The 60,297-nt window shown below is 52.9% G+C and overlaps 2 protein-coding genes across 7 annotated transcripts; both read left to right on the top strand.

Annotated features, from left to right (window-relative positions):
- POLA2 (DNA polymerase alpha 2, accessory subunit) lies at positions 1,539-29,444 on the top strand. 5 transcript variants are annotated; one of them, XM_021082860.1, is made up of 19 exons: positions 1,542-2,422; positions 2,486-2,546; positions 4,868-4,992; positions 5,497-5,588; positions 5,775-5,832; positions 10,645-10,751; positions 13,992-14,188; positions 14,788-14,876; positions 16,700-16,855; positions 17,629-17,691; positions 18,373-18,415; positions 21,466-21,590; positions 22,166-22,204; positions 22,997-23,070; positions 25,867-25,975; positions 26,500-26,606; positions 27,693-27,752; positions 27,998-28,124; positions 29,008-29,444. In XM_021082860.1, exons 3-19 carry the CDS (start codon positions 4,909-4,911, stop codon positions 29,152-29,154), a joined length of 1,677 nt encoding a protein of 558 aa, XP_020938519.1. In that variant the 5' UTR covers positions 1,542-2,422; positions 2,486-2,546; positions 4,868-4,908; the 3' UTR covers positions 29,155-29,444. The 5 variants fall into 5 exon arrangements, with proteins under 5 accessions (XP_013849565.1, XP_020938519.1, XP_020938520.1 ...); XM_013994111.2 differs by having other exon boundaries at positions 1,539-2,546; positions 28,023-28,124; XM_021082861.1 differs by having other exon boundaries at positions 1,542-2,546; positions 13,995-14,188; positions 28,023-28,124.
- CDC42EP2 (CDC42 effector protein 2) lies at positions 47,788-54,331 on the top strand. 2 transcript variants are annotated; one of them, XM_013994106.2, is made up of 3 exons: positions 48,232-48,357; positions 48,994-49,036; positions 52,896-54,331. In XM_013994106.2, exon 3 carries the CDS (start codon positions 53,199-53,201, stop codon positions 53,841-53,843), a length of 645 nt encoding a protein of 214 aa, XP_013849560.1. In that variant the 5' UTR covers positions 48,232-48,357; positions 48,994-49,036; positions 52,896-53,198; the 3' UTR covers positions 53,844-54,331. The 2 variants fall into 2 exon arrangements, with proteins under 2 accessions (XP_003122586.1, XP_013849560.1); XM_003122538.5 differs by lacking the exon at positions 48,994-49,036 and having other exon boundaries at positions 47,788-48,357.

Genomic DNA, 60,297 nt, shown 5'->3' with positions numbered 1-60,297 from the left:
TCAGATTCATTAACCACTGAGCCATGACGGGAGCTCCAGGCAGTCTATATTTCAAAACAGATCATGCCATTGTTCCTAAAACTTCCTCTTTTGTTTTTTTCTTTGTTGTGCTCTTTGGGGTCAATGGCTTTTTCTGCTGGAACAGTGCCCTCTTCACACTGCTATAAAGAGATTTTGCAGATGTAATTATATTCCCAAACCAGTTGATCTTAAGAAAGTGGTCCTGGAGTTCCCACTGTGGCACAGTGGTTAATGAATCTAACTAGGAACCATGAGGTTGCAGGTTGGATCCCTGGCCTCACTCAGTAGGTTAAGGATCTGGCATTGCCCTGAGCTGTGGTGTAGGTCGCAGACGCGGCTCGGATCTGGCATTGCTGTGGCTCTGGCGTAGGCCGGTGGCTACAGCTCCGATTGGACCCCTAGCCTGGGAACCTCCCTATGCCACAGGAGCAGCTCAAGAAAAGGCAAAAAGACAAAAAAAAAAAAAAAAAAAGAAAGAAAGAAAGAAAGAAAGTGGTCCTAACCTAACAACAGGAGCCCTTTAAAAACAGTGTCTCTGTGGGAATGCAACTTAGCCAACACTTTGATTTCAGCCTTACTGAGAATGCAGACATGCTGTGTCCAGACTTCTGAGCTACAGCTCTGTGGACAAATAAAACAAATGCTGTTTTAACCCACTAAATTTACGGGTTAAATTATCACAATAATTTACAGTAAATAATTACACAGCAATAGAAAACAAATATATGCTTTATTGCTTGTACCCAGGTGAACTGCTCCCACCCTCTGCCATTTGTACCTACCAGTAAGAAAGAAGCCTAAGATGGTTTTCCCTCTCCAGCCCTCCCCCAACTGTGGTTTACATGCAGACTACACCCTGTTTCACATGGTTGGTTTGAGGCCAAGACAGGACTCTTCCTGGCTTTTCTTCCCTCATCGTATGCCCTAAAATGCTCCCTAAGTGTCTCTGGCCTCTGCAGTGCAGTCTTTTTTTTTTTCTTTTTAGGGCTGCACTCTGGCCATATGGGAGTTCCCAGGCTGGGGGTGGAATCCGAGCTACAGCTGCTGGCCCACGCCAGAGCAACGAGGGATCTGAGCCGCACCTGCAACCTACAGCGCAGCTCACAGAGAGAGGGGGCAGATCCCCAACCCACTGAGCCAGGCCAGGGATCCAACCTCATCAGCATAGATACTAGTCGGATTCATTTAGAGCTGCGCCACAATGGGAACTCCCCATGTAGTGAGGTCTTGAGAATCACTGTTCTAGTGATAGCCTGTACTTTCCTCCCCGGATACTCAGTTTCCATTTATTTTATTTTTTACTGTAAATTACAAAATGAGCATCTTTGTTTATAAAACTTTGGATTCTGGCCGGTTTTCTTAGGATAAGAAATGCTAAGTCAAAAGAGAATGAACAATCTTAATAACTGATATCATACTGCCGAACTTTATTCTAGAGACTCTACCAACCTACCATCCCATTAGCCAAGTATGATGCCTAGCGTTATTTGATCTAAGCTGAGCCAATGGAGATTTGGGCTCCAGAAAATAGACCTATACGACTGTGGCTGTGACTACTGGTGGTAGCCGCGATGATAACCATGGCAACCAGATTCCCTAAGGAAGTCGCGCTGAGTGCAGAGATGATGCAGAGATGACGCGGGAGACAAGAGCAGGGACAAGACTTTCCTCTCCCGCGTGTTGGACACAGAATGTTTGAGACATTTGAAGGCACGTACACGCCACGGCCTGCGCACGAAGGCACGGACAAAAGGGTGACAAGCATACATCACAGAGCTTCGCGGAGCAGACGGTGGCCGGAAGAGTCATCCGCGACTGGTACAGAACCGCGGTTTCCATGCAGGGAGCGGGTGAGAGCGGGCAACAGCGCGCCCGCGCCTCTCTTCTGAGCCCAGTAAAAGATGACTGCGCAGCCGCGGTAGGGCGGGCCGACCATCAGGCGCACACGCGCGATCCGCCGTGCGGGCGTTCGTGCGCACGCGCCCTCGGACGCGCGTGCGCGCGCGTAGTCCGGGAACAGAGAGAAGGAAGTCGAGGCGAAGGGGTGGGGTTGAGCGGGCCTCGCGCATGCGCGCGCCGTGCAAACCATTTGGCGGGTTTTTCCGGCCTGCTCGGTTCTCCCGTCACAGAGATGCTCCCCGGTGGCTTTTAGGAAGTAGGGCCTTCTCCCCTAGAAGAGTGACTTCTCAAGATTTCTGCTCCCTTCCTTCAGGCATTTGGGAGCTTCGGGAAAAAAAGAAAATAAAAAGTATTTCTCTGAGACTGACGGCCAGGGCTTTCTGACCGCCTGAGGTCTTGGATTATTTGGTCACTTTCGGTCTCAGCCCCCCGGAGAGCGAAAGGATCGGAGGAACCGCGTCCTGCTCATCGATCTCCACGGCCGTGGGTTTCTTGGCGTCAGGTCGGAGCTGGGTGGGCTCGGCCCCGGCCCCCGTCCTGGGTCATCATGGCCGTGTCCGCCCAGCTCTTGCGGGAGGAGTTGCAGATCTTCGGCCTAGAATGCGAGGATGCTCTGATTGACAAATGTGAGTCCCTTGCCCCCTCCCCGGGCCCCAGCCCAGGCCCACGCTCTCGCTCCGTGTTCCCAATCGCCTAGAACCCAAAGGGAGGCGCTTCCGGGGGGTTGTGAGGTGAGTTAAACTGAGTTTTGAGGTTTGGCGTGTGGGGCCTTTGAAATGCTCACAGGGTACTGCTTGGATCCCAGCTCAAAGGAAAGAATATGAAGCACAATTTTAAATCGACGCAGTTTCCTAAAGGTGAAATTGGGACGTGCCAGGTTCTCATCTCCGAATTTGGAAATTGTTTAAGCCTCGATAACCAAGCAAGAGATGTTGGGGCTTTGAAATACAGCCTTTTCTGGCATCTCCCTTTCCAGCCTACACCTAAACTTCTGCTGATCCATCCCTTTTCATCAAAACTGTTTGGTCTGTGCAAGTATGAGTTTCTTGAGGTGGGTTCATAAAATTGAATTTTAGCTGGGAAGGGACTTTAAGGAGACTGTGAGCTGTTCACAGCTGGAGAAACAGATAACAGAGAGTTCATTGGCCTGTCCCCCATTCCAGTGCTGCATTGCATTGGTTCATCTTATTGGTCAGGCTCCGGGGCAGTGTCCAGAGTTGCTGGAAGCCAAGTCTCGGGAGGTGTGGACGTTCTCAGTGTTAGAATCAGGATGATAGTGCATCTGCCTTAATCATGCATCCACACATTGAATTTCTTTTTTTAATATATAAAACCAAAACACAAACATGTTCATTTAGGAGAGACCAGAATACTCCAAGTTCTGAAGCCCAGGGCATTCCCTTCCTGAAAGGAAACTTAAGTGAGAAAGCCAATCACAGTTAAGAAATTTATTTGGTGAGCTTGAAAGCAAAACAAGAGAAGTTAGTTGTTGTGTGAACAAAATTTGTAAAGGCTTCAGTTCAAGATGCCTGCTGCTCACATAGGACATTGGCGGTGGTATTGGAGTTCTAGCCCTTGAAGTCAGAATCGCTCACCTCGCTGGGATGTTTACATTGTCCGACAGTCATGCCGTATTTCCCTGGTCTGTCCACTTGGAGTCTCCTGATGACTCAGTGCCACCTTCTCCTTGAACATCTTCTGACCCGCTCTCACTCTCAGCTGATGAACTTCCTGTTTTGCTGAGAAAGTAGAAGGAATTAGAAAACTTTTGAGTGTCCTTGTCACTCAGTGGGTTAAGGATCTGGCATTGTCACTGCAGCGGCTCAGATCACTGCTGTGGCAAGGGCTTGGTCCCTGGCCCGGGACTTTGCATATGCCGCACGTGCAGCCAAAAGAGAGAGAGAGAAAGAAAGAAAGAGACATGTATAAGCTACCACCACTGCTTCTTCCCACTTACCTGTGTCTGTATCATATTCCTTGCCTCCTTCCCATTACAGTAAGTAAATGCTTCATATTCCTAGCAGAAGCCACACCCTCCACTCAGGTCCATTCCTTGTCACTTTCTTTAGGCCATCGTTCAGTAATTCTCCCTTTTTTTTTTTTTCATTTTCTGTTTTTCTCTCTCTAGGATTTTTTCCTGAGCAGCATAGAAAAGTGGTTCTTACCCCAACCTTTTAAATACTCCCTCTTCTCACTTCCCACTCCTGTCCGCTCCTTCCCAATTGCAGCAAACCTCCTAAACTTGCCTATGCTTGCGTCTTCCATTTTCTCCTCTTTAAGCCCATTTCAGTCAGCTTTTTCATCCCCCCCACTTCACTGAAACTACTCTGCTCAAGGTCATCAGTGACCTTCACCAGGCTAAAGCCGGGGATGCATTTTCAGTCCTCATTTGGATGAATAGCAGCATGTGATGCTCTTTATCGTGTCCTCTTTATTTTTTTGTCTCTTTAGGGCTGCACCCTACGCATGTGGAGGTTCCCAGGCTAGGGGTCGAAGGGGAGCTGCGGCTGCTGGCCTATACCACAGCCACAGCAACATGAGATCCAAGCCTCATCTACAGCCTATATCATAGCTCATGGCAGCGCCGGATCCTTAATCCACGGAATGAGGCCAGGGATTGAACCTGCAACCTCATGGTTCCTCGTCAGCTTCGGTTACCCTGAGCCACAGTGGGAACTCCCAGGCTTTATTTTTCTGCAGAGCACATTTAACCATCTAAGGTACATATTTATTGTCTGTTTTCTGTCTTCCCCAGTGGTAAGCTGCATGAGGACAAGGGTGCATCTCTTTGTCGTTCCCTGCTGTATTCTCGAGCCTAGAACAGTGCCTCTAGTAGGTGCTGAATACATGCTGATGAATAACTAGGGGGTTATTTTCACTTTTCAAGATGAAAGCTACAAGAAGTGAACTAAGCTCTTACGTGTCCAATTCCCCCCCCCCCCCCCAGTGGCGGAGCTGTGCGTTCTGTATGGACAGAATGAGGAGGGCATGGTGGGCGAGCTCATAGCCTTCTGCACCAGCACACGTAAGGATGGCCTCACCTCGGAAATCCTGAACTCTTTTGAGCACGAGGTAAGAACAGACGGTAAGCAAACGCACTGTCATCCGTTTCTGCTCTGTCGTGGCGGGAGGCGGGGGCAACGTGGCCGTGAGAAGAGTGTGGGCTCCGGAATCAGACCTGGACTCCCGTCCCAACGTGAGCTTGTGCAGACTACTTACTAGCTCCAAGCCTCCGTTTCCTCTTCTGTCAGTGGTTCACATGACCTCAATTTTTTATGGTTATTATAAGAATGAAATGAGGACGGATGTAAAGCACCTGAACCAAGTCCAGCAGGTGGTATTAGGTCTTCAACAAATAATTGGCGTTACTGCTAGGATTGTTATGTGTGTTAGAGAAACAGTCACACGTTAAGCTTTAAGTTTTAGTCTATCATGTGCATCTTCTTAATTCCTACTTTGAGAAATTTTATGTCTTTGATGATATTTCAAATGCCTGTTCTTACCGCATGGCTGTGGAAGACACCTCCTCTGCAGCTGGACAGTGGGATCATATATCCATTATTTTTTCTTCCTCAGTTTCTGAGCAGAAGATGGTCCAAAGCCAGGCCCAGTGCCTCCAAGGACAGTGGGCACGCAGGAGCCAGAGACATCGTTTCCATACAAGAGCTGTATCCTTTTCTGCTCCAGGTCTTTGTGTTGTGCCACATATTGTATGTTATCTTTTGTCTCTAGTTGTGCACGGAATCTAAAAACCAAAGAATAAATATACCAAATATTCAGATTTCTTGTGTGCTCACCACCTGCCTTGGATTTGGGGTGGAAGTGTATTGTTTCCCTTAACCCACTGCTTTTAGAATTGAAGTGGAGGAGGAAGAGGAGACCCTCTTGAACGCTTACACCACCCCCTCCAAGGTGCGTGCCCCATGTTTTGAAATTGCATTCTACGTCTGGCATTTTCTAAAAACATTAGCACAATCCTTGAAGCTCAGAAGGAGAAAATTAACCATTCTATTCAGTTCCAACTCCATTTCCACTTAGGGACTTCTTCCTTTCCATTCATGTCCATGCATAGATGTCTTAACATGATGGCAGACCTTGTGGACGTGTGGTCTTCCTGTTTCTTCAGTTAACATATTGTAACATTTTTATAAATACAATATTTCCATACTTACTCCTTTTCTTTAAATGGTTGCCTAGTTTTGTGTCAAGTAGAGGTACTATAACTGAATAATCCATCTCAGATGTTGGACCCCAGTTTGAGAGGGGAAAGAGGGGAGTGGAAAAGCATTGCCCTCAAAGCCTGAGTCAAAGACCTACGTGATCTTGGGTGAGTGGCTTTTCTCTCTCGGGGCTGCCGTTTCCTTTCCTATAAAACCAGGGTTCGGGAGTTCCTGCAGTGGGTTAATGATCCAACTCGTCTCTGTGGAGGTGCCAGTTCAATCCCCAGCCTGGTGCAAGGGGTTAAGGGTATGGCATTGCTGCAGCTGTGGCGTGGGTTGCAGCTCTGGCTCGGATTCAGTCCCTGGCCCAGGAACTGCCATATGCCAAGGGTATAGCTGAAAAAGGACCAAAAAAAAAAAAAAATAGGGTTCATTCATTCATTTACTGAGCAGCTACTGTGTGCCAGGCACTGTATTAGACACTGGGTAACCTTGTGAATGAAATGAGTGCTCTGCCCTCAAGAGGCTAACAGGCAGCAGATCCTATTCTGTATCTCGGAGGGCTTGAAAATGAAACGAGTATGTAGCACCACACCCAAAGCAGTGGATTCCATAGTAGTAGTTACTCTTTATAAAAAATAAATTTGTGGAAATCCTTAAACAGGGGTTAATCTTGCAAAGTAAATTACATTGTAAGAAAGGAGGTAAATAGTCTAGGTGTGCCCGTGGAGAGCAAGAAAGCAAAAATGTTCACAGCATTAGAGTTGACGGTGTTCTGGGGACTGACTCATGGTAACTCTGCTCTCAGTAGACTGACGTATCAGTCAGGTGGAAAGGTACTTAATTTGCTGTTGAAGTAACATCCCTCTGATGGCTGAAATACTGTATCACGGACACCCCATCCCTGCTGCAAAAGTACTTAGGAGGCTCTGGCACAGATCAGAATTCATGACCATGGAATCAGAGCTAAGAGAATTGTATTGAGATGAGCGAACAGTTTGAAATGTGCATCTGAGCCTTGCAGGAGGCAGTACGGGTCTCAGCTGGAGACATGAAAAATGCTTAGCACAGTACCTCTCATGTGGAAGCTGCTCAGCCGCTGTCAGGCATCAGTGCAGCATGAGACAGAGCCAGAGCCCAGTGTTGGCCTTGCCCACCTAGACAGGGCCAAGGTCAGGCTTGGGGAAGGCAGTGAATGTGTTGCAGGGATGACTGTATCTGTGGTCTTAGCTTTTCACCATTAAATACTGGACCTGGGCACTTGACAGACCCTCTTTTGCCCCCATGCTCTCCAGAAATCTTCTAGTTGTAATTGGGCTCTCTGTGTATTAGCCTGAGGATTTGAAGTTCCCTTGCTGTTGGTGTTAAGCTTCTGTCAAGTGGATAAGCAGGCCTCCTTGACCGCAGTGGGGGTTTCTGTGTGGTGTGAGGATGTGAGACTGTGGTCCCTCTGTATTTCTCATAACAGGTGAATAAACCAGCACGTAAGGTTAGCAGCGAGTCTCCTGGGCTGGTTGGGGCGAGCATGTACCTGAGGAGTGGAATGGAGCTGGCAGTCGGGTTTCAGCAGGAGGGCAGAGCTGACGGCTTCCAGACTGCTCTTTCCCAGAGCCCCTCCGGCCGCCTCCTGGGAGCCTGACCTGGAGTTCTGTAGCCCACTGTATATTAGAAAGGTCTTTTGGGAAAATAGTTTGAGAGAATATATCAAGACCGTAAAATCTTTGCCATCCTTTGGCTCAGCAGTCGTCCCTAATAAGAATTCTCTTCAAGAAATTATCCAACTTATGGGAAAAATTAGATGCGTGACGATGGGCCTCTCAGCATTATTTATAGTCACCAGAGACCACAAATACACCCAGCAGGAGTTCCCGTTGTAGCACAGCAGAAACAGCCTACTAAGAACCATGAGGTTGAGGGTTTGATCCCTAGCCTCACTCAGTGGGTTAAGGATCCTACAGCTACAGCTCCGATTAGACCCCTAGCCTGGGAACCTCCATACGCTGCGGGTGTGGCCCAGAAAGACAAAACATTTTTTAAAAAATAGTTTTTTTCTGTTTTTGTCTGCCCCCGTGGCACATGGAAGTTTCCGGGCAGGAATTGAAACCGAGCGACATCTGTGACCTACACCACAGCTGCAGCTACACCAGATCCTTAACCCACTGTGCCACAGTGGAAACTCTGATTAGAATTTTTTTATTTGGAAAAATATTGAAATACTAGGGAGGAATATACTTTTTTTTTTTTTGGTCTGCACCCATAAGCCAAAGTTTCTAGGCCAGGGATTGAACCCATGCTGCAGCAGCAACCTGATCCCCTGCAGCGACAATGCTAGATTTTTAACCTACTATGTCACAAAGGAGCTCCTTTTTTTTCCTTTTTGAAGAAGGATTTTTTTTTTTTTTTTTTTTGTCTTTTGTTGTTGTTGTTGTTGTTGCTGTTGTTGCTATTTCTTGGGCCGCTCCCGCGGCATATGGAGGTTCCCAGGCTAGGGGTTGAATTGGAGCTGTAGCCACCGGCCTACGCCAGAGCCACAGCAACGCGGGATCCGAGCCGCGTCTGCAACCTACACCACAGCTCACGGCAACGCCGGATCGTTAACCCACTGAGCAAGGGCAGGGACCGAACCCGCAACCTCATGGTTCCTAGTCGGATTCGTTAACCACTGCGCCACGATGGGAACTCCTGGATTTTTTTTTTTTTTTTTTTTTTTTTTGCTTGTTAGGGCTGTACCTGCAGCATATGGATGTTACCAGGCTAGGGGTCGAATCAGAGCTACAGCTGCTGGCCTATGCCACAGCCACAACAACACCAGATCCAAGCCTCATCTTCAACCTACACCACAGCTCACAGCAACACCGGATCCTTAATCCACTGATTGAGGCCAGGAATCGAACCCCCAAGCTCATGATTCCTAGTCAGATTCATTTCTGCTGCACCACGATGGGACCTCCAAGAAGGAATGTTTTTAAATGGTTATTGTATAAAGATGGTAGCATAAGTGTCTTTTTAAAATCTAGTTTCCATTCCAGCCGCTTTGAATCTGTTCTTTCCTCTCTGTCTGCAGTCACCCCTGTAGGCAGCTTTGGTGGCATAACTTAAACACGCAGCCAGGAGGAGCCCCAGGGCAGGGAAGCGTCTGCAGGCTCCCTGGCCTCCTGGTTGCCATCCAGGCGAGGCTTTTGTCTTTGCTTGGCCACAGTCAGTTGTCCCAGGCTCTGAGGGCAGTGGATCTGGATCTCAGGACTGCGGGGGACAGGGGATCTGGATCTCCGGATTGCGGGTTTCATCCTCCATTCTGGCGATTTCTTTGGAGTCTTGCTCATGAGCAAAACCCAAAAACAGAAGTGCCCAGCAATGAGGCGTTTGCTAAATTACTCTCCAAGTATGACCTCAACCGTGTTATCTGCCTGGAGTCACTCCCTTCTTTAATTTTGAAAATGTATAGTAGACTTTGCCAAAGTAAGTGGTAATAGTCCCATCCCTTGTCAGGCAAATGTCTCCATGCAGGTCAAAACCATACGCTTAGCAAAACGCACAGCTATTCAAAAGCGAAGAGAGGTGGGGAAGGAAAGCCAACACATGAAAGATTTAACCGGGAGTTCCTGTTGTGGCTCAGCAGGTTTACAAACCTCACTCGTATCCATGAGGATGTGGGTTAAATCCCTGGCCTCACTCAGAGAGTCAAGGATCTGGCATTGCCATGAGCTGTGCTATAGGTCGGAGACATGACTCGGATATGGCATGGCTATGGCATAGGCTGGCAGCCGCAGCTCCATTTCAACCCCTAGCCTGGCAACTTCCACAGGTTCGGGCCTAAAAAGCAAAAAAAACGGGGGGGGGGGATTTCACAGGGCACGTCTCCTGCTTGGCAGTCCTTTGGGAGGGGATGTTGTTGGCATTTTCTCATAGTTGCCATCCCAGTGGAGACAGTATACTGATGCATACTGGGTTAGAGTTGCTGAAGATTCGCTGAGATAGTTCCTGGGAGATGGGGCTTTAAGAAGAAACAACCAGGCCTGTCCTATCTGTGGCCTTCCCTGAGCGCCGTTCTGCCTTTCTTCCTCAGGAACTCTACACTTTTTTTTTTTGTCTTTTGTCTTTTTTTAGGGTCACACCTGCAGCACATGGAGGTTCCCAGGGTAGGGGTCCAATCGGAGCTACAGCTGCCGGCCTATGCCAGAGCCACAGCAACGCAGGATCCGAGCCGTGTCTGCGACCCACACCACAGCTCATGGCAACCCTTAACCCACTGAGCACGGCGAGGGATGGAACCCACGACCTCACGGTTCCTAGTCAGATTCATTTCCGCTGCACCGTGACGGGAAGTGCTCTGCTGTTGTTTGATGAAGTGTCCTGTAAATATCAATAAGGTCAAGTAGGCCTACACCACAGCTCACAGCAGCACCGGATCCTTAACCCGCTGACGAGGCCAGGGATCGAAAGCGCCACCTCGTGGTTCCTAGTCGGATTCGTTTCAGCTGCACCACAGCGGGACCTCCGGAACTGTACCCTTCATTAGCACCTTGAGCTGGAGTGACGGGGCTCTTTCCTGTTTTGTTTCTAGGGTTCTCAGAAGCGAGCGATCACCACCCCAGAAACGCCCCTCACGAAAAGGAGTGTGTCTGCTCGAAGCCCCCATCAGCTCCTCTCGCCATCGAGTTTCTCCCCAAGGTACGGCTCATAATTAAGGCAGCCGCCAGCAGCAGGCCCGCCTCCCCTTTCCCCGGTTGTTGCTCAGCGTGACTTGGTGACCGTGGCTGGACGATCGCCGCTGCAGTGAACTGGCTGGAAAGCCCGCTGCTCCCTGCGCACCCTGCTCTCCCTCCTGTGTGGAAAGTTACAGTGTCTTCCGGTGGTTCAGGAAACTCACTTTCCACCCACTTTTCTGGGGCTCGTTTCTAGATCAGGAGCCGATATCTCCTACTGAAAACAGCCTGTCTATTCAGGAGTCTGGGACGCCTGCGAGTCTTGCCAGGAGAGGCAAATAGGTTTCCACCTGTTTCTGTTAATCCCTGTGTTGTTGGGTTTCTTCCTTTCTTTTCTGTTTTTAATCTGAAGTATTTACTTTTTAAAACAGAAAAGCATGTATCTTTGTCCATAATGTTGCGTAACCTGTTTTTTGTTCCTCGCTCCGGTTACAACTAGTTTCTGAGAGTTTTCTTGTCCCTGAATCTGCACCACCTTAATTGGTATTTTACTGCTGCTGCCACCTCTGCTCATAAATCCGCAAAGATCACATGTGACTTTTGGAAATCCCTAAATGACATGTCTTATGTGAGAGCGTTCCGTGGGGAGAGCTCTGCAGAGGAGAAGAAAGGTTTTTCGGTGCTGCCACATCAGGAGGAGGCTAAGGAGCCGCAGTGGTCGCCAGTGAGGGACGGGCTCACCGCCAGCAGTCCCCTCTGGACTGGGCAGAGCTTCAGGCTTTCCGGCCCTGTCAGAGCAGAAAGGGGACAGCACTCATTCGAGGTGGACAGCCATCAGAGCCCGAGGGACAGTTTGACTTCAGTGTGGTCTGTTCCTGCTTTCGGGAGTTCCCACGCTGGCTTCTGAAGCGAGCTAGAAAGACTTAGAAGGTGGTTCTCGAAGAAGAGCCAGCACCACGACAGCAGCTCTGTTCTCTCACCAGGCAGCCCTTTGAAGCCTGTAGACCTGTCAACACCTGACCCCGAGTCAGAGTCTTGCCACGTTAAAGGGCGTCCCGTGGCGCTTCTCGGGTCGGAGCTGAGGTCGGCGTGGGCTGCCCAGTCATTTTTTCATGCACGCTAATAAAGCTGACATCAGAAACTGGTTTGTAATTCATGAAAGTAACTTCTAAATTATTCAGGTACAGGCAGCACTGGAGAGAGAAGGAATTAATTGAGCTCGTTTTCCGTACCGTCTGTGGAAAAGAGGAACGGTGGCACCCGTGGCAGTGGTGCCCACAGACAACAGGTTCCTGCAGAGTTTCGGGCATTAAATAAAGCCAGTTTTAGTTTGGCCTCTCTGGGAGCTGTGTTCACAACCACGAGAGGAGGAGGCCTCACTGTCCTCCCAGCAGATCGGCAGCACCGTGTGTCCTTGGAGGTGTCACTTATCAGCCAGGGAGGGGAAATACGAGGGCTTGTCCGTTGAGGCTGGAGCATGGGAGCGTTCGTCCCAGCTGGCGGGATTCGTCACACTCCACCTCCAGGGCATGGGAAGCCGGTGCCGCTCATTTAACTTCATTCTGTTGCGTTTCTACCTTGAACTCTCTTGTGAGGTGTTTTATCACATATATGCACAACAACTTTTGGCCTCTCCATAGTTCTAGGTTCTGATGATGTTCTAAAAATGCTAAAGGGAGTTCCCGTCGTGGCGCAGTGGTTAACGAATCCAACTAGGAACCATGAGGTGGTGGGTTCGGTCCCTGCCCTTGCTCAGTGGGTTAACGATTCGGCGTTGCCGTGAGCTGTGGTGTAGGTTGCAGACACGGCTCGGATCCTGCGTTGCTGTGGCTCTGGCGTAGGCCGGTGGCTACAGCTCCGATTCGACCCCTAGCCTGGGAACCTCCATATGCTGCAGGAGCGGCCCAAGAAATAGCAAAAAGACAAAAAAAAAATAAAAAAATAAAAATGCTAAAAATTCATAAAGAATAAATGGCGGCGTTGCCATTGTGGCTCAGTGGTAATGAACCCAACTAGTATCCATGAGGATGTGCTTTTGAACCCTAGCCTGAGAACCCCATATGCCACGGGTGTAGCCCTAAAAAGACCAAAAAAAAAAAAAAAAGAAGGAAAGAAAGAAAATAAATGGTCCTTGAAACTGGCTTTTTTGTTTTTGTTTTTTTCCTGGCTGTGGACCGCACATGTGGAAGTTCCTGGGCCAGGAACTGGATCCCGGCCACTGCAGTGACAACACTGGAGTCTCAGCCTGCCCCACTGCAGAAGAACTCTGAAACTTGCTTTCTAATCAATTCAGAGTTTGGGTTTTGTTTTACCCTGTTTAGTTTTAAGGCAGGAGAAGACCTTTTAAAATATGTCTGTGTCTAAACTCCTCGAAACACGTTTGGCATTCCTCAACCCTGCTCATTCCTGAAATTCTTTAAAGGTCCGGGATGTCCAACCCCATTAAACTAAAGAGATTTATAAAATGTGAGGCCAGGCTAACGTTTCTCCAACCCCCATTTCCAAAAGGTACCCTTGGAGTTCCTGCTGTGGCGAATTGGGCTAAGGATCCAGCGCTGCCACAGCTGTGGCATAGGTCACAGCTGTGGCTTGGATTCAGTCCATGCGGCCCGGGAACTTCCATAAGCTGTGGGTATGGAGGGGAGAGGAAAAAATAGCTCATTTTAATGCTCTCTCCTTTTATTTTTTTGTCTTTTTAGGGTCACACCCACGGTATATGGCGGTTCTCAGGCTAGGAGTCCAATCGGAGCTGTAGCCACTGGCCACAGCCACAGCAACATGGGATCTGAGCCACGTCTGCGGCCTACACCACACCTCAAAGCAACGCCAGTTCCTTAACCCACTGAGCGAGGCCAGGGATCGAACCCGCCTCCTTATGGGTGCTAGTTGGGTTCGCTCACCGCTGAGCCATGATGGGAACTTCCTCTCTGCTTTTATTTATTTATTTACTTATTTACTTTGATTTTTTTTTTGTCTTTTTTAGGGCCGCTCCCAGGCATATGGAGGTTCCCAGGCTAGGGGTCTCATTAGAGCTGTAGCCGCCGGTCTACGCCAGCGCCACAGCAACACAGGATCCGAGCCACATCTGTGACCTGCACCACAGCTCACAGCAACACCGGATCCTTAACCCACTGAGCGAGGCCAGGGAACGAACACACAACCTCATGGTTCCTCGTCGGATTCGTTCGCCGTTCAGCCATGATGGGAACCCCTCCTCTCTGCTTTTAGCTGTGAACCCAGTAATGCGGATGTCTTTTCTTCCAAGCAGTGCTACTCCCTCTCAGAAGTACAGCTCGAGAAGTAACCGAGGAGAAGTGGTTACCTCCTTTGGCTCAACCCAGGGGGTGTCCTGGTCCGGGAGAGGAGGAGCCGGTAACATCAGCCTGAAGGTCTTGGGGTGCCCAGAGCCACTAACTGGGAGCTACAAATCCATGTTTCAGAAGCTCTCAGACATTCGAGAAGGTACTTGTGTTTCCCTTTGAAATTCTGGGGGGTATAAAACCACCTGGAAGGGTTTTGAGTCAGTAACAAAGCTTCAGCGAGGCTGGTAGAACAGGTTTTAAGGGTTGAGTTTTTAGAGGCCCTCTGGGTGCATGAGATGATGGTCTCAATAATTCTCCGAAATCACATCACTTGGCTAAAGAAAAAAGCACTAGCCGTTTGTTACCCAGGAAGCACCTTCTGGACTGTCAAGGAAGCCAGTCAGGGTGCTAAAGGAAGCAGAGACGGTATGGCCTCTTCCTTGAGAAGGAAGGCTCTGGGGGTTGGGCTTGGCTGCCCCTAAACCTCCCTGATGACCTGAGAGAGAGGAAGGCTGGGTGGGAGCCAGGCTGACTCGGGGACTGTGCCTTATGACCCCCTGTGGCCAAATGGAAGGCCAGGGTCAGCAACCAAGTAGCGTGAAGCGGGCTCGGGCTGCAGAAAGCACAAACCGGCCAGGGTCCTCGGCACCCTCCCCGCTTCTGTAGACCGACTGCCTTGAATGTTTGACCGGGTGCTGTATTTTCTCTTCTTGGCAAGTAAAATGTCTTAAACACGCTTTTTCCCCTCTGGGATTTCAGTTCTGACCTGTAAGATAGAAGAACTTGGCAGTGAACTCAAGGAGCATTACAAGATTGAGGCTTTTACTCCTGTTCTAGTCCCAGCGCAAGTAAGAGCTGTTCTAATAGTCCTTCCTAATTAATGTTGTCTCTTTTCATTGACGATCCAAACTCATCCTCCTTCCTCCTTTTCACTAATTGTCTGCATTCTGGTTAGAACATCTATCTTGAATGAATTTGATAAAGTGGGTCCTTCCCTCTTTTTTTTTTTGTCTTTTTAGGGCCTCACCTGCAGCATGTGGAAGTTCCCAGGCTAGGCATCTAATCGGAGCTGCAGCTGTCGGCCTATACCACAGCCACAGCCACGCCAGATCCTTAACCCACTGAGCAAGGACAGGGATCGAACCTGCGTCCTCATGGATGCTAGTCAGATTCATTTCCCCTGAGCCACAATGGGAACTCCAAAATGGGTCCTTCTGAAGAAGAATTTGTAAATGCTTAGACTGAGAGCCTTAAGCATTCATGTGTCAGGATATGAGGACAACAGCAAGGCTAGGATTTCTAGAAACGGTGACTCACGCTTCCTCCTCTTTGCTCTCTGTCATTAGGGACCAACTGCTGCCAATAGTATCTTCACATCATAGTTCAATCTGGCATATAACCAGTGCTTTTTCTCTGGAACTTTTTTTTTTAATGGCCACACTCACAGCATATGGAAGTTCTGGGGCCAGGGATTGAATCTGAGCTGCAGCAACACTGGGCCCTTTAGCTGAGGATGGAACCCGAGGCTTCAGTGACCCAAGCACTGCAGTCAGATTCTTAACCCACTGCGCCACAGCAGGAACTCCTAGAACATATTTTAATCTAAGGGGAAATATGGTCTCAAAGACTCTTTCAGGTACCTCTGTCGTATGTTTGCATTCAGAGAGGAATGACCAGTTGGGGAAGATATGCAAAACCATGTCATTTAAGGAAGTTTCGGAGGGGTTGGGAGGAAGTAATGGAGGCCAGGATGCACGATCTCTTGGGGAAAGGTTAGGCTTCCTCGGTCTGCCCCCAGGAGTGGGAACAGAACAGAGGAAGCCGCAGCGAGAGAACTTGCAGCTCAGTTTAATGAAGAACTTCCCGTTAAGAGGCAGTGTGGTGTGTAGTTAAGGAGATGGCCCTGGAGCCACATTTCTGGGCTTCAAACCCAGGCCCCATCCGCTCTCTGACCTTGACTAATTATCTAACCTTTTTGTCGCTGGTTTTTGTCGTAGGTAATAATATGGATGCGATAATAGTATCCACCTCAGGGTCGTTATGAAGATTAAATGAGTTAACGCCCAAAAGCCTTTGTGCCGGTGCTTAGTGAGCTCAGTAAATGAGAGTGGCGAGTAATAGTTGTCCAGAGACGCAGGGAGTGGGCTGCCGTGGGGGCGGGGGGCGAGTTCCCCTTCACTAGAGAACCAGGCTTAGGCAGCCACTTAGAGGGGCCCAAGCGTCAGTGACGGGCAGACTAGGTGCCCATTAAGAGTCCTTCCAGGAGTTCCCGTCGTGGCGCAGTGGTTAACGAATCCGACTAGGAACCATGGGGTTGCGGGTTCGATCCCTGCCCTTGCTCAGTGGGTCAAGGTTCCGGCATTGCCGTGAGCTGTGGTGTTGGTTGCAGACGCGGCTCGGATCCTGCGTTGCTGTGGCGCTGGCAGCTACAGCTCCGATTCGACCTCTAGCCCGGGAACCTCCATATGCCGCAGGAGCGGCCCAAGAAATGGCAAAAAGACAAAAAAAAAAAGAGTCCTTCCACCCCTGGGAGCCAGTGACGCTGCTTGCGGTTGCCTGGGCCCAAAATGATGCCCCTCCGAGAAAGTGTGTGTTGTTGTTTAAGGTCTGTCTTGACCTTATCGTGTTGACCAGATTTTGAGGCTCTTGTTCTCACACGTACCTTCGGTAGGAGCCCGTCACGCTACTGGGCCAGATCGGCTGTGACAGCAACGGGAAGCTGAACCACAAGTCGGTGATTCTCGAGGGAGATCGGGAACATTCCTCGGGCGCCCAAATTCCAGTGGATCTATCTGAGCTCAAAGAGTATTCTCTGTTTCCTGGGCAGGTGAGATCAGGCGCGTCTCCATCCAGGCGCGGGTGTGCTGTTTGCTCCGCAGCACGTGGAGTGGCTGTGACTCTTAAGAGTAACGTTTTGTCACTGGCCACTGCTCCTTGCCTTTGACCTCTGATGCCGTGAGGTTTACCTGGAGCACAGGCCCAAGAGCGGACACCGGTGTCAGAATCCTGACCTTCCCCCATACATTCCCGCCTTGGTTTTGGGATTTACCACCAGTTTCAAACCCCAGCTCCACCCTCCAAGGTGGCAATTATGGAGATGTTGGTTAGCCGCTCAAAGCCGGAGTGTCCTCCGCTGTAATGGGGGTATAATCATTCTTACCTCATTGGAGCGTCTAACCCTAACCCTAAAAATGAGGTCACCCAAGTAAAGCGTAATTATTATTATGCTGATATAACCCCCTTGAATTGTTTTCTAGAAAAATACCCCAAGTTTAAAATTACAAAGTGAAACTATGTCTAGATACTCATGTTGCAACAGAAGAAAGGGTGGGGGAAAAACTGTAATTGCAATGTATACATGTAAGGATATCCTGACCCCCTTGCTGTACAGTGGGAAAATTAAAAAAAAATAAATAAATAAAATAAAATAAAATTACAAAGTGAAAGTACCTGGACAGCACTTTTAAGTGTATCAGAATGACTTGGTCCAGACACTCCCGCCCCCCGCCCCCACCCCCACCCCCACCCCCACCCCCACCCCCACCCCCACCCCCGTTCATCTCCCCTGTCTTGCAAGCCTGTCTGCTGCCTGTCTTTCAGGTTGTGGTCATGGAAGGAATCAACACCACCGGTAGAAAACTTGTTGCCACCAGACTCTATGAGGTACCGGGGTCCCCCCTTCTCCTCAGGTTTGCTGCAGGCACAGTGTGTGCAGTTCTTTCTGCCCTAGAACCCATCCTTTGTAAGGGCCTGTTTATCTGCTTCTCAGTTCTCTGGCTATAGAGCAGGACCTACCTCTAGGTCAGGGCTTCACAAACTGTTCGCCTAAAGGGCCAGGCAATAAGTGTTTTTTGGGCTTTGCCGGCCGTGTGGTCTCTGTTACAATGTCAGCTCTGCCATTGTCGCACAGAAGCAGCCCTAGACAACTGGTACACCAGTGAGCATGGCTGCTTGCCAATAAAAGTTTATTTACAAAAACAAGCAGTGGCCAGAGTTGGCCCATAGCTTACCAGTCCCTGCTCTGGCCCTAATCTTGCACAGATTTCCAGAGGATGCGAGGGAAAGTAGCGATACCCTGCCTCCCACCCTCACCTAGCAGGACACAGATCCTACAGGCGCACCTGTTCTGCTCCTGCTTTTTGCTTTGTTTTTTGAGTTTAGCCATGACCTCTCACCAGCAGTGTAGAAAAATGGCAAGACATCAGCTCTGTGGGCTTTTAGCTCCAAGGAGTGAGACACCTGCAAACATGCCCGCATTCAGTGCCTTCCTTCCCCGTCCCCGAATTCCTGACCAAAGGTGGTACCTGGACCAAGGCCTCACCATAGCTTGTCTCCTGTTTGCAGGGCGTGCCGCTTCCGTTCCATCAGCCCTCTGAAGAGGATGGAGGTAAGCTTTGCTTCAGACATTGTTTTGCTAACAATGAGGGTGAAGGGTGGGGACAGGGGTCCAGGAATGCCGTTCCTCGGGCCCCAGCGAAAGCTTTAAAGGCTGTTTGCTGGAACCCCCAGGGCAACCTCAAATTGGTGGATTCACAGGCCCTTTGAGGAAGGCAGGGGTCCGAGCCTACCAAGTACCACCTGTGTTCTGGCTCCGTCAGGCATGTCGTTTAAAGACTAATGTTTAGGAGTTCCCTGGTGGCCTAGTGGGTTAAGGATCTGACTCCAGTCACTCATGTGGCACAGGTTTGATCCCTGGCCCAGGCATGGCCAAAAAAAAAAAAAGATTAGTATTTAAAAGGCATCTGAAGGTTGCTTTGAAAGAGAAAAGAATAGCTCTTTTTTAAGAGCAGTAATTTTAGAAAGAATTTCTTTAAATGCCATGTGATGTCCTGGACTGGATCCTGGAAGAGAAAGGGGACTTTAGTGGAAAAACTAGTGACATTTAAATAAAATCAGCAGCTAATGGTAATATACCAGCATTCATTCTTTGGTTTAGGCAAACGTGCAGAGTTACCTAAGATGTTAACGTCAGCAGATGCCAAGTGACAGGTGTACCTATGGGACCTCTGTACCACCTTTGGAACTTTTCCACAATTCCAAAGTCATTACCAAATGTAAAACTTACCTAAAAATCAGACGCATTTCTCAGAAAGCCTAGAGTCATACGGTAAAAGTAACCTAGGTGGGAAAAGACAAACATTTCAATCAACTTGGCTCCGGAACAATTCCAACCATTTTTGTAAGCCAAGCAGAAGACCAGTGAGGATTAGCAGTGAGGCGACTGACACCAGCGAGCTGTTAACCCCCTTCCATGGTGCTGTCACGTGAGGGCCTTCTCAGAGGATGGAAATTGAGTTTATGACATGGTACAGGCTATCCGAAAATAAGTGTTTCTGGCAGCAAGAGTACTGGTGTTGGGTGGACTTTGGGTGATGAAGGGGACAGACCCGGCTGAGGTGCCCGGAGCCAGAGCTGTGCAGGGAAGCCTTTGGAAGGCATCGAATGGGTTGAGAGCAAGGTGTTGGGCTGGGCCCCCGTGGAGACACGGAGAAGGCCTGGGCCTTACTCTCCTGGCACTCGCTGTCCCCTGGGCCTGACATCTGTGGGCTCCTCAGGACCGAAGTGAACTCTGTCCCCTGCCCCAGCACCACACGAGTCTTACTCTTCCCCTTGGATTCTCAGTTCGTGGCGTTGCCACTCTGGTGGACGGGCAGAGACCCTCGTCCCTGGAAGCCTGTGACTGTTACTCTGTCTCTGGCAAAAGAGACTTTGCAGGTGTGATTACAGTGAGGCTCTGGAGATGAGGGGCTGTCTAGGTGGCTCAGCGGAATCAGAGGGCCCTTACAAGGGGCGGGGGGGGCCAGGAGGCTGAGAGTCAGAAAGAGTAGAGGTTAAGCTGGGGGTTTTGAAGGGGGGGTGTGTGTGAGCCCAGGACTTGCCCAGAGGCGCTGGAAAGGGCGAGAAAACACTCTCCCCCAGAGCCCCAGCAGGAACGCAGGCCTGCCCACACCTCGACTTTAGGACTTCCGGCCTCTACGACTGTAAGATAATAAATGTGTGTTGTTTTAAGCCATGGGGTTTGCGGTAATTTGGTGCAGCCGTGCTAGGAAACTATGTTAGGAGGCCAGGGATCTTTGGATTTTGTTGTAAGTTACGGAACCTGATTCAGACTGAAAAGAGAGTTGGTTAGGGGAGATCCAAGTAGCTCAGAGACTGGACAGATGGCTGGAACCGGCTTACAACCCGGATTAGGGCCCCGGTGGCTCCAGAGGGTCCAGGTAGCAAGGATAACCCGACTCTCATCTGGGCACCTTCTCGGGGACAGGTCAGCACCAGCCTGTTTTGTCGTTGGTTCATTCACCTTAAGATTCCAGAACCCAAGGAGAGTGTGAGTGGCTTGAGCTGGGTCCCCTGCCAGCTCCTGGGCCGGGGCGGGGGGACAGTGCACCTGCTCTACAGCCCCGCCTAGACGGCCTTGCGTAGGACAGGCTGGTTCTCTGAAAGGGGAGCAGGTGCTGTGACGAAAAGGGAGCCAAAAACAAGCCCCTGTGCCCATCACACAAGAGTCCCGCATTCCAGCCTGTCGTCCTGGGTACTGTGGTGCCCCAGATTCTCCAGCCACTCTCGCCCCCGCCCCATCTGCCCCTCAGGGAGCACACCCAACCTCTGTGCCATCTGAGGCTCCCAGAAAACTCCACTTACATGTGTCAACAAAGTATCTAAAAGACACATCTCTATGATTCCCCTTAAATGAGGTTCTGAGAGTCATGAAAATCGGAGACAGACTGTAGGATGGTGGTTGCTGGGGGAGCGGGGAGTTCGTGTGCGATGGGAACGGAGTTTCAGTTTTGCAAGACGGGAAGGCGTGTGCAGAGGGTGTAATTGCACAGCCTTGAGTTATACTTACCACTGAAGTGTTTCCTTTAAGATGATGATGCTTTTATGTTATGTATATTTTGCCACAATTAAAACAAAAACAAACCCCGTTGGGAGGAAAGCCATGGAAGCAATGCCACTTTGATCCGTTCTTTCCTGACTGTCCCTTCCCTCCCGTCACTCGTGCCCTGCTGGGAAACGTCTTTCGAGTTATAGTTATTTGCATACCTACCTCTCTGCCAGCTGACGAAGGATTTTTTTTTTTTTTCTTTTACTGGCTACCCCCATGACCTATGAAAGTTCCCGGGCCAGGGACTGACTCTGAGCCACAGCTGCGACCTATGCCACAGCTTTGGCAACGCCGGGTCCTTTAACCCACTGCACCAGGCTGGGGATCAAACCCGAGCCTCCACAGCAACCCAAGCCACTGCCGTCGGATTCTCAACCCTCTGTCCCATGGCAGGGACTGCTGACGGAGGATTCTTTGAGGGCAGAATGTGGTCTTGTTCCTCTCGGATTCCCGCGTTGCCCACATAAAGAGACTCGATGCATCGAGTTCTGTCCTTTTCCCACCATCCCAGGATCTTCTCGTCAGCACCTTAACACGCCTTTCGGTCTTAGATTCTGAGCAAATCATGGTCCTGGTGGCCTGTGGGCCGTACACCACGTCAGACAGCATCGCCTTCGAGCCCCTGCTCGACCTGATCACCGTCATCAACCGCGACCGGCCGGACGTCTGCATCCTGGTAGGGGCCCTCCTGAGACGGCTTCACTTGGGGAGGCTCCAGCCGGGAAACTGGGGAGTCGGGCTACGAACAAGGTCCAATGCGGTTCTCAATTAGTAGGAAGAGTGTCAGACTCCCCTCCTTTTAAAAAATATGTTTTAGTTCTTGGTCTACGTCTTCGGTAGGGTTTGGACAGGCTTCGTCCAAAGGCCCAAAATTCGGTGCCGCTCTTCATCGATGCCCCAGTTTCTTGCCTGTCTCCTCACTCCTGTTGTGAGCTCATCACTCTTGAATTCCCAACGTACTGCTGCGCAGAGCTAGACTTCCTTTGCTGGGTTGAAAAAGAAAAGATCCCAGTATCGTTATGGGGCCCCAGTGGTCCCCTCATCCAGGGGGATGTCCTTCTGCCTGGGATGTTGGCCGGGCGCCCCCGTCCCATCTGCTCCCTGTCCCAGGCTCTAGGGAGACCTTGGAGGGACAAGTGGACCCTGGGCAGAGAACTGCTTGCAGAGGGTACCCGAGGGCGCTCGCAGACACGTGCAGTTCTGATTTGTTCTTTTGGTACCTTTGTTCCCCCCCCTCGGGCTCATCTGCAGTTTGGACCTTTCCTGGATGCTAAGCATGAACAGGTGGAGGTAAGTGACCGGGCTGGGCTGCGGGAGATGCTCTTACTTTCACCTCCTGGAGTTTACCCTGCACCTGTAACAACTTACATGGGTGGCGGGGAGGGTGTAAGGGGAGGAGTACAGATATCGAGTCCTGGTCCCCCTCGAGTGTGAGGCAGGAGCTGCGGGTCCTGGAGCTGTGCCTCTGAGAGTGCCGTCCTGGCTGCTCCAGCTCCGTGACGCACATCTTGTTGTCCTTTGCGCATAAAACGCAAATGGCCCGTCTTGAGTTCCCCTTGTAGCTCAGTGGTAACACACTCAACTAGTATCCGTGAGGGTACGGGTTCGACCCCTGGCCCTCTCAGTGGGTGAAGGATCTGATGTTGCCATGAGCTGTGGTGTAGGTGTGCAGACATGGCTTAGATCTGGTGGTGGTGTGGCCGTGGTGTAGGCTGGCAGCTGCAGCTCTGATTCGACCCCTAGCCTAGATGCATATGCCGCAGGCGCGTCCCCACAAAGCAAAAACAAAAACAAATGGCCCTTCTGAGGACCTCACCTCCCTCTGTCTCGGGAGATTTGTACCTTCTCCAGAAAACCCTTCTTCCTCGTCTTTCCCTCAGCTACATTCAGGAGGATGAATTGTGCCCCCGTGTCCTTTCCTGCCCCCAACCAGACTCACTCCTGGAGGCCAGAGGGCCCGTCTTTTCCATCGTCGTGTCTCCTTCCTTGAGCTCCTCACTCAGCAGCTGGAGCCCAGCGTCACCGCACGAGTGAATAAGCAGCAGTTTACCCTGTAAATCTGTCTTTTTTTTTTTCTTGCAGAGCTGTCTACTGACAAGCCCATTTGAAGATGTTTTCAAGCAATGTCTGCGAACCATTATCGAGGGGACACGAAGGTCAGATTTCCCAATGCTGGACAGAGCCTCACACTCCTAAGCTCCCCTGGGGCCTCCCATTAAGAAACTGAAACTGTCCAAAAGTCACGGTAGTTCCCATCCTTTCATCCTTTGAACTCAGAGATCAGATGGAACTCTTGAACTTCAAGTGTGTAGATGCCAGTGAAGAGGCATCTCTTTAAAACACAAAGATAAACACACTTGAAAGGAAAAGGCTGCACAGGCTTTCTTTCTTCCCTTGCTCTTTCTTTACTTCCTTTTCTCACTCCCTTTTGGGTAAACCCATCTTCCGTGGGAATCTTCCCAGGCGAGGCTGAGGAGTGTTGGATGACTTACACAGCAAAATCCTGGGGCCTAAGGTCTTGTGAGAGGGAGCGTTTGGACCCAAGTCCTTCCCTGAGGCCGTGCTTCTCTCGTTTCATGGGCTTCGTATAAGCTCTCGAGAGGGTAGAGGTCCTGAGTCCTCGCCGCAGACCCAAGGACCGGCTCTCAGCGGCGAGGAGCCACGGGCGGCTGGGTTGGGAGGAAAAGCCTCTGCTCCAGGAAGGGCCTAAAGCCAGAATAGAAAGGTTGTCAGGAAGCTGACGCCCCACTTCCTGCCGCTTCCCTCCAGCACCAGGGTTCGAGAGGAAGTCCTGTAAGTCCTGGATCATCTCCTCTGGGAATTGTCCGCCCTGTAGCTGAGCTCATCAAGAGCCAACATTCCCCAGGCTAAGCCTTTAAAAATAAGTCCGCAACAAAGGTGGTTTTTAAAACAAGATGTATGATCTTCCGCCCGTGGGCCGTGAGAACTGATCCCAGAGTCAGTTAGCTGTGATTCAACCTCCTTGTACCAGCAGCGCAGGCCAGTGTCGTAGGCCTCTCGGAAGGACGGGGGAAAACCCCCTCGCTGACCCAGAGTCAGGGGACTTGAGTCACGCCAGTGCCAGCCGGCCGCTGGATCTGCCCCCGCTCCAGTGAGATGTCACAAGCGCCTTCCTTCTTCCCTCCAGGCTGGTTGTGACCTGGAGATTGGCAGACCCTAGCAGGTGTCCCTGGTTGGCCAGCCCTTGGTCCCCTCCGGGAGAGGCAGGGACTGCGGGGCAGGGCCCCAGCGCCGGCTGGGTGCTTTCCATTTGAGATTGGGTTCTGTTTTGGGTTCCTCAGCCCTTGTGGTATTGACAGCAGCGGCACAAACAAAGAACAAGCCCGGCATTGTTCCCCGGGGTGAGCGCCCAGCACCGCCAGGCACTTTCATCTGTGCGCCAGGGGGAGGGGGCTGCCCCGCCCTTCCCAAAATTCGGCCCTCCTGGGGGGGGGTTATTTTTATTCTGAGAGGTCAGAAATGCAATGCATTAAGCTGGTTTATCAGTGAAAACCAGAGCCTGCGAGGAAGCACTTCCTCCCTCCCTAGAGCCCAGCGGAGCTGAGGGAGCGGCCAGGACCCGCCCACCATGATGTATGAGGTTGTGCAACGCTCAGCATAGTTGGAATTTTCTCTCGCTCCCTCCCCCTGCAGCCGCTGTATAACCCTGAGCACCGGGGCCCTTTCTTCCTTAACCATTGCTCTGCCAGCGCCTGCACGGAAACAGCAGTTCCGTCTCCTAACGGCGGCCAGCTGTGCCCCTGCCCCTTGTGTCCCTGGGGACCTGGAGCTCGGACCGTCCCCTTCTGGTCACCCCCAACCCGTTTGCCGGACTTCAGCGCCCAAATAGGTGGACTTGGGTAGTTACGAGGGACTCTTCTTTTTCTTTTCTTTTTTACGGGGAACCTTTCCATGTCAAAGGGACTGTAAGTTGTAGGCACGGTACCTTTGTGGACAGAAATCTCAGTTCACACTTTGAGCAGGCATGGCAAACACACAATAAGTGTGACAACAGTCACCAACGCCTTGATCCCACTTGAGGAAGCAGCTCCGTATCGTACCTGCACAGGTACCTGCCCCTGCCTCTGCAAAACCACAGCATTTTTAGCAGGAGAGGGCGCTAGACATGAGAGCCCCCAGAGTGACATGTTCCGCCTGTTTGGTTTATCATGGGCCCCTCGGCCAAGGACAGCTGCAGGGACAAGGAGACGGAGGTGTCTCACCCCTTTCTTTTGTGCAGGGGACAAAGGACTGGCCCCCCGAGTCATGGGGTTTTTCTTCCCTTGTATGTTGTAACTCTAGAGATTCTCCTCCTGCCTCCATCAAAGGAAACATCTGCCATCTCTGCTTTTACTCCTGCTGGTAGACACTGCTTTCGTTTTTGTATGGCCGTCTGCTAAGAAATAGAAACCCAGGGCCCTGATTCCCCCAGAGAGAGGGGAGGGCAGGCTTCCGGAAAGCCGGTCGTGTCCCCAGACCCACTTAGCAGCCTGTCCCTCCCTAGGGAAGAGCCCCCAGGCAGGGAGGCTACGTGACGCCTCAAAGCCACATCTGTTCACACGGTGTGAAGAGGCAGAACTTTGGCTTCAGTCTGGCTCTGAGGATTTGTGGTCACATCTTTATCTTTCTAGATTTCCTGGCTCTCAAATCCTTTCCCCCCTTTTCTCCCAGCCAGTAGCCCCCTTCCCCTCCAGAGAGGGGAACACACGTCACGCAGTCAGGAGAAAGCGCTCCTGGGTGACCTGAGCCCCATCAAAGCGGTTGTGTGTCCACGGGGACAGGCCGCCTTTCATTCCCGCCTCCCGTGGGGAGCAGCCCCTCTCTTCGTAGAGGAGTTCCCTCCTGGAAGTCCTCCTGGAGGTGGGGTCTGGGGTCAGCCCTGTCCCCTGAAGTTGTCACCCAGCTGTTCTGACTCACCCGCATGCACCTTCCTTCCTCCTCTGACGATGCAGCTCCGGCTCCCACCTGGTCTTTGTCCCGTCGCTGAGGGACGTGCACCGCGAGCCTGTGTACCCGCAGCCTCCCTTCAGCTGCTCTGACCTGCCTCGAGAGGACAAAAAGGTACCAGCGCTCCCCCCAATCAGCACCTCCCAATCAGCAGGCAGCCAGAGTCCCGTGCACCAGAGGCGACCCCGCTCTGCCCACAAGTGGGTGGGAGTGCCCTTTGGAGGCGTGCATGGGGCCTGCTTTCTCATAACAGGCAAGTGTGGAGTTCCTGTCGTGGTGCATCGGAAACAAATCCGACTAGGAACCATGAGGTTGCGGGTTCCATCCCTGGCCTCACTCGGTGGGTTAAGGATCCGGCGTTGCTGTGAGCTGTGGTGTAGGTCACAGATGCGGCTCGGATCCAGCATCGCTGTGGCTGTGGTGTAGGCTGGCAGCTGTAGCTCCGATTGGACCCCTAGGCTGGGAACCTCCATATGCCGCAGGTGCGGCCCTAAAAAGACAAAAAATAACAGTAACAGGCAAGTGGGTAATTTTCTGTGCGTTGGCTTGGTCTCCTCAGCCCTTGGAGACACCCTGCTGTCACGGGGAAGAAGTTTCTGGCTTCAGTGTGCAGACGTTGTCCCACCTTCTCATTTCAGCGAGTGCAGTTCGTGCCGGAGCCCTGCACCCTCTCGGTAAATGGGATGATCTTTGGCTTAACGTCCACCGATCTGCTGTTTCACATGGGGGCCGAGGAGATCAGCAGGTGAGACGTGTGTTTCAGTCCAGCAGGCAAGACGCAGCGCTCTGGATCCTGGTCCTCTCCTCGGCCGAGGCTGCTCGGCTGAGTCTGGAGCAGGCATCCTTAGGGCAGCACTTTCTGCCAAACCCTTTGGCCATTAGGTTTTTTGCCCCAAGGGGAGCCGGTGGACGCATGTGTCTCTGTCACCACTTATCTCCACAGTATGTGAGACACTGAAGAACCCCATCCATTCTGTCTTTGCACTTAATTTATAGTCAGAGAGGTTCATCTGCTTTTCCTTTTCTTTTTCCTTTTTTTTTCTTTCAGGGCCGCACCTGCAGCATGTGGAGGTTCCCAGGCTGGGGGTCAAATCAGAGCTACAGCTGCCGGCCTCCACCACAGCCACAGCGACGCAGGATCCGAGCCGCATCTTCCACCTACACCATAGCTCGCAGCAACACTGGATCCTTAATCCACTGAGCGAGGCCAGAGATGGAGCCTGTGTCCTCAAGGATCCTAGCTGGGTTCATCCCTGCTGAGCCACGGCCACGACGGGAACTCCTCATCTCCTTTTCTTCCTTTGCCACATTCGTGACCTAAATAAGATGTCCCTGCCTACGGAGGGTGGCCGTGAATTTGCCCTGCAGGATATTTCTGCCCCCCAGAGCCGTGCTTAGCTCTGTTAGCCGAGGACCAGAGCTGTTTGGCGGTTCGGTTCTCTGGGGGCCCGTGATGGGAAGGCGTGGGGACACTCACGTGTTAAGCGAGACGGGTGTGTGCTGGTTGGCTCGGGTTTGCGGCGCGGGGGTCACCCGGCTCCAGCTGGCCGCGCGCCCGTGCAGCCTCGGCGGGCTCTTGCACAGCGCGGGCCGGTCGCGGCTGCCTCGGCCCAATCGCAAGGGATTCTTGCACTTTCCCCTCTCAGCCCAGGGTCCTGCTCAACAGCCCGAGCTGTTTGCAGGCAGGTCTTTAAACTGCCCCAAAGGTACCTTCTTGTCACACGCCTTGGCCATGTCCCTTCTCCCTTGTTTAATAAATTGTCCCCACAGAGAAACGGGCGCTGAAAGACAAGTTTCCATGTGCCGTTTCTCGCCTTTCCCCCTTCCCCAGTTCTTCCGGAACTTCGGACAGATTCAGCCGGATCCTCAAGCACATCCTGACCCAGAGGAGGTGAGCCCGCTCGCTGGAATGGCCGTGAGCAGAGTGCGGTGGGGTCTCGGGGCTCTCACGCACTTGACCAGGAGAGCCTTCCCCAGACCACTGCCAGGGAACCCCACGCTGCGGTGACAGGCCCGCGTTCCATCCCCCAAACAGAGGGCGGGGAGAGACGGTCTGGGACAGAGACGGTGACACGGGGCCCCATCTGGGGAGGTGCCCAGGTCAGCTGCTGCTGACGGCCTCTCTCTGCTCGGCAGCTACTACCCGCTCTACCCTCCCCAGGAGGACGTGGCCATCGACTATGAGCATTTCTATGCCCACGCACAGCTGCCTGTCACCCCCGATGTCTTCGTGGCCCCCTCAGAGCTGAGGTACTTTGTGAAGGTAGGGTTCGGCTCCGCTGTCGCCCCAAAGCGCCAGACCCAGTGTCTGACCTCCCCTTCGGGACCGCCGCCCCCACTCCCCGCGGCTCCGTGATGGGGACAGTGGCCTCGTTCCTTGGAGGAGGTGGTGGGACTAGAAACAAATCTGTCAGCGAAACGCTGAGGTGTGCGGCGTGTCCCCCCCCTAGCCCCTGCCCCCCCGAGCGTGGTCCTCAGGCAGCCCAGCCCGGCAGCTAGGAAGGCCCTCAGACCGTGGTCCGCAGGTGACTGGGGCTGGCCTGCCCTCCCCGGATTTCTGAGGTGACCTCCAAGCCGCTCTTGGTCACCTCATCTCTTGCCAGAACCCGGTCAACCTCAAGGGGTGAACTTTTTTCCTAATGGGAAACAGAGATTGAGTTTGTCTCCAAGTTTGGGAGCCAATTGTCGCTCTGCCAAGTCATTTTCTTTATTCGGTTTCAAGACTCTAAAGGTATCCAGAGTTTTCTAATAATTAACATATCTGCCTGAAGGTGTGTTTTCTTGCCTTTGTTTCCATTTTATAACATCCTCTCTGGGGAGTTCCCGTCCTGGCTCAGCAGTTAACAAACCCGACCAGCATCCATGAGGACAAGGTTCCATCCCTGGCTTCGCTCAGTGGGTTCAGGATCCGGCGTTGCCGTGAGCTGTGGTGTAGGTTGCAGACGCGGCTCGGATCCTGCGTTGCTGTGGCTCTGGCGTAGGCCGGTGGCTGTAGCTCCGATTCGACCCCTAGCCTGGGAACCTCCCTGTGCCTCAGGTGTGGCCCTAAAAAGACCAAAAGAAAAAAATCCTCTTTGAGGTCTAACCCTTAGAAGGTGCCCACTTTTCCACATCAGCCCTAATGGTTTTGGCCTTTCCTTCCCCAGGACATCCTCGGCTGCATCTGCGTGAACCCCGGGCGCCTCACCAAAGGGCAGGTGGGGGGCACCTTCGGCCGACTCTACCTCAGGAGGCAGCCAGCCGGCGACGGGAGGCGGAGTCCCTGCGCTGCCGCCCAGGTGGTCAGGATCTGAGGCCAGGCCCCTCGTCATGCCCACGTGTGGGCCTCACAGGCACTGAGAGCCCCGGAGTGGCCCTTCGACAAGATGCCACCTGCAGAGGGAGAGGAGGCAGCCCGGCGGCGAGGAGAGGGCTGCAGGCAGCTGGACCCCGACTCTGAGTCAAACTCCCCTGGAAGAAAGCTGTTGATTCCCCACGGACACTCGGAGTTGGAAGGGAACGCCAAGGCTCTGCAGATGCCGACATGAATCGGAGAAACAACTTTTGGAGAAATAAAAATAAATTCTGTAACTTCTGAGTCTAATCTTTCTTCCGCTTCTTCTTTTTCCTGGTAGCGAACAAAGAATGTTGCCTCCTCGACCTCTGTCCAGAGAAGGCAGAGCGGCTGTCACGCTGGGTTTCCGCCCAGCCCCGAGCCTCCTGAGGCTGCTCCCAAGGCCGGCCGGCCTCTGTGCTGAGGAGGTGCTGGGCTCGGGCCGCGCAGCCAGCAGCTGGCACCGTACCGGGCCCTCCCGGCGTGGTCCTCACGGCCGCTGCGGGCCCGGCCTGACCTCTCCATCTGGAGGGGGCGGCCTCCCGGAGCCGTGCCAGCCCTGGCTTCCCTCGTGCTGGCTCAGCCGAGTTGCAGAGCAGCCGGGGCTCACCTCTAGCCCTGAATAAGTGGGCCAGCCCGGGCCTCCCCGGGTCCCAGACACGCTCCCCACACCAGTGTCTCGCCATCTGGGGAGAGGCTGTCACTGGCTTAAACGTGGAGGGGGTTTCTGTCCTCAGCTGGCGGCCATCCTGCCTCACCTACCAAACCCAGGACCAAACCCCCGCTGCCAGGCCCAGGGGCGTGTGCGAGGGAGCTGCCCGTGCCGATGCCTTGAGTCAGAGATAAATAGGTAACCTAACCATGTCCAACATTTGCCTCCCTCCCTGGTGAAGTGACAACAGATCCGACCGGCCTTGGCTAAAACTGGTCTCCCTTTGAAAACAAGCAGCTGCTGTTTGGTTTCATTTGTTTTATAGGCGCCTCCTCTGAAGACAGGACTTGCAGACAAGCCCCAGCTTGGGGAGCTGATCTTCCCTCCTCCCCGGGATCCCCCACACGTGAGGCACCCTGCCACGATCCAAAGGGCCACTGTGACTTACCAGCCTCGGGAAGTGGCACTCTTGGAACCCGAGCCCCTCTTCCATCCTCCCGTCCTCCCCCCGCCTCCCCGCCCCCTGCCACAGAACTGACGCAGTTCAAGAATGTCATTTGTATTCCTACCAAGCCAAGTGTCAGCTAAAAACGCACCCCTCCCTCCCGGCCCTGGAAAACCCTTGCCTGGGAAGATTACCGGCCTTTGGCCGCAGTGAACAAGGCCCCAGTCCTTATCACGAGAGCCCATGTGTGGCTTTTGGGCAGCCATGGCTCTGACAATTATTTTCGTGTTGCTGCTAAAGAAGCCTGGTGAGCAATGGTAACGTCTTGGTGCCCATTTGGCAAGGAAGATCCAGAAGCCCCAGTGGGATGAAAGTGGTGGGCAGAGGGGAGGAAAGCTTTGCATCCTGTCGGTGGGGGTGGGGGCAGCGGGGAGCCATGTGCAGGGCACCGGGGGGAGGCAGCCTCCGGGAAAGAAAGCTGGAGCTCGGCATGAATGGGAGCCCGTTGCCTGGATACAAGTCGTGTGACTGTTGGCAGTGCTCTGGGAGGGCCAGGGCAGCAGGCGTGTAAAACAAACCAGAGAGGCAGGATGAGAACCCCAGACTGCAGACAGGTCTGGCGCACACGCGCCCCTCTGACACCAGACGCTTCCCTTTCGCTCTTGGCAGGAAGCTGGTGCCCAGCGACTGCCAGCTGACTGCTCCTCGACCCCTCTTCAGCTGGGTCACCAGTTTCCCGAAACCGCATCCCTCTTGCTCACGTGGGGCTCTGGCTCCCACCTGCACCCGGGCTACATTAAGGCTGACGTGGCGCAGCGGTGATGGGGGTGGAGGAAGGGGAGGAGCCTGGCCTCCTAGGACCCACCTGCTTCAGGAGCCCCCTTCGGTGGCATTTTCCCTGGTCCCGGTCATGCCCCGTGCCTTTGAGACATAAGCCCAAGGGTGAAGCAGATGGTTCTGAAGAAGCAAGGTCCTATCCTCTTACCAAGTTTGCCTTCCACGCCTCGATGCCCCAGCCCTGCCCTCCCAGGGCGACCTCTTCTCCCTCCTCGCTGGCCTGGGGAGCCGGTGCTGCACCCCACCCCCACCCGATGCCCCTTAACCCCTGCCCAGCCACGCTTTGGGATCAGGCTGTGTCTCTAGGAAGGTCAGGGAGAGCTGCTGAGGGGAACAAAAGCCACTCATAGCTGCGTGCGTGGGAACCCAGGTGAATGCTGAGAACAAAGCTGGGTGTTTGGGGGGTGGGGGTCTTGGGGGTGAGGACCCAGGCAGGGCCGTGGTCCCGTGCCCCAGCCCTCCATCCTGATCTGCCTCCTGCAGCCGCTTCAGCCCTGGTGTTTCCTTTCCCTTGACTGAGGGTCAACCCAGCCCAGCTCAGCCCAGCTTTGCTGCTTCCCCTGGTGCTGGGAGGAGCCACCGGGCTGATTGTTCACTTCTCTGTGTTCGGTACACACTTCCTTTCCCCTGACCCTGGGGCTCCTGGCTCAGCCGCCTGTGAGCCAGTCCTGTTTAGACACACATGGCCTCTGCCTCCAGTCGGCCCTCTAACTGGACATGAGTGGCCCTGACTTGGGGGGGTGGGAGAAATGTAGTTGTGGGGTTTTTTACATTAAAAAAAAAAAAACAGGCTATTGAGGAGTTCCCATTATGGCTTAGAAGAAACGAACCCCACTAATATCCGTGAGGATTCAGGTTAGATCCTTGGCTTTGATCAGTGGGTTGGGTATCCGGTGTTGCTGTGAGCTGTGATGTAGGCCACAGAGCAGCTGGGATCTGGCATTGCTGTGGCTGTGGGGTAGGCTGGCAGCTGTAGCTCTGATTTGCCCCCTAGCCTAGAAACTTCCATATGCCATAGGTATGGCCGTAAAAAGCAAAAAATAAAAAAATGTTATTGAGATATAATAATAACATGAGTTTCGCCATTTTCTTTTCTTTTCTTTTTTTTTTTTTTTTTTTTTTTTTTTTGGCCGCCTTGCAGCATATGGCGTTCCCAGGCCAGGGATCAGAGCCGAGCTGTAAGTTTTGACCTATGTGAAAGCTGCAGCAATGCTGGATCCTGTGCAGGGCTGGGGATTGAACCCATGTCCTGGCACTGCAGAGATGCTGCTGATCCTGCGGACCCACAACAGGAACTCTGAATGTCGCCTTTTTTTTCCTTTTTATTTTTTTAGGGCCACACCTGAGGCATGTGGAAGTTCCCAAGTCAGGGGTCAAATCGGAGCTACAGCTGCCAACCTACACCGTGGCCACAGCAACATGGGATCTGAACCAAGTCTGTGACCTACACCACAGCTCACAGCAACGCCAGATCCTTAACCCACTGAGCAAGGCCAGGGATCAATCCCAAATCCTCATGGATACTAATTGGGTATGTTTACACTGAGCCATAATGGGAACTCCCCCCCCCCATTTTTTTTCTACTTTTTAGGGCCGTACATACGGCATCTGGATGTTCGAAGGCTAGGAGTCAAATCAGAGCTGCAGCTGCCAGCCTACACCACAGCCACAGCAACTCAGGAACTGAGCCGTGTCTGCAACCTACACTACAGCTCATGGCAACACCAGATCTCTAACCCACTGAGTGAGTCCAGGGATCGAACGCACTTCCTCATGAGTACTGGTCAGATTCGTTACTGCTGAGCCAAGACAGGAACTCCCGTGTTTCACCACTTTACTGTGTACTCAGTGGTTTTGGTATATTCACAGTGTCGTGCAAACATCACTGCTATTTCTAGAATAGTTTCATCATCCCAGCATATCCACTGTCTCTACCCCGTCATGGTTCGGCGATAACAGACCCGACTAGGATTTAGGAGGACTAGGGTTCAATCCCGGGCCTCATTCAGTGGGTTAAGGGTCTGGCATTACCATGAGCTCTGGTGTAGGTGGCAGACGTGGCTCCGATCCTGTGTCCCCGTGGCTGTGGTGTAGGCCAGTGGCTACGGCTCTGATTCGACCCCTAGCCTGGGAACGTCTGTATGCTGAGGGAGCAGCCTTAAAAGGACAAAAAAAAAAAAGAAAGAAAGAAACCCCATACCCACTATCTCTACCCCATTCTCACCTCCTGGCAAATGCTAATCTACATTCTGTCTCTATAGATCCACCTATTCTGGGCATATTATGTAGATGGAATCATGCAGCTTGTGGACTTTCATGTCTGGTTTCTTCCACTTATAATGTTTTCGAGGGTCACCCATGTTGTAGCATTACCAGTGCTTTGTTTCTTTTTTATGGCTGAATAATATTTCGTTGCACAGACAGACCGTATTTTGTTTGGTCCGTTCATCAGTTAATGGACATTAGGGTTGTTTCCACTTTGGGGCTATTACATGCAGTGCTACTATAAACACTCGTGTGCGAGTTTTCTTTTTTCTTTCTTTTTTCTTTTTAGAGCCACACTCATGACATATGGAGGTTCCCAGGCTAGGAGTTGAATTAGAGTTACAGCTGCCGGCCTGTACCACAGCCATAGCAACACAGGATCCAAGGCATGTCTGCACCACAGCTCATGGCAACGCCAGATCCTTAACTCACTGAGCAGGACCAAGGATCGAACCTGAAACCTCATGGTTCCTAGTCGGATTTGTTTCTGCTGCACCACACGGGAACTCCTCTGGTGCAAGTTTTGTGTGAACGTGTTTCCAACGCTCTTGGGTATCTACCCAGATAATGGTGGGCAGAGGGGCTTTAAACTTATGGAGGAAGAGAGGGGGAAAGAAGGAAGGGGGAAGAGAAAAAAGAAGGAAAGAAAGAAGTGATGGGTGGGGAACCACGCTTTGGAGCCAGATGGTAGAGTCTAGACTGCCTTGCTAAGGGGTTTGGATGGAGTCTGTGAACCTCAGGGAATCTTCGAAGGCTTCTGAGTCGTGGAAAGGCAACATCCAACCTGCATCTTGGGAAAAGACTGGCAGTGCTGCAAGGGGCAGAGTGAGGCCGGGGGACGTGGGAAACTGGAGATACTTTAAGAGCCCTCAGAGGACAGAGCCCCCAGCACCCTTTCTCTGTTCCCATGGAAACAGTAGCCCAGTTTCCCTGTGGAGGAGCCAGCCCTCTCCCCCACCTCCCTTGCCTAAACCACACAGCAGATTGCATTTCCCCAGCCCAGTGATTGGCCAGGGTTAGACACGACCTAAGACACAGCAAATGCAGTGACTCCAGGGCTTCTGCTAGAGGTAGGAGAAAAGAATCAGCCATGAGGGTGGAGCCCTGGCAGCCATGTGGCCACTATGAGGGGAAACCCCTCCTAAGAATGGATCAAACCAGAGAGACAGGAGCTAGAGAGAGAGGGGTCGGCACGAGGCCATGTTTTCTGAGCTCTGATGAAGCTAACCCCCTGCCCTCGAATCTTTTTTTTTTTTCTTTTTGGGCTGCCCTGCAGCATAGGGAGTTCCCAGGCCAGGGATCAGATCTGAGCTGCCGTTGTGACCTGCGCAAAGCTGTGGCAACACTGGATCCTCATCCCATGGTGCCTCGCCGGGGATTGAACCTGCACCCCAGCACTTTGAAGACACCACTGATCCCGTTGCACCAGAGTGGGAACTCCCTGCCCCCAAATCTAACCCACAAATCACAAACCCCCTTTGCAACAACATTCTCGGTCCTAGTGAATATTTTGCTTAGTGAGAGAAGTCAGAGAAAGACAAATGCTCTTTGTCACCTATATGTGGAATCTAAAAATAAAACAAATGAATGTATATAGCAAAACAGAAACAGGAGTTCCTGTCATGGCACAGTGGTTAATGAATCCGACTAGGAACCATGAGGTTGCGGGATCGATCCCTGGCCTTGCTCAGTGGGTTAAGGATCTGGTGTTGCCGTGAGCTGTGATGTAGGTCACAGACGCAGCTCGGATCCAGTGTTGCTGTGGCTGTGGTGTAGGCTGGTGGCTACAGCTCCGATTAGACCCTAGCCCGGGAACCTCCATATGCCGCCAGGGCGGCCCTAGAAAAGACCAAAAAAAAAACCAAAAACACACACAAAAAAAACAGAAACAGACTTATAGACATAGAGAACAAACTTGTGGTTACCAGTCAGTGGGGAGAGGAAGAGAGGAGAGACAAGATAGAGGCTATGGGATTAAGAGACCAAACTAAAATAGATAAGCAAGGATCAGAGTTCCCTCGTGGCTCAGTGGGTTAAGGATCCAGTATTGTCACTGCTGTGACTTACCTGAGTCACTGCTGTGGCTCAGGTTCAATTTCCAAGTGCCTAAGGCGAGGCAAAACAAAGATAAGCAACAAGGATATATTAGACAGCCCAGAGAAATATAGCCATTGTCTTGTAATAACTTTAAATGGAGTGTGTGTATATATATATATATATATATGTGTGTGTGTGTGTGCGTTTTTTTTTTTGTTTGTTTTGTCTTTTTGCCTTTTCTAGGGCCGCTCCAGTGGCATATGGAGATTCCCAGGCTAGGGGTCTAATCAGAGCCGTAGCCACCGGCCTATGCCAGAGCCACAGCAATGCAAGATCTGAGCCACGTCTGTAACCTACACCACAGCTCATGGCAACGCCAGATCCTTAACCCACTGAGCAAGGCCAGGGACCGAACCCGCAACCTCATGGTTCCTAGTCGGATACGTTAACCACTGCGCCATGATGGGAACTCCCATTTTGTTTTCCTTAAACTAGTTTCAGTTGAGGAGAAAATACAGCTTAGGTAGGAAGGGAAGAGAGTTGACATTTCCAAGGACCTACTGTGTGCACTTGACATAGAGATCACATCTAACCCTCCTGGCAGGCTCCAAGGGGTTCAAGGTCACCAGCTTAAGTGGGCAACGGAGCTGGGGTGTGAACTCCAATCCCTTGTCTCGCCACCATGTCATGCCAACAAACTTTGTCACCCAAGGACAGGCTTAGGAGGAGGCCCAGGTAGCAGCCCGGGTGCCTGGGAGCACGTGGGAGGCGGGGAGCTTGCACAGAGGTGCTGGGTCTGGCAGGGCAGATGGGGATGGAGGGGGCACCAGGGTGGGCCCCGCCTCCTGTGACAGCAGGGATGACAGGAGCGGCACTCTGGTGAGGGCGGGGTAGGAGAGGTTGATCTGCAGTCACTGCGTAAAACTCCTTACGCTCAGAAGAACTGGGAGCCGAGTTCCCATTGTGGCTCAGAGGTAACAAACCTGACTCGTATCCATGAGGACACGGGTTCGATCCCTGGCCTTGCTCAGTAGGTTAAAGCTCCAGCTTTGCCGTAAGTTTTGCTGTAGGTCACAGACGAGGCTCGGATCTGGCATTGCTGTGGTTGTGGTGTAAGCCAGCAGCTGCAGTTCCAATTGCACCCTAACTTGGGGATTTCCATATGCCAAAGCTGCAAACTTAAAAAGATGGGAAAAAAAAAAAAAAAAAGAACTGGGAGCACTGGGAGTTGGCTGAGGAGAGGGGAGGGCGGGGCCGGGCGGGGCGGGGGAGGGGGGAACGCCTGGCTTGAAGTCCAGTGGTCACAGGGCTTTAATCAGCGGCAGTGGGGTTTGGGCCCCTCTGTCACCCTGGCCTTATCCTTCTAGACCTTCTGTCCCTGAGCAGCCAGGCCTTTCTCTGCTCCTTCTGAGTCTGCTCTGGAAATGCCAGGGCCCCAGAGGCCTAGGGGCCAGCCTGCTCTTAGACCCACTGGGGCCCATGGCTGGCTCCAGAGTCCCCCACCCGGACCCACCCTCCTCCTCCTTTCAAACCAGAGCCCGCCAGACAGCTGAGAGTGGTGCAGCTGCCTGGGCCCAGGGCCCCTCAGGGGTCTCGGGGACAGCTGCTGGCCTGTGACCCTGCTGACCCCTGGTCCCTGCACACTGCTCCCTGGAAGCCTGAGCGTCTGCCCAGAGACAGGCAGGGCCCAGCCAAGCCCCAGCTCTCTCACTGGCTCCTATCACTCCCAGATCCTCTGGGGTCTGAAGCATTTCACGTTGAGAAAAAGAGCTGGAGGCCTCCAGGGCCCTATCCCCTCCCAGAGTGGGAGCAGCCCCCTCCCACGTCTCAGGAGCACTGGGCCAGCGCCTGGAAGGCTCGGCCACGCCTGACTCCTGGGGGTCTGCTCCCAAGGCCGCTCTCTCTTGCGGTCTGGAGTCCTCTTCAAGTGCTCTGCCCTTAGGAGATTTCTGGTCACAGTGGCTTATCTCTGGGGCAGGGTGTCAGAGGGCTGGGGGCAGGAGCAGTGGGGGGGGTTTGGAATGATCTGTCCTGCCCACTCCCATATCCTGTTGGAAATCTTTGCTGTGCATATGGATTACCTGAAAAGAAAGGAAAAAAACTGTGTGTGTGTGTGTGTACACACATATCTCTCGTCCCTCCACTCTGCAGCTCCCTGAGGGCAGGGACACTGTCCCATCCCTGTAGAAGGCCTGGCACATGGTAAGCCCACGAGATGTCTACTGAAGGAAGGCCTTGTCACGATATCTACTGAAGGAAGGCCTTGTCACGACAGGTCCTCCTTACCATCCGCAGAAACAGCCTCTGAGCGAGGAGGAGGCGAGCACCCCGCCCGCATGCGGACCAGGCCGGGCGTCCACTCCCACGCCAGCTCCAGGCCGCAGACACCTGCAGCGATGCTGGCTCCGTGTCAGGATCTCTTCTCGGCATCAGGTTGCAGATGTGAATCAAACAGACAGAATCTGGAGTTCCCATTGTGGCTCAGTGGTTAACGAACCCAGGAGGACGTGGGTTCGATCCCTGGTCTGGCTCAGTGGGTTAAGGATCTGGTGTTGCCACGAGCTGTGGTGTAGGTCGCAGACACAGGTCAGAGCCCGTGGTGCTGTGGCTGTGGCATAGGCCAGCAGCTATAGCTCCGATTGGATCCCTAGCCTGGGAACCTCCATATGCTGAGGGCATGGCCCTAAAAAGACAAAAGACCAAAAAAAAGAAAAAAGAAAAAAAAAAAAAAAAACACCAGACAGAATCCCTGCTGGGTGTGCATAAGGCCAGAGTCTGGAGCAGAGGGGCTTGAGGCCAGAGGCCAGCAGGGGCCCTGCCCAGGGGTTGTGGCCACTGAAGCACATGAGCCGGGGCACGTGGCTGGCAGCTTGGTGTTCAGCATCAGTCAGGACTGGGGGTGGAGGGTGGGCAGGTGCCACGTCATCTTCACCCCCAGCCTCCTCCATCTCCTTTGGTGGCCCTACTGTCCCCCCGCCCCATCTCATCACCCAAGTCTTCATCCTAGACTGGCCTGACCGCCTCCCTCCTCCTTTACTGGCCCCCGTGGCACATCTGTCACCAAATTCCAATCTTTCAACCTCATGGTCTCCAGGGCTGGCATTGACATCACAGCTCAGAGCCAAGTTCTGCCTCTCTCCTCAAACCAGCTGTCCCCAAGGCAGCCCCTGCCCCCAGGCCTCCCTCCGTGTCCCCCTCTGGGAAGCAACACTCCTTAGCGTGAGTTCATGGAAAAGGCAATAGAAATGGCCCTGAAACCGATGAAAAATGGCCACACTCACTAGTAAGAGAAACACAAATTAAAACCACACTGAGAGGAAGTTCCCACCATGGCGCAGCGGAAACGAGTCTGACTAGGAACCATGAGGTTGCGGGTTCGATCCCTGGCCTCGCTCAGTGGGTTAAGGATCTGGTGTTGCTGTGGCTGTGGTGTAGGTGGCAGACGCGGCTCAGATCTGGTGTGGCTGTGGCTCTGGCCTAGGCTGGCAGCTACAGCTCGGATTCGACCCCTAGCCTGGGAACCTCCATATGCCACGGGTGCGGCCTTAAAAGACCAAAAAATAAAATAAAATAAAACCACACTGAGGTTCCTTTGTCTTTAGTTGGTGTTTACCTATCTCGGTGACAAAATATCAAAAAGATAGAGAACCAGAGTTCCCTAGTGGAGTAGAGGGTTAAGGATCCAGCACTGTTACTGCTGTGGTATGGGTTCGATCCCTGGCTTGGAAGCTTCCACGTGCTGTAGGTGTGGCCAAGAAAAAAAAGAAGTGAAAAAAACAAAAAACAAACAAAAAAAAAGGTTGAGAAGCAGATGCCAGTGGGGGGTGGAGAAACAGGCCCCATGCCCTTGATAGGGCACATCGCTGAGAAGGACAAGTGGACAGAGCTGACCAAGTGACAGCTGTGAGTGCCCTGTGACCCCCAAGTCCCTATGAACTTAGGCTGCAGCTGTGCTCACCGCTGTGTGAAACAGCATCGGTGCAGAAGACACACTGCTTGTCCCAGGAAAAGGCAGGGGACAACCTAAATGTCTGTTGGCTGAGACCACGGCCATGGCTGATGGGCTGCAAGGTCATGTCGGGAACAGAAGGGGCAGAGAGGTGGCTTGAGGCTGGAGAGGCCACAGTTCATGTAAATTACTGTCCTACCCGTGTGGAATGCTACGGAGCCACAGAGCTTCGAGAAAATGACCCTGGGGACCTACTCTATGAACTGATACGAACTGGCCATAGATACAAAGTTAACTGCAAAAAGCAAGATGCAGTGCAGGTGAACAGCTGAGGCTCAATACAGTGCGGTTTCTCACGGCCCCTGCAGGGTCACCCCCACTGCCCCTGGCAATGAGGCCTGGCCTCCTCCAACCCCACCAAGACCTGCTGTACCTCGGGGCTCGACTCATCTAAATATTGCCATTTGTGTAAGAAAGATGGGAGGGGCGTTGCTGGTACACGCACAGAATATCTCTAGAAGTGTTTACAAGAAATGAGAGCACTGGTTATCTGTGGGGAGGAGAACTGGTGCCTGGAGAACGGGAGTAAGAGGGGAGGTTCTGCCTCTTGCAATTTCTTTTTTGTTTTTTTTCTTTTTGTTGCTGTGGTGGTGGTGGTTTTAGGGCCGCACCTACGGCATATGGAGGTTCCCAGGCTAGGGGTTGAATCGGAACTGTAGCTGCCGGCCTACACCACAGCCACAGCAGTGGATCTGAGCCTCGTCTGTGACCTCCACCACAGCTCACCGCACCGACGGATCCTTAACCCACTGAGCGAGGCCAGGGATCGAACCCGCGTTCTCATGGATGCTGGTCGGGTTCTTAACCCACTGAGCCACAATGGGAACTCCTGCTTCTTGTGATTTCTAAATTGTGAGCCACGTGAAAGCATTACTATGTCAAAAAAAAAATGTAATTTAAATGAAAAAAAAAATGCAATTCTGGTCATGTTGCACTTCATAGATCCTTGATTCCCTCAGAAGCTATCATGAGCTATTGCCTGATTTAAATTGTTCTTTTTTTTTTTTTTTTGTCTTTTTAGGACAGTACCTAAAAGTTCCGGAAGTTCTCAGGCCAAGGTCCAATTGGAGCTGTAAATGCCACCCTATGCCACAGCCACAGCAAGCCAGATCTGAGCTATGTCTGCGACCTATACCAGAGCTCACAGCAATGCCAGATCCTTAACCCACTGAGTGAGGCCAGGGATTGAACCCGTGTCCTCATGGATACTAGTTGGATTCATTACCACTGAGCCATGACGGGAACTTTCCAAATTGTTATTGAATGGGCAAGATTCTCAGTGGTAAGTGACAGAAACCCAATTCCAACTGGACTAAACAAAAGTTGTAATTTGTTGTTTCACATAATGGTGTCTGCTTCAGGCAGGGCTGGATCCAGGAGCCCAAGCAATGCCATTGAGAGTGATTCTCCTGGCTCTGCTTTTATCTGTGCTGGCTTTATTCTCAGACAGGTTGCAGAGTTGGCCACCAGCAGCCCTGAGCTGACATCTTGGCATTTGTAACCCTAACCATCACAGAAAGTCCCCAGGCTGAACCTCATTGGTAACATATCACCCTATGATGGGATTGGGTAGGCCGGGGTCTCAGAGCCACTTTTAGAGCTTGGGGTGGGGTCAGACTAGAGACTGGAATTGAGGGGCAGTCACCAGAATAAGAGAGATGGGTGCTGGGCAAAGAAAACAGTGCTCACCCACTACCCTCTTGGCCTTTCCCCCTCTCCTATGCCAAGGTCTAATGCACGTCTCTTGTTTCCTGATCACCCCATGCACTACTTGTGTTCCTTCTGGCCTTTGCTTTTGCCTCTGTTTGCTCCCCCTGGAATTACTTTCCTTTTTCTGTCTGGAAAACTGCTACTCACAATTCAATACCCTGCTCCACCGAGTTCCCTGATGGTCTAGTAGTTAAGGATCCAGTGTTGTCACTGCCGTGGCTCAGGTCACTGCTGTGGTACAGGTTCAGTCCCTGGCCTGGGAATTTCCACACGCCTCGGGCATGGCCAAAAAAAAAAAAAAAAAAAAAAAATACCCGCTTCAAATACCACCTCCTCCTTGAAGCCTTCCTAACTCTTCCATCCACTTCCCCGCCTCTAGCAAAATTAATCCTTCTCACCTCAGTTCTTTTTGGTTCTTCACTCAGCCCATAGTCGCTAACTGTGCCTCATCCGTGCTGCCTGGGATAGAAAGAGGTAAATCAGACCTGGCCTCTGCTTTCAGAAACCCCCTTTATGGCACAGAAGGTGCTGTTTTAGACTGGTTGTTTCACTCAGGGTACTGGTTCTCCGAGAACTGGGGCTCAGCCTGGGCCATCTGGGTCCTCTCCAGCCAGCACAGCCCTCAGCACAGGCAGATGCCAAAGTTTTCAAAATGAATAACAAAAAGGTGCCTTGAAGGGGCGGGAAGTGCTGCACACCACCTCCGCTGACTCCGTGTTCCCAGGCCAAAAGACACCCATGTGGCTCGAATGCTCCCAGAGGCCTCTGGGAGGAAGCGCCTGGGCTGGTCTCTGCTAGGACAGGGCTGTCACCACTCTGGAAACCCCCAAGACCCTGGGCCCAGGGCGAAAAATCCAGACCCAAAGGAAAGTCCCCCAAGTAAGGCCCTGCCACCCGACTCCCACCGAGGGGGTCCCGGCAGAGGCTGAGGGGTTGGGGAGTGGCTTCCAGGGGACTCCCAAGTCGAACCCTGGCCCCTGCCAGGGCAGAGTTCTCTGAAGGCGGGCGAAAAGCGAGGAGGGCAGGGCTGGAGTTGGCAGGAGCCCAGTGGAGGAAGGAAATAAGAAACAATCCAGGAAAAATCCAAGCCAGGCCTGGGTTGGCTCAGGCCATGGGGCCGCCGACTGAGCTGGGCTAGGATGGAGGAGGCTTCCCAGGGGCAGATGGAGCACGTCCCCTGCTCCCTGCATCCCTGTGATATGGGACTTGGGGCCGGGGGCAGGAGGGAGGGCTCCAGAGAGCTTGTCTCCTCTCGCTCGCTCGCCGCCATGGTACCCCCAAGAGCATCACCGCCTCCCCCTGTGACCCCCTGCTCCCAGGCCTGACCCCAGAGTCCCGGCCCCACCATCCCACCTGCCTCCCTAGGTCCCTGGGGCCAAGGAGGGCTGGCTTCAGCCTGGGAGTCCTGCCCCTCCAGTGTGGTTCCTTCCTTCTCCCCAGCTAACCTTGGAGAAGGGGGCTTCCGAGTCTATCCCTGCAGAGCCCTTGGGGGCTGGGGCTGCTGACGTGGGTGATTTCCAGGAAGACGAGGCTGGGAGGGGAAGGAAGGGCTGAGTCAGTCCCTGCGTGGTGATTACAGGTCCCTGTGTGGGGGGAGCAGCTGATCGAGGGGGTGGCGACTGGGCCTATCTCAGCGCCAAGGCGAGGCTTCGGGCTGAAGGGGAGGAATTTGAATCCCTGATTCCCGGCAGGTCTCCATCCAACCTTCCTTGCCTCTGACCTCTCCCGAATGTCTCTTGGGGTCCTACTCACTCAGACACCAAGGTGTCCAGGAGCCGTTCCAGCGAGAACAGCCCACGCCCTGGCTGAAGCATTGGACCCTGGAAGTGGGGTCAGGCTGGGTGGGGCACTTGGCCTGAGCATCTATTGGGTCAGAAATGCAGGCTCTCCCGTGGCTCAGAATCCCAGTCTCCCATCCACGCTTAGGCCTTTACACACGGCCTGAGAAGTAGCGTTAAAGAGCCAATTTTAGGAGTTCCCGCTGTGGCACAGTGGGTTAAGGATCCGGCATTGTCTCTGCGGCAGTGCAGTTTTCATCCCAGGCCCAGTGCAGTGGGTTAAGGATCTGATGTGCCACACCTATGGCATAGGTTGCAGCTGTGACTCGGATTCCATCCCAGGCCTGGGAGCTTCCAAGTGCGGGGGGGAGGAGCCAGTATTAATAAATGAAATTCTGTTTTATAAATGCTCATTACTTGCAAGGCTTCCATGACAACCGTGGGTGTGTCCGCAAAGATCCCATCCATTCAACAAAGCTAAGAGCAGCCAGCAGCAGGCTCCCTAGGGATCGCTCAGGCCCGGCCAAGTGACACAGTGGCATCTGTGAATGGGGAGAATGACCCGCCTACCTGAGAGCTTACAGAGCGCAGAACTCACCGCCAAGCAGAAATCAGGCTTTGCATGTGGGCATGGTAGGGCCAGAGCTCTGGGTGAGGGCAGGAGTACACACGCAGCAGGAGAAACCAGCACTGGACGGAGCCATGTCACATCCAGGTGGGCTTTAAAAGGTCCCCATGGCATAGATGGTGGTTCCTATGGCTCTGGGCCCTGTTTGAGGGCCCTGGTCTGACAGCCAGGCTGGACAGATTCCTAGTCACCGAGGGAGGGGTCCAGAGGTTGGGTCAGGCTTGGGAGCCGAATCTGTTGCCCATCCCCCAATGCTCAATCTACCTCCCCCTCCCACCCCGCCACCCCCACCCCAACTCTGCAGTTGGTCAAATTGGAGCTGCAGCTGCTGGCCTACACCTCGGCCACAGCAACACAGGATCCAAGTCGTGTCAGAGACCTGCGCCACAGCTCAGAGCAACGCCGGACACTTGATCGGGCCAGGGATCGAACCTGTGTCCTCATGGATACTGGCTGGTTTCGTTGCCACTGAGCCACAACAGGAACTCCCTGGTTCCTGGCTTTGAGTGGCCTTGGATGAGTGTCTTTGCCTCTCCAAGCTTTCATCTCTGTCACTGGTTTGTAATCAGCCCCAAATGGAGCTCCTGATTTTCCCCGAGTTTCCTCCCCCAACAGAGGACACTGGGTGGATGGGCAGAGGTGGGGGCTGCACCTCAGCCTTGTTCCCACGGGTTCAGGGGAGTCTTTATAAAAGTCCTCTTTTCGGAGTTCCCGTCGTGGCTCAGTGGTTAACGAATCCGACTAGGAACCATGAGATTTCGGGTTCCATCCCTGCCCTTCCTCAGTGGGTTAACGATCCGGCGTTGCCGTGAGCTGTGTAGGGTGTAGGGTTGGATCCCGCTTTGCTGTGGCTCTGGCGTAGGCAGGTGGCTGCAGCTCCGATTTGACCCCTAGCCTGGGAACCTCCATATGCCGTGGGAGTGGCCCTAGAAAAGGCAAAAAAAGACCAAAAAAAAAAGTCCCTTTTTCATCCTCAGACTCATTCCAGGTCAGGTGGCAAGGCCAGCTGCCGTCCCCCAGTCACTCCTTGAATAATATTTCCATGAAACTGCTGCCTGCAGGGACAGTGTGTTCCAGTCAACAAAACAAGTTCAAGTCCCTTAGCTTGTTGGGGACGCATGTCATTCCCTTGTTACAGGCAAGGAGGCTCAGAAAGGGACAGTCCTTTTTTTGCCTGTGGCCACAGACTAAGTTAGCAGCAAAGCCAACTCATAACCTGGGGCTTGGGGCTTGGCACTGTGCTGTCCCCGCAACCTGGCTGTGTTGTGAGAGGAGGGGGCAGGGACAATGGTGGAGTGAGAAGCCTGAGCAGGGAGGAGGGCCCAGAGCCAGCCCATCTTGCCACTTCCAGGCTGAGCGGATCACCATCAGTGGCCTGAGCTTTGGTGTCCATTTCTGAAAAGGGGGGTAGTGACACTGACTCTGCCCATCTCACTGGCTCTCAAAGGATTTGAGGAGCTCAGGACAAGAGACCCTTGGTAAGGGGCACAGGTAGGCCTGGGCAGGGGGGTGCATGGCAGAGCCTGGGTGGCAGAAAAGGGAAGAGACACAACCCTTACCCACTCAGCCCACAACTTGGCCCAGGGCCCCTTTCTTTGCTGTCCAGGCCTCAGGTTTCCTCTGAACCTCTAGGGTAGTCCTGGCAGAACCCACCTGACTTGGAGTTCCCGTTGTGGCTCAGCGGGTTAAGAACCCAGCTAGGAGTTCCCATTGCGGCGCAGCAGAAATGAATCCCACTAGGAACCATGAGGTTGCGAGTCTGATTCCTGGCCTCACTCAGTGGATTAAGGATCCGGCGCTGCCATGAGCTGTGGCGTAGGTCACAGACATGGCTCAGATCCTGCGTTGCTGTGGCTGTGGGGTAGGCTGGCAGCTGTAGCTCTGATTCGACCCCTAGCCTGGGGACCTCCATGTGCCATGGGTGTGGCCCTAAAAAGCAAAACAAACAAACAAAAAGAACCCAACTACTATCCATGAGGACTCGGGATCTATCCCTGGCCTCACTCAGTGGGTTAAGGATCCGGAATTGCAGAGAGCTAGGGTGCAGGTTGCAGAGGCGGCTTGGATTTGGCGTGGCTGTGGCTGTGGCCGGCAGTTGCAGCTCCAATTCAACCCCTAGCCTGGGAACTTCCAGATGCTGCAGAAGATACCCTCAAAACCAAAAAAAGAATACACGTGACTGAGTTGAAGGAGGGGCCAGGAAGGTTCAAGGTTAAAATCTGAAACTTTCCGGAGTTCCTGTCATGGCTCAGTGGTTCACGGATCTGTCTAGAAATGATGAGGTTGTGGGTTCGATCCCTGGCCTTGCTCAGTGGGTTCAGGATCCGGTGTTGCTGTGAGCTGTAGGGTAGGTCACAGACGCGGCTCAGATCCCATGTTGCTGTGGCTCTGGCCGAGGCCGGTGGCTACAGCTCCAATTACACCCCTAGCCTGGGAGCCTCCACATGCCGTGGGAGCGGCCCTAGAAAAGGAAAAAAAAAAAAATCTGAAACTTCTCTGTATTCGTTTTCTGCTGCTGCTGTAGAAAATCACCACAAACTTGGCAGCTTAAAACAATACAAATGTATTAACTTACAGCTCTGTGGGTTGGGAGTCCAACCTGAATCTAAAATCAAGAAGTCAGCAGGGCTGTGTTCCTTCTGGAGGCTCTAGGGCAGAGTCTGTTTCCTGGTCTTTTCCAGCTTCTAGAGGCTGCCCGCATTCCTTTGTTTGTGGCCCCTTCCTCCACCTTCAAAGACAGGACATCTCTTTTTTCTTTTTTTTTTTTTTTTTTTTTTGGTCTTTTGTCATTGTTGTTGTTGTTGTTGCTATTTCTTGGGCCGCTCCCGCGGCATATGGAGGTTCCCAGGCTAGGGGTTGAATCGGAGCTGTAGCCACCAGCCTACGCCAGAGCCACAGCAACGAGGGATCCGAGCCGCGTCTGCAACCTACACCACAGCTCACGGCAACGCCGGATCATTAACGCACTGAGCAAGGGCAGGGACCAAACCCGCAACCTCATGGTTCCTAGTCGGATTCGTTAACCACTGCGCCACAACGGGAACTCCAGGACATCTCTTTTTTTGACTCTCCTGCCTCCCTCTTCTACCTTTAAGGACCATTGTTATTACACTGGGCCCGTTCAGACAGTTCAGGATAATCTCTCTAGTTTAGGAGTTCCTGCCATGGCACAGTGGTTAACGAATCCGACTAGGAACCATGAGGTTGCGGGTTCAATCCCTGGCCTTGCTCAGTGGGTTAGGGATCTGGTGTTGCCATGTGCTGTGGTGTAGGTCACAGATGCGGCTCGGGTCCTACATTGCTGTGGCTCTGGCGTAGGCTGGTGGCTACAGCTCTGATTCAACTCCTAGCCTGGGAACCTCCATGTGCCGTGGGAATCGGCCCTAGAAAAGGGGGAAAAAAAAAACTCTCTAGTTTAGAGCCAGTTGAGGAGTTCCCACTGGGGCACAGTGGTTTAAGGATCTGGCATTGACTATGGCAGCTCCAATTTGACCCCTGGCAGGGAACTTCCATATGCCTAGAGTATGGCCGAAAAAAGTAAATAAAGAAAGTAAAGTCAGTTGATTTGTAACTGTAATTGCATGGGCAACCTCAGTTATTATTTTCTATGTAACAAAACTCTGTATTTACAGGTCCCAGAGACTAGGACCGGGACATCTCTGGGGGGGGGCTATCACTCTGCCTACCTGACTCCCTTTCTCCTGATCTTTTCCTCCCCCCCAACTTGGCTGACCCCCACCCCCACCCCCAGCATCCTTCCTCCTTCAGGATGCCTTCCTGACCCTCTCTCCCTAAGAGCCCCTCCCACACGTACAGGATGTACCATCCTGGTCGCAGTGTACTGTCACAGCTGTCACCCGCTCTTCCTAGCACTTGCTCACCTGGCAGAGTATCACTGTGTACTTGGGGACCGGGGCTTCCTCCATCTCCCTTCATTGGACAGTAGGTCCCAGACCAGAGGGGCTGAATCCCCAGCGACAAGAACAGTGTCTGACACTTAATGGATGCCCCCAAAGTATCTGCTCAATCGCTGAACCGGGCAAGGGCTGAGTTCCCTTCAGCCTGCCTGGGTAGGGCCTGCCTTCCAGTAAATGTTTCTAGTAACGAATGAATGAATAAATGAACCAACCAACCTTCCAGCCAATCAACCAACGTTGTAATGAGTCCAAGTGTGGGTCCCACCCCCGCCCCGGAAGCCATCTAGCCGGTTGACAAATATGGGTGTGGCCAGGCCACTCTGCAGGTCCACCCGCAATGCCCCCTTTTCCAGGGAGGGGCAAAACTCCTGAAAGCTCTTGGAAGTTTGTAATATTTTAACGTGAGTGCCTTCGAGGCCTCATTTATTTCTTTAGGAGTCACTGAAGACACTGTGCGGGCGCCTCCCCGACCCAGCCCTCCAGGGAGGGAACTCGTCCAAGGACGCTCTGTGAATTCTGCAGAATTCAGTCTTCCAGCTGCTGCCCTCCCAGAACCGATAGTTTTAGCTCCGACCCGCACAGCCGGAGTTCGAGGAATCCAGTCCGGGCATCGGACGCAGTCTGGCTCGCAGCCGTCAGAGTTTGGACCGGACGCCCGGGCGGGCGTGGCTGTTGGACCCCAGCGCCGCGCCTCCCAAGTGGGAGCCCAGGCTCGCCCCGGAGTGGGGCGGGGCTGTGGGCGGGACCTGATTGCTGCGGCCCCCGCATTGGCTCCACGGATAGGGGGCGGGGCTTCAGGGGCCACGGTGCGCACTGTAAGTTCACAGCCCTAGTCGGTCCCATCGCCGCACGGTCCAGCTCCGGAGATTTTGCCGCCCACCCGTCCGCCGCCTGCGCGCCTCCAGGTGAGTTCAGGTGGGGACTGTGTAGTCCGACCGCGCTCCTGGAGGGTCACTCGAGAGGCCCATCCTGAGGCGCCCTATCGCAGCTCGCGCCCCAGCCCCCGACTTACCTCCACAAGGTCCTTACCCCAGTGCCTCGGGCTCCAAGGTGTTTCTCACCCGAGCCTCGGTCCTGGCAGCCACGCCCGCGCCCCCCTCGGCCTGCGGGGCGCTGCGCATCCCGAACACGAACTCCTGGATCCGCCCTCCACGCTGCGCCAGAGCCCCCGCCCCACCCCCAGGACCCGGGAATGCCCTCCCGCAGCCCAGCTTGGGGTCGTATTTTTAGCCAATGGTGAGGTGTCCTCCTATCTTTAGCCTTAGCCGCGAGTGTCCTGAAACGAATCCGGGCTGAGCTGGGCTGCGCGGGAGAAAGAGGGCGGGGAGGGGTCGGCTCCGGAACCCGAGCTGGGGCTGAGGAGCCCGACCCGCGGAAGCCAGGGGCGTGGGCCGCATGTCCGAGCTCTGGCCCCGCGCCGAGCGGACACTCGGACATCGCCCAAGCTGGAAAGCACGGGGGAGGCTCCTCCCTGAGTTTGGATACCCGGGCAGCGTCCCTGATCGCTCCTTTTCTCCCCTATTGTCTGGTTGTGAGACTAGGGCGCTCCCAAGAGAAGAAGATCCCGCGGACTATCCGCACCTGGTTAGCGAATGTGCAGCTCCTTGGGAGGGAGCTTGCCGGGAGCGCTAGAAGCGCTGGGGACCCCGGTGCGCAAAGGGTCTCCTCCCGGACGCGGGGCAGTAGAGGGAGCGCGCGCGCGCGCCACCTAGTGGCCACGGACCCGAGAACCGCTCCGCCTAGGGACGCTGGGAGACCTCGTGGCCAGCAGGGGAGACTCAGCGCCGACCGACCCTTCCGCCCAGGGGCTGTTCATTTTCGGTCTTGTTTGGAGCGCTGTCCCCAGAGAACCAAAATACTTGAGGAAGCCCTACAGCTATTTGCTGGATAAATAACGGGGCTGACAGTGACCCGCTAACCCTGTCTGTCGCCCATCGGGGCTCTCTCTCACTTGCAGTATGACAGTAGGGTCCCTGGTGTTGGCTTTATTGTCATCCCATTTCATAGATGAGGAAGGTGAGGCCCGGAGAGGAAGGGTCTTGCCCAAGGTTAGAGCGAGTCCTAGGTAGAGATAGATTCAAGGTCAGTCTCCTGATTTGAAGGTCAGAGGTTGGCTTTATTGGCATCCCTGGTGGGGAGTGGCCTAACATTCTTTGTGAAAGGAGAGGCTCTACCTTCAGGAAGTCATTTTCTCTAAAGGAGGCCCAGGGATCCTTCCAGAACAAGCCCACAAAGCTGGGATGGCTCCCTTCTGCTCCTCCCAAAGCTGCAGGGAGCCACCTGTCCCAACACCCCTCTCACTAAGCCTTGTCCTGACAGAGACCTCATTCCCATTTCTCTGCATGCTAGCAAGTTGAGAGAGGGGGCGGCCAAGAGGTAGGAGTTAAATGGTGGTGGCCAGGGATCCAGCGGCCCCGGCCCAGCTGGGAGCCTTTTTCTCTCCTGCTCCCCGTGCAGCTTGCAGATGTTGGCATGGCTCACTGTATCAGAGCCATTGGGACCTAGCTAGGTATCAATGCCCACTCTTCCTCTTACTAGCTGGATGACATTAATAAAGTTACTTAATGTCTCTGAGATTCAGCTTCTGCCTCTGCAGAGGCCAATAATTGCACCCACTATGCTGTGTCTGGGAGCGTTATGATGGAAACCATACTAGGGGAGCTGCAGCCTGGGGTCTGGTGGTTGCTAAATCCGAATTGAATCCTTGGGGCTTGATGATTGCAATTCCCAGCTCTCCCCTGGTGGTTGACAGGGGCCCAACCCTTCCCCCCAGCCTCAGTGCTCTCCACATCTGGAATTGGGTGGGTACATCTGGCTCAGAGCGAGGGAGCTGTCAGGGACGCCAGATCTGTTGTGGAAACACTCAGGCTGTCTTGGCGCCCTTGTAGGATGGAGGGGGGGAAGGCCTGGCCCAAGTTCTGGGCAAATCCCACCACTCAGCCGCCCTCTCCGGGAGTAGAAAGGAAAGAAAAGCTAGCCCAGGACTCCTCGCCTGCCAAGGGGCCAGATAGGCCCCTAGACCTGGCGTGGGGGACACAGATAATTATCTGTTAGATAAATGAATGATGGGATTCCAAGACCTCAGAGCACTCCTGGCCTCCCCCCACCTTCCCCAGCTCCTTCCAAACTTAGCTGGAATTCTGCCACCGGAGACTCATTCTTTTGTTTCCTGTTAAGCTGCAGGTGCTCTGGGAGGGGCAAGATGTCTGGTCTCTGTGGTTCAGCATGACTGACCCGGGATGTCTGGTCCTGGGGTGGGGTTTCCTGAGTGAGGGTCTGGGCTGGGGTGGGAGAGGGAGAGCAGCTGGGACTCTGCCTCTCCTGCATCCTCCTTCCTGCTCCCTCCTGCCCACCCCTCTCACTGCTCAGAATGAAGGATGGGGCAGAGGAACTAGCAGAGGCCTCCCCTCTCCTGCTCCACCTTTCCCCAGCCACTTCCCACCTGCTCAGCCCCAGCCCCCTGGGGTAGGTGGGCTCACCTGGACACCTGCTGGGTGACCTTGGACAAGTTTCTTTGCCTTTTGTGCTCTGATTCTACTATGGGGCCAATCCCCCACCATGGGAACCAGAGGGAGTGCTTGCCTCACTTCCTTTTTCTGTTAAACCCATATGACACCCCTCCAGAGTGTATTTATTTTTTCCACATTAAAAATATCTTTATTTTTTTCTGATTCCGTGAATAACATGCGCTCATAAATAATGCATGCTTCTGGATTTCCCACTGTACAGCAGATCTGGCACTGCCATAGCTATGGCATAGGTCACAAGCGCAGCTGGAATTCGAACCCTGGCCCACTCTGTCACGGATGCAGCCAAGAAATAATAATGACAATAATAATAATAATACCTGCTTCTTATTAAGACTTGGAGTTTACAGGGAGTTCTCTGGTGGTCTAGTGGTTAGGATGAGATGCTTTCACCACTATGGCCCAGGTTTGATCTCAGGTCTGGGAACTGAGATCCCGCATGAAGCCGCTGCACTCTGTGGCCAAAAAAAAATTAAAAAAGAATTTCAGCTTACAAAAGTATGCACAAAAAGGGAAAGTCGCCTGGAATTCTACCACCTTGAAGGAAACACCATCAATGTTTTGGCAACTGTCCTTTCATATTTAACTTACATATATCATTTTTTTTAGTAATGGGACCAGATATTAAAGATATATACACACATATATATATGTATATATATATATTTTTTTTAGGCCCACACCTGTGGCATATGGAGGTTCCCAGGCTAGGGATCGAACAGGAGCTACAGCTACCAGCCTACGCCACAGCCACGGCAACGCCAGATCTGAGCCACGTCTGCGACCTACACCACAGCTCATGGCAACGCCGGATCTTTAACCCACTGAGTGAGGCCAGGGTTTGAACCCGCAATCTCATGGTTCCTAGTTGGATTCTTTTCCGCTGCGCCAGATCGGGACCTCCAGAGATATTATTTATTGAGGACAACTTTCCTCCCATGTCACTGACCCCACACCCCATCCCTGCCCCCCTCCGCAGTCTAGGAGGCATGTATGACAACTTCATGCTGGCCTTCTGTCTTCTTCTCAGTTCCTGTATAAGATATGATCCTATACATCCCTACATGTAGATACACATATATGCATGTGCAGGGAGGGGAGCTGGTCAATGCTTTCAACAAATGGAATCTTCTAGACTACATTTTTGCATTTTGCTTCTCTCCTTCTGCAATGCCTTGTGGGAATCCCTCCAAAATGTCTGATAGCTCTAGTTTTAGAATGGGAATGACAAGAGGGTGGCTGTAATGATGAAATTAGACGTGTTGGCAAAGAACTCAGCAAAATTCAGGCACACAGAGCCCCCACCCCCTCAATATTTGTAACCCTTAGGTGCTAGGGCAGGGGGGAGGGGCAGAAATGACAATAAACTCAGCCCTTGTCCATAAGGCACCCCTAAGCCAGAGGAGAAGAAAAGCAGAAACCCTGAGCAGGTGACCTCACTTCCGCGTAGGATGTGATTGGGCCAAACAGGAGGTGTCTGTCCTCAGGTGCAGTCGGCTGAACACCTGCTGCGAGTCTGGCTCCGTGCCAGGCCTGGGCGGGCAAGACAGGTTGCAAGATCGCCATCCTCCACCAGCTTTGAGACCCCCCAGACAATTTGGCACCAGTCATGCCCTGGGCTCAGTTGAGTGCAAGAGGGATGAGCACCCATGCGACCGTGATGAGCGGAGCTGGGGACTCAGGGCGAGAGACCAGGGCCAGGGCCTTGTGTGTGACTTCAGCCCTGTCACCCAGGTTCTCCACCTGCAGAGGGAGGGCTTGACGCTGGTGATCCAGGCCTTGCGCGCAGTAAGTCTGTGAGGCTCCTGCCGGAGGGGCTTCCCACAGGAGTGCAGCCCCACGTGGGTTCCTGGGGCTGATAAAGGGACCTCTGCCTTTTGTCATCCTGTCCCTGACTTGTACCCTTGGTGTTTCAGCTCCTCGGCCCTGAACCCCGAGAGCATCACGGCCTCCAAGCTCTGTACCTTCCTGCTCCCAGTTTTCAGAAGAGTTTTCAACCCTTTTGGGAGGCAGGGATTTTTGCTGTCTTTACCTTGGACTTCATCGATCGTTGATCTTTTCTGAATTCCTGGGGTCACCTTTGGTTACACCCCACACGCTAGTCTTGGCCCCTTGGCGGGTGTTGCGGGGTCTGGACCCCTCCCTCGGGGTTTCTGGGTGAGGGTGGTGATAACGGACGGTTCCAGCCTTGGCAGCCAGGCCTGGGTGCCGAGGTCGCAATGTCCACCAAGGTGCCCATCTATCTGAAGCGCGGCAGCCGCAAGGGCAAGAAGGAGAAGCTGCGGGACCTGCTGTCCTCCGACATGATCAGCCCGCCGCTGGGGGACTTCCGCCACACCATCCACATCGGCAGCGGCGGCGGCAGCGACATGTTTGGTGACATCTCCTTCCTGCAGGGCAAGTTCCACCTCCTGCCGGGGACGGCCATCGAGGAAGGCGAGGAGGATGGCAGCTTCGAGCTGCCCTTCCAGTTCACGCGCACGGCCACGCTGAGCGGGCGCGAGCTCCCCGATGGGCCGTCCCCTCTGCTCAAGAACGCCATCTCCCTCCCGGTCATCGGCGGGCCCCAGGCCCTCACCCTGCCCACCGCCCAGGCCCCACCCAAACCCCCGCGCCTGCACCTGGAGACCCCTCAGCCTTCCCCACAGCCCTCCCCGCAGGAGGCAGGGTGTGTGGACATCTGGAGGATTCCGGAGGCTGGCTCCGCCCACAGTGGGCTGACCCCCGAGTCAGGGGCCGAGGAGCCCTTCCTGTCCCATGCCAGCTCCCTGCTCTCTCTGCACGTGGACCTGGGGCCTTCCATCCTGGACGACGTCCTCCAGATCATGGACCAGGACCTGGGCCACCTGCAGATCCCCACATAGGACCCGATGCTGGCCAAGCTGGGTGCCCAGGCTGGGCTGAACGCCAGAGGCAGGGGGTGGACACTGCCCTGGCCTAGAAGTCCGGGTCCCAAGGTCCCACCTGTGTGGTTGCTGGCCAGTGATGTCTCACTTTGAGCCTTTATTTCTCTCCCTCCCACCTTCTACCCGTGGGCAGAGAGGCCTCATTGCTGTCCCCTAGGCCCCATGAGGACATGTGCAGCCCAAAGTGCCTCTTCATCTTGGGCCCCCAGCACCCCCACTGCCAGCTGCTCCTCAGAGCCCTTGGACGAAGGCTCTGCTGAGGCGGACTCTGCTTTTGGCCTCCCTCTGCCTCAGCCCCTGCTGGGGGGCGGGGGCAGCACAGCCAGATGGACTTCCAGCTCCGTGCTGAGGACTGAGGACATGGCATCAGCGACTGACGTCCCTCTGCCCCACCCTCCCCCATGACCAGGGGATTCTGGTTGCAATAAAACATGCTGCTGCTGGTAGTTGTGCTCCCCGTACCCTGCCCCGGGGCTCCTCCTGAAGACAGGCCAGTCTCTGGGAGCTGGGGGAGATCCCAGCCCCGGAGGGCCTTGCACGGGGCGGCCCCTTCCTCCCTGAAGGTCAGACCTCATTCCGAGCCCACAGTGAGAATGAAGCAGAAATGAAGCAAGTGCCCGCTGGGGATGTTCCTACATCGATTCAAGTGTTTGGCAAGAGGTGGCCGAGCACTGGAGCAGGCCAGGCGCTGGGCCCAGTGGCTGGGGTCTCTCAGGGGAGGCCCACGAGTGAAGGAAGGACCACAGTCCAAGTGCAACAGCTTCTCCAGCATCAGAGGACTGAGGGAGCACAGGGGAGGGCGGGCTGGGCCCGGGGCTGGGGGGGGATCCGACCGCATTCATCAGTGGAGCCATCTCATCGGTGCTGCTCTTGGAGCCTCTGTATGCACTCGGCAGCTCCAGGTGCTGGGGCATTTCTAACAGTGTTGAACGCTGAAGGAAACGTGGTGCTGGGGAAGGTCTGGGACAGGGGTGCTGCGTGGTGATCTGCGGACGGCTCACAGATTTGTGCTCATGCATAAGCAAAGGCACTGAGGCACCCGAGAGAAGGACAAAGGAGCCAACATAGGCTCCTAATGGGAGCCTAGGTCCCCCAGGCCCACCAAGTCTGTGTGAGACTCAGTTTCCCCATCTCTAAAGTGGAGTCAGTGGGGAGTTCCACTGTGGCACAAGGGGATTGGCGGCATCTTAGGAGCCCTGGGGTGCAGGTTCAATCCCAGGCCCAGCACAGTGGGTTAAGGATCTGGCATGGCCGCAGCTGTGGCTTAGGTCACAACTATGGTTTGGATCTAATCCCTGGCCAGGAACTCCATGTGCCACGGAGCAGCCAGGAAAGAAAGAAAAAAAAAAAAGTAGTGTCAATGATACCTACCTTGCAGGGTTGTTGAGAAAATTGGGATAATATTTATTAATTTGCACGTGGAAGGTATTCAAAAATAGTTACTGTGGGGTTTCCCTGGCGGCCAAGTGGTTACGGATCTGGTGTTGTCACTGCCAAGGTGCAGGTGCAATCCCTGGCCCAGGAACTGCCTCATAGCGCAGGTGGAGCCCCCCCGAAAAGTTACAGTGTGTAACGTAAAGGAACCTGGGGCCTGGAAAAGGCAAGACTGCGAAGCCAGAAAACAATGGCTTGGAGTTTGCTTGCAAGGCTGAAGCTGAGGCCATGGGAGCTGCTGAAAGAGCTTAAGCAGGAGACACACATGGTCAGACCCAGGTTTTAGAAAGGGCACCGCCCAGGCCAAGTGGGAGATGGACCAAAAGTCAAAGAGGAACAAGCCGATACGGGAAGAGACCTGGCCCTGCTTGGGGACAGTGGGGACAGAGAGGAGGGGAAGGTGGCTGAGGTGGGGCTTGGGGTCTGGAGGCAGGCGCTGGCCCCACTGATGCCCTCTTCCATTCTCCGCTGTTTGTGTCCCATCCTCTCCACCCTACAAATCTCAGACTCCACCTCACCTCCAGCCTTTCCTGCCTCTAGGCAGAGATGTCATACTAGAGGCAGAGGCAGAATTAGACCAGGAGATATTTTTCTTGGCCACACTGCCTTTTGGGGGCGGGGGTGTGTGCGTGCTTTTTTTTTTTTTTTTTTAATTGTGGTAAAACATAAATAAAATTGTCCATTTTAACCATTTTTAAGTGCGTGGTTCAGAGGCATGAAGGACATTTGTGTTATTCTGCAAACATCCCCACCATCCATTTTCAAAGCTTTGGGCATCCTCCCAGCGTGAAACTCTGTATCCATTAAACACTAACTCCCCATTCTTCCTCCCAGTGCCCCGCACCCACCCTTCTACTTTCTGTCTTTGCGAATTTGCCCACCCTAGGGACCTGATATGAGTGGAATCATACAGTATTTGTCTTTTTCTGACTGCCTGATTTCACTTAGCATAATGTCTTCAAGGTTTATCCATGCTGTAACATGTCTTGAAATTTCCTTTTATTTTTTCTTCTTTTTTATTTATTTATTTATTTTTTAAGGGCCACATCCACGGTATATGGCAGTTCCAGGCTAGGGGTTGAATCAGAGCTGCAGCTGCCGACCTACACCACAGCCACCGCAACGCCACATCCGAGCCGAGTCTATGACATACACTGCAGCTCACAGCAATGCCAGATCCTCTCACCCACTGAGCGAGGCCAGGGATCAAACCCACATCCTCATGGATACCAGTTGGGTTTGGAACCCACCAAGCCACAATGGGTGCCCTGAAATTTCCTTCTTTTTACAGGCTGAATAATATTCCATTGTGTGTATATTCCACATTTTGTTTTTCCACTCATCCATCAATGGACACCTGGCTTGCTTCTACCTCTTGGCACTTGTGAATATTGCTGCTGTGAACATGGGTGTACAAACATCTGAGTCCTTGCTTTCATTTCTTTTGTGTATACACACAGAAGTGGAATTGTTGAATCATATGATCATTCTATATTAAATTTCTTGCGGAAACTGCCATTTTCCATAGAAGCTGCCCAATGTTACATTTCTACTAAACTTTTTTTGTGGAAGTATCAGGCCAGGGATGGAACCTGTGCCACAGAAGTCACCAGAGCCACGGCAGTGACAACATCTGATTCTTTAACTGCCAGGTCACCAGGGAACTCCTTAATTTTTTGTTTGTTTGTTTTCTTTTTAGGGTCATATCTGCGGCATGGAAATTCCCAGGCTAGGGGTTTTGAGGTAGAGTTGTGGCTGCTGGGCTACACTGTAGCTATAGCAATGCCGAGCTGCATCTGCAACCTGCAACACAGCTTGTGGCATCCAAATTTTTAATCCACTGAGCAAGGCCAAGGCTCAGACCTGCATCCTCATGGATATTAGTCGGGTTCTTAACTCTCTGAGCCATGACAGGAACTTTTTTTTTTTGTCTTTTTGCCATTTCTTGGGCCACTCCCGCGGCATATGGAGGTTCCCAGGCTAGGGGTCCAATCAGAGCTGTAGCCGCCGGCCTACGCCACAGCCACAGCAACGCAGGGATCTGAGCCGTGTCTGCAACCTACACCACAGCTCATGGCAACGCTGGATCCCTAACCCACTGAACAAGGCCAGGGATCAAACGAGAACTTCTAAACTGAAAAGTTTGCCATAATTTAAAGAGTAGGTGTTGCACTATCTCCAGTGAGATTTGAACCCAGGTCTGGGAGACCCCAGAGCTTGTACTCCACTGCACCCCTCTCCTCCCACAGGGGTTCAGCTTCAGGCCCTGCTCACACGTGGAGGCAAAGGGTGGGGAGCGGAAGGGCCAGCATCCTCTGGCCTGCAGGCTTCCTCTCAGTGCTTGGGTGGCTTGTCCCCATCTGCCTGGGAGGGGATGACCAGAAAAAGGACACCTTCCCTACAGCTTCATCCAGCTGGAAGGCAGCACCTCATGCTGGACATGAGGGGAAGCCAGAGTGGCCACGAGAGGGGGACATGCTTGTCCTGGGTCCTTGAAACTGCTGCTCCTCCCCAGCTCCATGCCCCCAGCCCTGCATCAAGCTCCAGCCCAAGGGCCCTGGGAAACTATTCCGGCTGCTGTGTCCAGGTGGAGAAAGGGGACTAGCCTTCGCCAAGGCAGCCAGAGACGGAGTGAAGAACCTGCCCTCTAAGCTCGTAGAGTGCTATACATAGCTTTCAAAACTATGCACATGAAGGAACTAGTTAAAATGGGAAGAGAAGTTGTACAGCGAAAAGTGACGAATACTTTATAGTCCATTGTTTTAGATGCCTAACATCCATGCCAGGCATGTCCTTATCCTGATATTTACCCTTAAAAGCGTTACATATATTATTCCATATAACTTATAATTTATGTATGTGTGTGTGTGTATATATATATATACACATATATCTCCATATATCATCTTGTATAATACATCTATCCCTCTTTCTGTCAAAAATATATTCACTCCTTTTCCAAAGGGAGGTGACTCAAAATCTTGCCAATTATCATATCCACTTCCAAGTCCGGGATTTCTTTTTTCTTCTTTTTCTTTTGCTTTTTAGGGCCACCCCTGTGGCCTATGGATGTTCCCAGGCTAGGAGTCGAATCGGAGCTGCAGCTGCCGGCCTACACCACAGTCACAGCAACTTGGGATCCGAGTCGCATCTGTGACCTGCACCACAGCTCACAGCAATGCCAGATCCTTAACCCACTGAGTGAGGCCAGGGTTCAAACCCACCACCTCCTGGTTCCAGTGGGATTTGTTTCCGCTGTGCCATAATGGGAATTCCTCTTTTTTATTTTTAAATTGGGCTTTTTAAATGTTTTATTATTTTATTTTTTGTCTTTTTAGGGTCACGCCCACGGCATAGGGAGGTTCCCAGGCTAGGGGTCAAATTGGAGCTATAGCTGTGGGCCTACGCCACAGCCACAGCAACTCAGGATCCAAGCCATATTTGCAAGCTACACCGCAGCTCACAGCAACACCAGATCCTTAACCCACTGAGCGAGGCCAGGGATCAAACCTACGTCCTCATGGATACTAGTCATCCATTCCTCCTGCAATTCCTTTACCAGCCAACCTCAACATTTTGCAAACTATAAACTCCACTGCAAAGTTAATTACCACCAATATACCCTATATAGAGTAGTAGAAAGAAGGAAAGAAGGATGAGACAGTTAAAATATGTTTAAAATATACTCGAATCCGCAAGAAAATAGATATAAGTAGAAGCTACAGACTTTTCTACAACAAAACTGTAGCTGGCATGAATAACTTCCCTTCTTCGCTACCCAGGTCCTGTTCCCTTTGCCTTCAGCTTGCATCTTGTCTGTTCAGGATTCTTGACCAGGTGACACGTCCCAGACCTTCTTCTTCTTCTTCTTTTTTTTTTGCTTTTTAGCACCACCTCTGCAGCATACGGAGGTTCCCAGGCTAGGCGTCGAACTGGAGCTGGAGCTGCCAGCCTATGCCACAGCCCCAGCAAACACAGGATCTGAGCCACATCTGCAACCTACACCACAGCTCACGGCAACGCCGGATCCTTAACCCATTGAGCAATGCTAGGGATCGAATCTGCATCCTCATGGATACCATTCAGATTTGTTTCTGCTGAACCGCGGCGAGAACTCCTCCATTAAGTTTTAATTTTAGCTTGCTTGGGCTTTATCTGGCTTCTTCAATTGGAGAAATTGTATTTTTTATCATTTTGGGGGGAAATTTATCAATCATTTTCTTTTAACTATTGCCTCCACCACTTTCTTTCTCCTTACGCACTGGGACACTAAGTAAATGTCTCTCTCTCTCTCTCTATCCTCTACGTTTCTATTGAAATTTTATATTTTCTGTTCATTTGTCTTCCATGTTGTATTAAGGACAATGTCTTCCTACGTATCTTCTAGTTCACTCATTCTCTCTCTTTCTTTCTTTCTTTTTTTTTTTTAATCTTTTTTTGCCATTTCTAAGGCTGCACCCAGGGCATATGGAGGTTCCCAGGCTAGGGGTCGAATCGGAGCTGTAGCCGCCGGCCTACGTCACAGCCACAGCAACGCGGGGATCCGAGCCACGTCTGCAACCTACACCACAGCTCATGGCAACACCGGATCCCTAACCCACTGAGCAAGGCCGGGGATCGAACCTGCAATCTCATGGTTCCTAGTTGGATTCATTAACCACTGTGCCACAACGGGAACTCCTACTCATTCTCTCTTCAGCTACATCTAACTTGCTTTTTCACTGATTCATTGTGTTCTTAATTTTGATTATTGTATTTTTATGGGAGGAGATCTATGTGGTTCTTTCAAAATTCTGTTGCGGCACTTCTTAATAAAAACTCGTTGACCGCAGATATTTTTATGCTTGTCTTTATCTCCTTTAAACACAGTAAGCAGAGTTCCCATCGTGGCTCAGTGGTTAACGAATCCTACCAGGAACCATGAGGTTGAAGTTTCGGTCCCCAGCCTTGCTCAGTGGGTTAAGGATCCGGCGTTGCT

Source organism: Sus scrofa, chromosome 2, assembly GCF_000003025.6.
Source record: "Sus scrofa isolate TJ Tabasco breed Duroc chromosome 2, Sscrofa11.1, whole genome shotgun sequence".
Taxonomy (NCBI): Eukaryota; Metazoa; Chordata; class Mammalia; order Artiodactyla; family Suidae; genus Sus; species Sus scrofa.
The sequence above is the reverse complement of the archived record's forward strand: the minus strand, read 5'-3'. Positions and strand labels throughout refer to the sequence as shown.

Excerpts from the sequence above, each read along its gene's own strand:
- POLA2 (XM_013994107.2), top strand. The coding sequence starts at position 2,468 with ATGGCCGTGTCCGCCCAGCTCTTGCGGGAGGAGTTGCAGATCTTCGGC. Across the intron at positions 10,752-13,991 it reads CCATCGAGTTTCTCCCCAAG|CAGTGCTACTCCCTCTCAGA; the intron begins GTACGGCTCATA and ends TTTTCTTCCAAG. Across the intron at positions 14,189-14,787 it reads GCTCTCAGACATTCGAGAAG|TTCTGACCTGTAAGATAGAA; the intron begins GTACTTGTGTTT and ends CTGGGATTTCAG.
- CDC42EP2 (XM_003122538.5), top strand. The coding sequence starts at position 53,199 with ATGTCCACCAAGGTGCCCATCTATCTGAAGCGCGGCAGCCGCAAGGGC.